This window comes from Cherax quadricarinatus, chromosome 20 (genome assembly GCF_038502225.1).
Source record: "Cherax quadricarinatus isolate ZL_2023a chromosome 20, ASM3850222v1, whole genome shotgun sequence".
NCBI lineage: Eukaryota > Metazoa > Arthropoda > Malacostraca > Decapoda > Parastacidae > Cherax > Cherax quadricarinatus.
Window position 1 is genome coordinate 28,168,921 of NC_091311.1, and position 72,089 is coordinate 28,241,009.

At 39.9% G+C, this 72,089-nt stretch overlaps 1 protein-coding gene across 1 annotated transcript; it reads right to left on the minus strand.

Moving 5' to 3' along the window:
- Window positions 1–4,861: 4,861 nt before the first annotated feature.
- Window positions 4,862–45,180, minus strand: mbf1 (multiprotein bridging factor 1). The gene is made up of 5 exons (XM_070086912.1): window positions 45,002–45,180; window positions 25,254–25,305; window positions 10,762–10,922; window positions 7,319–7,412; window positions 4,862–5,556 (listed from the first exon to the last, which is right to left on the minus strand). The coding sequence occupies exons 1-5, from the start codon at window positions 45,077–45,079 to the stop codon at window positions 5,492–5,494; spliced, it is 450 nt and encodes a 149-aa protein (XP_069943013.1). The 5' UTR covers window positions 45,080–45,180; the 3' UTR covers window positions 4,862–5,491.
- Window positions 45,181–72,089: the final 26,909 nt, after the last annotated feature.

Here is a 72,089-nt window from a genome sequence, read left to right on the forward strand (position 1 = left end):
ACGTCTCAAGGCCCCTCTTACATTCTTTTGCTTTCCACTTTGAATTTTTATTCTCACAAAAAATAGAAGATTTACTGTTATGCAGATTACTGCATTAGTGTAAAAAATTGTATAAATAATATTGGCACACTTGCGAAAGAATATTAGACTCACTAGTTGACGTGCATTGGACGCTTGGCATGATTTGTTTACTTTTGAACTTTGGTAAAAATCGAACATTTCTGCTACTTTGAGCTCAATTTCAAGGTACTTTTCATTGTAAAACCAGTCAAAATCATCTCAATTTCTGTAATATGTCTTCCATTCTATAAAATGAGACCAACTAGAATGCAACAATAAATGCCATACGAAAATATAGTGCAAAGTCCCTGTTTTATTCCCAAAAAACGGTCAAAGCTTTTTTTTTCTCATGCACTGTGTGCTGCAGAATTTTTTTTATACTGTGCACACTGACCACATAGACCCATTCTTTCATATGTAGGCCTACCAGCTTTCTCCCACTAGATTTGAGGGCGCTAGAATTTAGGCGTACTAGTAAGTCAAAAACCCTGGGTCGTAAGCATTTAGGCGTACTAGTACGTCAAAAACCCTGGGTCGTAAGCCGTACTAGTACAGCCGAAACCCTCAAAGGGTTAACCCCCCCTTCCATTCTACGTAATGCCTCACGCACCTCCCCTATACTCACATCCTGCTCTTCACTCCTAAAAGATGTTACACCTCCCTGGCCAGTGCATGAAATTACTGCCTTCCTTTCCTCGTCAACATTTAAAAGTTCCTCAAAATATTCCTGACATCTACCCAATACCTCCAGCTCCCCACCTACTAGCTCCCCTTCTCTGACAAATCCATTCGTTCCCTAGGCTTTGTTAACTTGTTTATCTCACTCCAAAAATTTTTCTTATTCTCAGGAAAATTTCTTGACTGCCTCTCCCATTCTATCATTTGGTCACCTTTTGCACTCTCTCACCAGTCTCTTTACCTTTCTTTTACTCTCTATATACTTTGCCCTTCTTATATCACTTCTGCTTTGTAAAAACCTCTCATAAGCTACCTTTTTCTCTTTTATCGCACCCTTTACCTCATTCCACCAATCACTCCTCTTTCCTCCTGCACCCACCCTCCTATAGTCACAAACTTCTGCCCCACATTCTGCATTTTTAAAACTATCCCATCCCTCTTCAACCCCCCTACTACCCATACTTGCACTAGCTCACTTTCTGCCAAAAGTTGCTTATATCTCACCCTAACTTCCTCCTCCCTTAGTTTATAAACTTTCACTTCTCTCTTATTTACTGTTGCCATTTTCCTTTTGTCCCATCTACTTCTTACTCTAACTTTAGCTACAACTAGATAATGATCAGATATATCCATTGCCCCTCTATAAACATACACATCCTGAAGCCAACCCATCAACCTTTTATCTACCAATACATAATCTAAGAAACTTTCATTATGTGCTATATCATATCTTGTATACTTATACATCCTCTTTTTCATAAAATATGTATTACTTATTACCAAACCTCTTTCTACACATAGTTCAGTTAAAGGCTTTTGATATGGTTGATTAAAACATTCTTTGCAAACTTAATCATTACAAATTCACAGGATACAGCTACTTCAAATCTTAATTAGTAAACATATAACTACTATACCAATTAATTGAGATGTCCCCATAAAGTAGCATCCTGGGTTCTCTTCTCTCCCTCTGTCAACGACTTACTGAATGCCAACCAGTACTCTTTGCTGATGATTACATGTGCCCTGATCAACAAACAATTGATGATGATAAACTAAAATAAGGTCTACACCTGGATGATAAACCTTAATGCAGAGAAAGCATTCCATGTAACATCTGGGAATAAACCATGCCGACAACTGGACATCAAAATTAATGAAGAGGAAAAGGACGAGGGTAAATTCCTAGTTGGGAAGTACAGTGCCTGCACTGAAAAAGTACAGGTCTGCAGGTCATTGGAATTGTGATGTTTGCACACTCCAGGCAAGACAGTTATTGAAATAATGAATGTATTTCCCTTTTAGGTCGCCCTACCTTGATGGAAGATGGCCAGTGTGTTAAAGTCATACATTGTAGGTTTCTCCAAAATTTGCCATTATGTCCCTAATTTATTCTAGTATCACTGTGCATCTCTCGCATTTACTCATACCTCACCTATGACATCTTTGCCTATGTTCTACCTTGGCTATTCAACTTAAAACCAATCGTCACACAACAAAAGGCAACAATCATAACTCAAATTACACGCAAAACATTTTGGCTTCATTCAAATCTTTAAAACATGGCCCCAGACTATTCAGCATCTTACCAAAAGATATCAAAAGCATTTCTGAGAAAAGTGTAGAAGTCTTCAAGAGGAAACTGGACCAGTATCTTCATCAGGTACCAGAACAACCAGGCTATGATGGATATGTGGGTCAGCAGGACACCAGCAGCAACACCCTGGTTGACCAGGCAAGCGTCAGATGAGCCTGGCCCATGGCCGGGCTCTGGGAAGAGAAAAACTCTTGGAACTCATCAAAGGTATAAAGGTACTAAGTATTAATGCCATATGTGCAACTCCTCATCCCACATCTTCAAAACACTACAATAATACTGATGCAGACCTAAGACACTTAACTTTTAACTCAACCTAGAGGCATTATAATTTTTAATGCAGTTTTTTAAATTGTCATTAAACTTTTACTTTCTATGTTATAAATTACACCATGTTCCTGATATTTTTGTAATAAATTTGAATTCAGCCATTACTACATCATTATTTTTACTTGCTTTTATTGAAGCTTAAGTTCAACTCCAATTAATATTACACTTTAATCTCTCAAAAATATTAAATTCCTCTTAACTTGTATTAATTTTTAATTTGCATTTCTTATGCTGTATGTTTGTCCCTTATACTTTTCATTTTTCTACTGCTGGTATTGATGTTAAGTCAAATCTGCCAGAAGTGCTAAATGTACACTACAGCCATGTATATTGTAGCTATTAATGTACCTTCCTAAGAAATATCACTATGATGAATAATGGGAAGTACAATGCCTGCACTTTAACCCTTTGAGGGTTTTCGTCGTACTAGTACGTATTACGCGTAGGGGTTTTTGACGTACTAGTACTCATAAATTCTAGCGGACTCAAATCTAGTGGGAGAAAGCTGGTAGGCCCTCATATGAAAGAATGGGTCTATGTGGTCAGTGTGCACAGTCTAAAAAAAATCCTGCAGCACACAGTGCATAATGAGAAAAAAAAAACTTTGACCATTTTTTTTTAATAAATCAGCGACTTTGCAGTGTATTTTCGTATGGTATTTATTGTTGTATTCTAGTTTTCTTGGTCTTATTTTATAGAATGGAAGACATATTACAGAAATTGAGATGATTTTGACTGGTTTTACAAAGAAAGGTGCCTTGAAATTGAGCTCAAAGTAGCAGAAATGTTCGATTTTTACCAAACTTCAAAAGTAAACAAATCGTGCCAAGCGTGCAATACACGTCAACTGGCGAGTCTAATATTCTTTCACAAGTGCACCAATAATATTTATACCATTTTTTACACTAATGCAGTAGTCTGCATAACAGTAAATCTTCTATTTTTTGTGAAAATAAAAATTCAAAGTAGAAAGCAAAAGAATATAAGAGGGGCCTTGAGACGTGACTAATGACTAGAGGAAATGTCATTTTAGTGCCAGGAATGTCTTTCTTGTTTATTCTGGACCCTATTCGGAAATTGGCATCTTTTGAAATTTGTGTGAAATTGGCAAAATTGCTAAATTCTGACCACTGTACTGGATAGTTGAATTTCATAAATGAGTGGTTTCTTGCACCCATTCGATAGAAAAAATGGAGTTCTAGCGAAATATTCATGTTTTTTGTCGACTAGTACAGTGAAATTGGCCGAAAATGGGGCTCAAAGTGGGCAAAATCGCCGATGCGTAAACATCGCCGAGACTGCTAACTTTGTGAGAGCATAATTCCGTAAGTTTTCTATCAAATTTCAAACTTTTGGTGTCTTTATGATCGGGAAAAGATTCTCTATCTTTTCATAAGAGAAAATAATTTTTTTTTTTTTAAATTTGGCCGACCCTGAGAACGAGTTTCGGAGAGGGCCTGTCGACCCTCAAAGGGTTAAAGGAGGGGTTTGGGATACTGGCAACTTGGAGGGATGTCTAAGCTGTCGTATCTGAGCGCCTCTGCAAAGACAGTGATTATATGTTGAATGATGATGAAAGTTTTTTTTACTTTTGGTGGGAAATGGCAGTGCTTAAAAAAAAAAATTACAAATGACCTACACAGGCTGTGTGAATGTTTCATGCCTGAACGTGCTCAGCTGATTTTTAAATAGACAGACTTTTGATAAGCTATGAAATCTAGTGAAAACAAAATGATGCCGTATTTCTGAAACTACAATGGTAAGAGATTTTAAATGGAAGGATACATTATAGAATGCTATACCACATACAGAAATAAACAACCTTGGGAAAATGTTTATTCTGTACCAGAGTTTAGAGGGAAGGTAATGCAACTATTAGATTTTGAATGTAAAATACTAATTTCTAATAATGTCTTGAAAGACCAAATCCCTAAAAGTTTTACTTCCACATTTACATTTTAAATACTTTTCCCATAGAGTTGGTTAATAGAAACAAGTCAATTAGTTGTATGAGTAAGGTAATTTTGTTGGCGAAGGGGAAATTTTTTTGAAGGAATATCTTAAGGACAGCTAAAATGCTTGCAAAACATGACTTAGGTCAAGAATATTATTATTATTATTACAATCAAAACAAAGTGCTAAGGTCAAGAATATTGTTTACTTAGTTTTATTTCAGGATAATTTCAAACTACCATGCAGTTATTTGTAAAGTATTTATTCAGCATACACCTTAAACTTGAAAGAAGTTAACAATTTAGTATGCTGAATGAAAAAAAAATCTTAAGAGTCGATGACTAACTAATTTTTCCTTAATTTACCATTACCTGTCTTTGCAAACAATCATGCCTGATAGTCTAAAGCCCCATTAATATTCCATAAAAGTGCATGAAAACAGAGGTAAATAGTTCTTAAGAGCTTGACATCAAGAGGAAAGTTAATGCATACATACACAATATGTGATCAGCAAAGAAACTTTCTTTATAAATTTCATTATATGATATTGGTAAACTACAGAATAAACTTCCTAGTTAGCATAATAACAATGCATTAAAAACATTAGAATCCATTAACACAAAACATTTTCAAGTGTAACACACATTTTCAGGTTTGTATAATGTTTCCAATATTAACAAATAACAGTCTTTCCTTCTAAAAAAAATAAATATTTGACAAAACTTGCAAGCTTCTTATACCAATAATAAACAAAGCTCTCATATAGACCTAAGCTACCAAATATTAAAAATTTAAGCTAAACAACTCAGGTTTGCTCAGTTGCATGGTGTATGACATCTGAATAAAGAAAGAGGAGGCTCATTCTGCTTCTTGTTATTTCTTCTTATTCCCAAGAGGTTGTATGGCTTGGCCCTTGTCCTTCCCTCGAAGGCGTAGTCCTGAAAAACAGTAAAAAACTGCCAATTGTTGCAGAATGAAAGCTGCTACTTTGCAATGCAACTCTACTGCAGTAAATTAAAGAACAAGTCACAATGAACCCATAGCTGGGAAAGTAAATCAGAAATTTCCGTCTAGAATGAACCATAACACTGCCATAAGCCTCTTATTACAGTATAATTATTATTATTGTTATTTTTAAAACACACTGGTGAAGTCTCACCGAGGTAGGGTGACCCAAGAAAAGCAATGTCTTCACTATCACTCACTCCATCACTGTCTTGCCAAAGGCATTACAGCTCAAATGTTTCTTCAAACTGCAATATCCCCACCCAGCCAGCCTTCAGAGAGCAGGCTAACCAGTTTACCTGAATCCCTTCATAAATGTTACCTTGCTCATGATCCAACAGCATCTCAAGTCATAAAAACTACTTACCTCTACTCACTCCTATGTAACATGCTTAACTGCACCTGTTAGATGTCAAAGCCCCTCCCAATACTATTACTTTTTAAGCAGTTACCTACTAAATATAAAGGGAGCTCACAGCCATCAATGGTTAACTTATCAACATCACTACTATGCACAAATAACCCGCACATAAAAGAGAGAAGCTTACGACGACGTTTCGGTCCGACTTGGTCCAAGTCGGACCGAAACGTCGTCGTAAACTTCTCTCTTTTATGTGCGGGTTATTTGTGTATCGTTCCAGTCACGGTATTGTGCCTTTTTTTTTGTTATTTACTACTATGAGGATGAGTACCTTTTGCAGTTGTAATTCCATAAAAAAAAAAAAAAAATATGTATGCTTGCCCATGGAAAACTGAAAAAGGAAGAATGAATGTTCCACAACATGTATTAAGGCCAGTATGTTTTAGGTCCATAACAACGTGGACAGCACAGAATCTCTAGTTTAAAATCCATTCCCCACCATAAAAAAAAAAAGAAAATTGCCTAGCCAAGAGCCACAGCTCTAAAGAAAAACTCAACTTCCATGCAAGAGGAAACAAGGAGTAACACATCAACTAGCACAACAAATGCACAGGGCACTGTTTAATTTTGCCCCTTTATGCCATGGCGACCTTGAGGGAGTCATAAGAACATAAGAAAGGAAGAATACTGCTGTAAGCCTGTTGACCCATACTGGGCAGGTCCTTCACAAATCCAACCCACTAACAAAAGTGGGTCTAAGCCCACACAGCATGGCCACAACAATGAAGACTAATATCCCCCCACCCCCCACATATATGAAGGAACTGAATTCCTCTGTAAATCATAGTTTAGTTGTAATCTCACCCACACCACTGACTTTTATTCTTGTGAAGAAACAATACCATGAATCTACCAGAATACATGCAACTACTACTGTTCTTCGGCAAATAACAGCTTAGAGTACAAAAGATTAGTGCGATTTACAACTTACGATAAATATACACAATTTTGGTGTATATGAACACACATAACCAAGAATGAAACACAAATACAGAAAAACTTAGGCATTTACCCTAATTCCTAATTCAAATACGTATAGTGGCACTCCAAGTTTCGTACAGCTCCCAACTCGAACAGTTATGTAAATGTATTATTGTAAGTGCTTTTGTAAGTGTATTTTTGGAGGTCTGAAATGGACTAATCTAATTTACATTATTCCTTATGGGAACAAATTTGTTCGGTAACGGCACTCAAACAGCCTTCTGAACGAATTATGGCCAAAACTCGGGGTACCACCGTACATACTAGGTACCAAAATGCAAGTTACCACTCACCTATAGCCCTTTCAATTTTTCCGAGGACATTTTGATTTGGCACTGCCTTGCCCTGTTCATATTCTTGGATCACCTGTGGTTTCTCATTAATGCGCTACAAGTAAAAAAAATAACAATTAGTGAAATTACATGCATAGTTCTGTGTGTGTAGTTATTTGTAAATATTTATTGGTACCCACAAAAAAGCAGAATATAATTACGGTGTCACCTTCAGTACTGTATTTAAGCTATCATACAATTTTGAGAAATATCTGCTGGTTATAGCAATTACTACCTCCACCTGTTCCCCATTCAACTGTTCTACCATTTTGTGGAGAAACTCTTTCTGGTTTCCTTTTAACACCATTTTTTCAACAGTCCTTCCTATTCTATTATACCCTTCCTATTCTATTCTATTATACCCTTTCAGCCTGGTTTCACTAAGGGAGAGATTTTCTCATGTTTAATGTTACATAAAGTATAAAAAATAATGATGCTACATGGCAGTTTGTTTCACTCATCTACAACGACAGTGCCAAACCACTGTATTCCATGTCATTATTTAATATACAGGTATTTATTCAACTTCAATTCATTATTTTTATTTATCTTTTATTTTTTATTTAACTCACTGGCCATCTCAACAAGGTAGGGTAACCAAATGAAGAAAATACATTCACCAACATTCACTTAACTGCCATCTTTCCAGAAAAGTGCTGGCATTACAATGAGAATACCCTCTAACTTTAAAATCCATCCTACACCTTCAGAGTGCAGGCATTGCCTTTCAAAGGGATTCAGGAATAACAGCTAGCTGGTTTCCCTGAATCCTTTCATAAAAGTTACCCTCCTCACACTCCAAACAGTATGTCCATTAAAAACCACTTGTCTCTATATAATCTTATCTAACAAGCTTTGTACAAGCCTACTGGATGCTCAAACCTCTAAAACTCAAAGCCTCTTGTACTCCATCTCTTCCACCATTAGTTGGATGACCCCTTTTCTCAGATCTTCCACCCCAGATTTATACACCCTTTATGTAAACCTATCCATTTCCATGTTCACACTACCTAAACAACCCTTCCTTGGCCCTCCGAATTGTACACTTGGTCACTCTACAGAGCCTTTTAATTTCTACACTCTGAATTCTCTGAATGATATTCACACCATATATTGCTCTCAAACATGACATCTCTGCTCCCTCATTGCAGCATTCAAAATCCATGCCTCACACCCATATATAAATGCTGGTACCACTATACTCTGGTACATTCTCTTTATTTTACTACATAGATAAACTTCTTTCCACAGATACTTCAACACAGCCTAACTCCCCCACCCCCTCATCTATTCCAAAACTGACCATCTTCACAGGCCCATATTCTGACATGTCCACTCCCAGATATGTAAATACATCCACTTCTTCCATATTCCTTCCCTCCCTCCAATCTGATGTACAATTTATCATTGCCTTGACTTTTTGGTTACCCCTCATCACTGTTTTCTTTTCTACACTCACTTTTAATTTCATTCTTTTACATACCCTTCCAAATTTGTCCATGAACCTTCTTACTTTGTCTTCAGAATCCTCTACAAGAACTACGTCATCAGCAAAGACCGACTATAGCTCCTACTCTGCATGAGAACCAACATTTTAGAATCCCAAGCCCCTTCCCAACACCCTAGCATTTCTTTCTTTCACATTCCCATCTACAAACATGTTAGACAACCAGTGTGACATCATTCATCCTTGCCTTAGTCTTACTTTCTTCTCATTTATATCATCTTTAATTATGCCCGTCTTTTCCTAGCACATCCCAATCACATCATTCAATTTTTTTCAAAATAAGACACATTTATGGCTCTCAATAAGAAACTTTTCCTATATAAGAGATTAATTTTATAGTTTCCTACATGTTTATCAATGGAGAATATTTCATTCTGTAATAAAGAAACAAGAATTGTGCTTCTATATTTTAAAGCCTTAATAATGATGTGTATAGTGGTAGTATAACCTTGACACCTGTCACTTCTTTACATCTATATCCTGTACCAAGCTGTCACTTGTGCCTTATTGCAAACTCCTGCACAGTGTTTGGCTTCAGAGTTCTGCTAACTAGTTCACAGGCACCATGATTATTCTCATATGAAGAGGACTTTATACCTGTCCAAAATGAAATGCATCTGCCATTATTCTATTATGTTATCAATTTATGGTAATATTCATTGCCACTGCAGTCCTGCACCTGACTACAATTTGAGCAGCTTGTGATGAAGAGTGGAGGTAGTTTACATTAAGTTAATTCAATACCAGCGCTACAGTTACTTGTACTACTACCCAAATCTGAAAATAACAACACAAAATAGAGAAGCACTACAGTAGGCCCAGAGATTATGTAGGTCCAATTCAAACCCACCCATTTCCACTTATGTGCTTGTCTGACTAATTTCTAAAACTATCCAAAGTGCTTACTTCAATAACACTTGGCAGTCTGTTCCACTCATCTGCAACTAACTGCCAAACTAGTAAAGTTCAATATCCTTTCCTGTTTCCTGAATAAATATTTTTTTTTTTTTGTATATACAGATTTTTTTTTCAACAAACTGGCCATATCCCACCAAGGCAGGGCGACAAAAAGAAAAATGAAAATTTCTCTTTTTAAATTTAGTAATGTATAAAGGTGAAGGGGTTTCTAGCCCCTTGCTCCCTTCATTCTAGCCACCTCTTACGACACGCATGGTTTATGGAGGAAGAATTCTGTTCCACTTCCCCATGGAGACAAGAGGAAATAAAGAAGAACAAGAACTAGTAAGAAAATAGAAGAAAACCCAGAGGGGTGTGTATATATACGCTTGAACAGGCATGTGTAGTGTGACCTAAGTGTAAGTAGAAGTAGCAAAACGTACCTGAAACCTTGCAAGTGCATGAGACAGAAGACACACACCAGCAATCCTATCATCATATAAAACAATTAAAGGTTTCCGTTTCACACTCACTTGTTAGGACGGTAGTACCTCCCTGGGTGGTTGCTGTCTACCAACCTACTATCTAAGTATATACAGTTATGCACACATTTTAGTGGCATGCCCATATATTTGAAATAAAAAGTAATACCTAATTAAGAATATTGGCATATTTAGATGGATGTAAATCAGCAGACACAAGAACACTCTACAGGTGCTCAAGGATACATTATTATTATAATAAAAAAAAACGCAAAACTGCTAAAGGATACAGGTGTCCCTAATTTTATGTTATAAATGTTTTCCGTGCCCTTGGCATTTGTACTAAACTCAATTCAGGCTATAAACAATTAGGCAAAAAAAAAAAAAAAAATACTATCTTCATTGTGCTTTGCGGACTGGGCTGATCAGATAGTGGCCGTAAACTGCATACGAGGAATTATTGATAGAAATACGATGAAAAATTCACAAAAAGTGAGAGAGATCTGTATTACACTCACAGTGGCTAAGTCCTTTTGAGTCCAATTTTTGGCTTGGCGACCTTGCTGGATGAGTCTACCCACATCTGGTGTTATCTTCGCATGCTTCAACTCTTCAGTCTCCCGGTCAAGTTTGGCTGTGTTCATAGATGTGCCATGTTGCTTATTGCTTGCAGCTCCATCTGTGTGTGTATGAGAGATATATGCAGCAACATTAACATATAATAACCATAACCCTATAGCAAGTTAAAGACAAACAGATGTACAAGGAGAGGGTCAAGGGTATATCATGAGGAAGCAAAAAGAGGATGAGGCAATGGAGAGAGGATATAGTGGGTAAGGATATGGTCTGAGGGATGTAAGCAGAGTGGAGGAAGGAAAGAAAAAGGCAAGCAGGAAAAGAAAGGGAGGAAGGTAGAAGAGGAAAACAGAGACAGCAGGAAGAGAAGAACAAAAGAGCAGTAATAGAAAGAAGAAGGAAAGAGTTGGAAAAAATATGAAAAAAAAGGGAAGAAAAAACAGAGGAAGGAGGTGAGAAAGGAAAATAAGGGAATGGGAGAGGAGGAGGGGGAAAAAAGAGGAAGGAGAAAAGGAGGGAGAAGGGGGAAAATGAGGGGAAAGGGAAAAGGAAAAAAGGGAGGGGAAAGAGAAAAATGAAGGGAAAAAGGAATGAGGGGAAAGGGGAAAAAGGAGAGAAATAAAGATGAAAAGTAAAATTGTGAAATTACAGCACTGTTTATATTAATACAGTATGTATACAGTAGGGCCCTGCTTTATGGCGCTTCGCTTTATGGCGTTCTTCTCATATGGACATATCAAATTATGACCAAAACTGGCTATACGACCCCCCTCACCCCCACCTGACACACTAATATGGTCACTGTGCGCCACCCGATTTGTTTACATTCTCTGTAAGCACATCTCTCCATTATGTCTGGAAAGTTGCCAAAATTTCAAGTTTTAAAGATACAGTGGAACCCAGAATATCCGCCTCTGTGTTTATCGGCCAATTCGTATTGAGGCTGGTTTTTGGGCCGAAATTTTGCTCCATTCTTCGGGCGGTGCCTCGTAAATTGTCTGTATTATACGCGCCAGGACGCCGCTGCATAGGTGAGTCAGTCTCCCTGTGTCTCTTGACGAATGAGCATATACTCTGCGCATTCATCCAAACATTTCCTTAAAATCCATTGGTTTTCGTGCTTCTTAAATGCAACTGTGAAATAAGCCACCATGGGCCCAAAGAAAGTTCAGAGTGTCAGCCCTTTGGTAAAGAAAGTGAGAAACACGATAGAATTTAAGAAAGAAGTTACTGAAAATTATGAGAGTGGTGTTCAAGTGCTAGAACTTGCCAGGATGTATGGGAAATCCAAATCAACAATCACTTCTATCCTGGCAAAGAAAGAACAAATCAAGGAAGCTGACGTGGCAAAAGGGGTAAACATGTCAATGAAAAAGAGATCACAATGGAAGATGTGGAGTTGTTGCTGTTGTGGATCAGCGAAAAACAGTTAGCACAAGACAGTGTTTCAGAGACGATCATTTGAGAAAAGGCAAGGCAGTTCCATGTGGATCTCAAAGAAAATGCCTGGAACTAGTGCTGATGTTAGAGAATTTAAGGCCAGCAGAGGCTGGTTTGACATTTAAGAAGCATAGTGGCATACACAGTGCTGTAAGGCATGGCGAGGCTGCAAGTTCAGACAAACATGCGGCTGAAAAATTTGTGCAGGAATTCAAGGGGTATGTAGAGACTGAAGAATTACACCCCGAACAAACGTTCAATTGTGGTGCAGAAGAAAATGGAAGAAAATGCCAAAGAGGACCTACATCATGCAGGAGGAAAAGACACTGCCAGGACACAAGCCTATGAAAGATAAGGAAACTCTCTTGTTCTGTGCTAATGCTAATGGGGATTTCAATGTGAAACTTTTACTGGTGTATCACTCTGAAAGTCCCTGTGTGTTCAAAAAAAACAATGTCGTCAAGAGTAGATTGTGCGTGATGTGGAGGGCTAACAATAAGGTATGGGTCACAAAGCAAATTTTCATTGACTGGGTCCATGAAGTGTTTGGCCTGAGTGTGAAAAAATACCTCCAGGAAAATAAATTGCCCCTCAAGTGCCTCCTGGTAATTGACAATGCTCCTGCTCATCCTCCAAACTTAGTAGACCAATTGTCTAGGGATTTAAGTTTTATAACTGAAGTTCTTGCCTCCTAACACCACTCCTCTCATCCAGCCCATGGACCAGCAGGTCATTTCTTACTTCAAAAAACTCTACACAAAAACAGTGTTTAAAAGGTGCTTTAAAGTGATCTCGGACACTGAACTGACCCTAAGAGAGTTCTGGAGGAATCACTTCAATATCCACAAATGCATAAGCCTTATAGGTAAGGCTTGGCAGAGAGTAACTTCCAGGACTTTGAACTCTTCTTGGAGAAAATTGTGGCCAGAATGTGTTCTCCAGAAGGATTTTAAAGGGTTTGAGGCTGACCCTGATGACCCTATGCCTTTTGTGGAATTTACTGTCTTTGGGGAAGTCCATGGGGTTGGATGTAAGTGGTAAGGATGTGGAAGAGTTGGTGGAGGACCACAGGGAACAGCTAACCACTGAAGAGTTGCAACACCTTCAACTGGAACAGCAATAGACCACAGCTGAGGAACTTGCTTCAGAGGAGGAGGAAGAGAGAGGGAAGGAGGTGCCTTCCTCCAAGATTAAGGAGATTTGTGCAATGTGGAGTAGGGTGCAAGCTTTTGCTGAGAAATATCACCCTGACCAAGCTAAAGCAAGCCATATCTGCAACATGTTCATTGGCAAAAGCTTGGTCCACTTCAGGCAAATCTTAACCCTTATTATTATAATAATCAAGGGGGAAGCGCTAAACCCGGAGGATTATACAGCGCCTGGGGGGGGATGTGGAAGGCATTCAGGCTTAATTCGGGGAACTGGAGCACAGATCCAATTCCCTAAATCAAGAGCCCCTCACCAATATCAAGGAACCTTCCTTGAGGGGATCTTAACCCTTAAATTGTCCAAACATAGATCAACATTCACCTGCATACTGCTCTGAATATTTTGGGGAAAAATTTTTTTTTTTTTTTGTTTAAAATGAAGAGCGCATTTTTCCCGGTATCCCTGAATTTTGTCATACTGTGCACATTGAGTGCACAGACTCATTCTCTCACATCTAGGCAACTCAGGCTTATTGTGCCAAGGTTGAAAACGCGTAAAATAAAACGTAGACCTACGATCGGAGCCTTACGCACGTGAATGTTGATTCACGTTTGGCACCAGAAACAGACCTCTCTGGACAGTTTTTGTGTGACAGGGGTCCAGTGACTCTCAAGGTGGTCCTAGTGCCATTAAAAGACAAAGAAGGGAAATAACCTCAGAGAGGGACTTGATACCTAAAGTCCTTATAAGAACAAAAGAACATAAGAAAGGAGGATCACTGCAGCAGGCCTGTTGGCCCATACTGGGCAGGTCCTTTACAATCCATCCCACTAACAAAACATTTGCCCAACCTAATTTTCAATGCTACCCAAGAAATAAGCTCTGATAACTCTATCAACTCATTTGCAAGTCCCACTCAAATCCAACCCCTCTCACTCATATATTTATCCAACCTAAATTTGAAACTATCCAAAGTCCTAGCCTCAATAACCCAACTAGGTAGACTGTTCCACTCATCAACTACCCTATTTCCAAACCTATACTTTCCTATGTCCTTTCTAAATCTAAACTTGTCTAATTTAAATTCATTACTGCGGGTTCTCTCTTGGAGAGATATCCTCAAGACCTTATTACATAAGAACATAAGAACATAAGAAAGGAGGAACACTGCAGCAGGCCTGTTGGCCCATACTAGGCAGGTCCTTTACAATTCATCCCACTAACAAACATTTGACCAACCCAATTTTCAATGCCACCCAAGAAACAAGCTCCGATGTGCAAGTCCCACTCAAATCCAACCCCTCCCACTCATGTACTTATCCAACCTAAATTTGAAACTACCCAAAGTCCTAGCCTCAATAACCCAACTAGGTAGACTGTTCCACTCATCAACTACCCTATTTCCAAACCAATACTTTCCTATGTCCTTTCTAAATCTAAACTTATCTAATTTAAATCCATTACTGCGGGTTCTCTCTTGGAGAGAGATCCTCAAGACCTTGTTAATATCCCCTTTATTAATACCTATCTTCCACTTATACACTTCGATCAGGTCTCCCCTCATTCTTCGTCTAACAAGTGAATGTAACTTAAGAGTCTTCAATCTTTCTTCATAAGGAAGATTTCTAATGCTATGTATTAATTTAGTCATCCTACGCTGAATGTTTTCTAACGAATTTATGTCCATTCTGTAATATGGAGACCAGAATTGAGCTGCATAATCTAGGCGAGGCCTTACTAATGATGTATAAAGCTGCAGTATGACCTCTGGACTTCTGTTGCTTACACTTCTTGATATAAATCCCAGTAATCTATTTGCCTTATTACGTACGCTTAGGCATTGCTGTCTTGGTTTAAGGTTGCTGCTTACCATAACCCCCAAGTCTTTTTCGCAATCTGTATGGCTAAGTTCTACATTATTTAACTTATAAGTGCTAGGGTTATGGACACTCCCAAGCTTCAGAACCTTGCATTTATCTACATTGAACTGCATCTGCCACTTTTCTGACCAAGAGTAGAGTTTGTCTAAATCCTCCTGAAGTTCTTTAACATCTACATTTGAATCAATTATCCTACCTATCTTCGTGTCATCGGCGAATTTGCTTATATCACTAGTAATTCCTTCATCAAGATCATTGATATATGTTATAAACAACAACAGGCCCAAGACTGATCCCTGTGGAACGCCACTTGTTACTGATCCCCACTCGGATTTAACCCCATTTATGGACACTCTCTGCTTCCTGTCTGTGAGCCATGATTCGATCCACGAGAGCACTCTTCCCCCAATGCCATGAGCTGCTACTTTCTTCAAGAGTCTTTGGTGCGGAACTCTATCAAATGCCTTACTAAAATCTAAGTAAATAATATCAAATTCTTTATCGTGGTCAACAGCCTCAAAAGCTTTACTGAAGAAAGTTAATAAATTAGTTAGACAAGACCGGCCTCTTGTGAATCCATGCTGAGTATCATTAATCAAGCTATGCTTATCGAGATGGCTTCTTATAATTTGAGCTATAATTGACTCTAGTAATTTGCCTACAATTGAGGTCAGGCTTATTGGGTGGTAATTTGACGGTAACGACTTGTCCCCTGTTTTAAAAATAGGAATTACATTAGCCATCTTCCACATATCAGACACTACACCTGTTTGAAGAGATAAATTAAAAATATTAGTTAATGGTTCACAGAGTTCCATTTTGCATTCCTTAAGAACCCTTGAAAAAACCTCATCAGGACCCGGCGACTTATTTTGCTTCAGTCTGTCTATCTGCTTCACAACCATTTCACTAGTGATTGTGATGTTACATAATTTATCTTCTTCTAGCCCACTATAAAAATTAATTACTGGAATATTGTTAGTGTCTTCCTGTGTAAAAACTGAGAGAAAATAATTATTAAAAATCTAGCACATTTCATTCTCTTTGTCAGTAAGGTGCCCATAGTTATTTTTAAGGGGACCTATCTTATCTCTAACTTTTGTTCTATAGACCTGGAAAAAACTTTTTGGGTTAGTTTTAGAATCCCTAGCAACTTTAATTTCATAGTCCCTTTTAGCTTTTCTTATCCCCTTTTTAATGTCCCTCTTAATGTCAATATACTGATTCATAAGATGACCCTCACCTCTTTTGATACGCCTATAAATTCCTTTCTTATGCCCTAGTAGATATTTGAGCCTATTATTCATCCATTTTGGGTCATTTCTATTTGATCTAATTTCTTTATATGGGATAAACGTTCTTTGAGCAGCATGTATAGTGTTCAGAAAACTGTCATATTGATAGCTCACTTCGTTACCCCAGTCAACAGATGATAAGTGTTCTCTAAGCCCATCGTAATCTGCTAAGCGAAAATCTGGGACTGTTACTGAGTTATCGCTACTATCGTACTTCCATTCAATGCTAAATGTAATTGATTTGTGGTCGCTAGCACCCAGTTCCTCTGAAATTTCTAAATTATTAACAAGGGATTCATTGTTTGCCATAACTAAGTCAAGCAGGTTATTTCCCCTTGTAGGTTCTGTCACAAACTGCTTCAAAAAACAATCCTGAACTACTTCTAAGAAGTCGTATGATTCTAAATTCCCAGTCAAGAAATTCCAATCAATATGACTCAAGTTAAAGTCTCCTAGAATTACTACATTATCATGCCTTGTGGCCTTAACAATTTCCTCCCATAGTAGTCTCCCTTGGTCCCCATCTAAGTTTGGGGGACAGTATATCACTCCTAAAATCAGTTTTTCATGCCCCTCTGAAAATTCTATCCAAACATACTCTGTATGTGTTACTTCAGATTTAATACCCGTTTTTATGCAACAGTTCAAGCGATCTCGGAACAATTTAAAACCCTGAATATGACGTTCCGCAGGCATGTCCCGACTTTTTGAATTAAACCACGTCTCAGTTAAGGAAAATACATCAATGTTACCTGCACTAGCAACTAATCTCAACTCGTCCATCTTATTCCTAGCACTACGGCAATTAGCATAATAAACATTGAAAGACTCTCCTTTCTCTTTACCCTTCCTGCTCATTTCTGTTTTTCTACTAAACCTATTACTGTCCTTATCACCCAAAGTCCCTGGCTTTTCAATATCTACCTCATTCTGCTGATTACTAGTTCCCCTAGAACTCGTAATATTACTACACTGGGACTTCACTGTTTTCCTGCCTAAACCCATACCACTAACTATTCCTAGTTTAAAGTCCTAACTGCTCCCTCCACTGCAGTTGCCAGTGCTACCACCCCAGACCTAGATAAGTGAACCCCATCCCTGGCATACATGTCATTTCTGCCATAGAAGAGGTCCCAGTTGTCAATGAATGTTACCGCATTTTCCTTACAGTATTTGTCCAGCCAGCAATTGACACCAATTGCCCTGGACAACCATTCATTTCCAACTCCTCTCCTTGGCAAAATACCACATATGACAGAGTTCCCACCCTTACTCCTAATTATTTCTATTGCTGACCTATACCTGCTAATCAGGTCTTCACTCCTACGTCTGCCAACATCATTGCCTCCAGCACTGAGACAGATAATAGGATTGCTCCCATTACCTCTCATGATGTCATCCAGACGGCTAACAATATCCTCCATCCCAGCCCCAGGAAAGCAAACTCTCTGTCTCCTACTCCTGTCCTTCAAGCAGAACGCCCTATCCATATACCTAACTTGGCCATCCCCAACAACAACAATATTCTTACCTTCCTTGGTGTCGTTCGTCGTGATGTTCCCAGTAGTCGACTCACATTCGTCGGGTAGCACTGAGAATGTATTAGATGTTTCCACAACAGTTTCCACGGCAGTCTCTTTCTTCTTCATCGTTTCTACCTTTCCATTCGTCTTCTTGATCGTCAACTTCGTTCCCTGCTGTCCAGCCACTGACCAGTTTCCCTTCTTGACCTGAGGACTCAAAACAGGAGGACTACTACGAATCTTCTTGTTTTCCTCGGTCAGTCGCCGAATCTCCATCTTCGCCATCCTCAATTCTTCCTTAAGCTGTTGGTAAAGTTGCTCGATGGAGGGCATCTTGCTTCAATTCGTAGAGAGCGCGCAAACAGGTCTTCACAGAGCTAAGTACACGTCACCACTGCGCAAAAGCCAACTCAATCAGGAGCTACTGCGCAGCACGTCTGCACGGCCCAATAGCGATGCGAAATACTAGTTTGTGAGTTTAGCAATGTGAATGCTTTTGTTTTGGCACAATACATAGTTTCAGTATTGGAGTATCACAGGCCAACTTATGACAAGTTAGGATTCATTATTTTAAGAATGAGATTGATATTTCTGTTTATGGTCAAATGGGTGAGTGAAAGTGTGAACCACAAGGTGGTATTCGTGTAATTAGTTGACGGGGTGTATCAGGGAGATGAGATGTTTTCAAATGGTAGTTTTGAAGGTGATGAGTGTGTCTGCAGTTCTAGAGTTTTCAGGTAGGGTGTTCCAGATTTTAGGGCCTTTGACATACATTGAATTTTTGTAAAGGTTTAGTCGGACACGGGGAATGTCATAGAGACGTTTGTGTCTGGTGTTATGCCTGTGGGTTCTGTCACAACTATCAAGAAAGCATTTTAGGTCAAGGTTAATATTGGAATTCAAGGTTCTGTAGATGTAGATTGCACAGTATTAAGTGTGGATGTACTGAACAGGGAGTAAGTTTAGATCTATGAAGAGTGGGGGTGTGTGTAGCCAAGGATGGGATTTAGTGATTATTCTTACTGAAGCTTTTTGTTGGGTTATTATTGGCTTTAGGTGTGTTGCTGCAGCTGATCCCCAAGCACAAATAGCATAGGCGAGGTATGGATAAATAAGTGAGTGGTATAATGTGAGAAGGGCATTTTGCGGCACGTAGTATCGTATCTTGGAGAGGATCCCAACCGTTTTGGATACTTTTTTGGTTATGTGTTGGATATGGGTGCTGAAATTCAGGTTGTTGTAGAGGTATAGGCCTAGAAATTTGCCCTCATTATGTCTGGCAATTAGAGTGTTGTCGATCTTAATGTTAATTTGCGCAACTCCTGCTCTGCTACCAAACATAATATAGTAGGTTTTGTCAGTGTTAAGCGTAAGTTTATTGGCTGTCATCCAAGTCGATATTTTGATCAGCTCCTCATTAACAATGGTGTTGAGGGTGGCAAGATTAGGGTGAGAGATGACATAAGTTGTGTCGTCAGCAAAGAGAATGGGGTTCAGGTGTTGGGATACGTTTGGAAGATCATTGATGTATATGAGGAAGAGCAGGGGACCAAGGACACTTCCCTGCGCAACTCCAGTATCAAGTGGCCGTGTTGTTGATGCTGTGTCTTTAATGGTGACATACTGATACCTATTAGTAAGGTAAGATTTGAAATATGCAAGCACATGGCCTCTTATACCATAATGGTCAAGTTTGTGGAGTAGGATGCCGTGGTCTGTGTCAAAAGCTTTTCTTAGGTCAATAAAAATTCCTAGTGGATATTCCTTATTTTCCAATGCTGTGTAAAGCAGATCTAGCATTTTTATAATTGCATCATTAGTGCTTTTATTTTTTCTGAATCCAAATTGGCAGGGGTTGAGTATGTTTTGTGCCGTTATAAATGAATATAGTCTCCTGTGCACGAGTTTCTCAAAGATTTTGGATAGCAATGATAAGTTTGATATTGGCCTATAGTTGTTTAAATCTGTAGGTCACCACCTTTATGTATTGGTGTAACCCTTGCTGTCTTGAGTAGTTTCGGGAAGGTGCTAGTTTCTAGTGACTTGTTAAAAAGTAATGAAATAGCATGCGAAAGGACATGGGCCGCTCTCTTGTACAATAATGATGGGACATGAGACAGATTCCCCGAGTTATTTTTAAGTGACTTTATAATCTCGGTGGCTTCCGTGGGTTCAGTTGGTACAAGATAGAAGGAATTTGGGAAATTCCCATCTAGGTAGGCACATTGCCTCACATCTAGGTCCAAAATTTACTGCTTACAGTACATTTGAGGGAGCTGTGCTCAAAACATAGATCTACACAAGTGAAAGGGATTAACATGAAAGGCTCAAATCAGAGCACATCCAAAATTATCACTGAAATTTTACCTATTTAGAGCAATGACTACATAATAATGCAACTGGCTGGCTGAGCACTTGATTTTGCAAAATGCATAGTACCATTCTTCTGGTCTATAAACCTATGGCCAATTGTATTAGCCCATTCCATAATTCTGTCAATGGAAGCCTGCAGATGGCAACATGCCACTTCAGAGGATGCTGGTAAATGAGATATGACGAGATCATCTCCATAGACATCAGCCTCAGTAACATCAACCAACCTCTTACTATTAACCCTTTCAGGGTCGAGAGGTCCTCTCCTAAACTTGTTCTCAGGGTCGAAAAATTTTTGGAAAAAAAAAAAAAATTATTTTTCTTATGAAATGATGGAGAATCTTTTCCCGATCATAATGACACCAAAAGTATGAAATTTGATGGAAATCTTACAGAATTATGCTCTCGCGAAGTTAGCGGTCTCGCCGATGTTTACACATCGGCAATTTTGCCCAATTTAAGCCCTATTTTCGGCCAATTCCTGTGTACTAGTCGACAAAGATCATATTTATTTTGCTAGAACTCCATTTTTTTTATCAAATGCGTACAAGAAACCACCCATTTACCAATTTCAACTATCCAATAAAGTCATTAGAAATTGGCAATTTTGACAATTTCACACAAATTTCAGAAGATGCCAATTTCCAAATAGGGTCCAGAATAAACAAGACAGACATTCCTTGCACTAAAATAACAAATTCTCTGTTCGTTAGTCATGTCCCCAGGCCCCTCTTATATTTCTTTTGCTTTCCACTTTGAATTTTTATTCTTACAAAAAACCAGAAGATTTACTGTTATGCAGACTACTGCATTAGTGTAGAAATGGTATAAATAATATCAGCGCACTTGTGAAAGAATATTAGACTCGCCAGTTGATGTGTGTTGGACGCTTGGCATGATTTGTTTACTTTTGAACTTGGGTAAAAATCGAACATTTCTGCTACTTTGAGCTCAATTTCAATTTCTGTAATATGTCTTCCATTCTATAAAATGAGACCAGGAAAACTAGAATACAACCATAAATACCATACGAAAATACAGTGCAAAGTCACTGTTGTAATCCAAAAACACTGTCAAAGTTTTTTTTTCTCATTACGCACTGTGTGCTGCAGGATTTTTTTTATACTGCGCACAGTGACCACATAGACCCATTCTTTCATATGTAGGCCTACCAGCTTTCACTCTCACTAGATTTGAAGGCGCTAGAATTTAGGCGTTATAGTACGTCAATAACCCTGGTGCGTAAGCCGTACTAGTATGTCGAAAACCCTGAAAGGGTTAATGGGGACCAGAACAAAGTGATATCCTGAACACTTCCCTGCAGGCTTTCCTCCTGGGCAAATTCCCAGAAAATAATGTACATGATTACTTTTACTACCGTCCTGCCAATTGAGTGTAAAACGAAAACCTGTAATTGTTTTACATGATGGTAGGATTGCTGGTGTCCATTTTTCTGTCTCATAAACATGCAAGATTTCAGGTACGCCTTGCTACTTCTACTTACACTTAGGTCACACTACACATACATGTACAAGCATATATATACACACCCCTCTGGGTTTTCTTCTATTTTCTTACCAGTTCTTGTTTATTTTGTCTTACCTCCATGGGGAAGTGGAACAGAATTCTTCCTCTGTAAGCCATGCGTGTTGTAAGAGGCGACTAAAATGCCAGGAGCAAGGGGCTAGTAACCCCTTCTCCTGTATATATATTACTAAATGTAAAAGGAGAAACTTTTGTTTTTCCTTTTAGGCCAACCCGCCTCGGTGGGATACAGCCGGTGTGTTGAAAGAAAGAAAGATTACTTTTAATTCCATGTTATGTAAATACTGCTGGAAAAATAAAATGCACCCATTTTGTACTGTATCTCTGATATCACACTTACTTCAGGTCAAAAAAACAACCATTACATGGCAGCAGCTGCAAAATTCAGTTTAGATATCACTACAGATGCCCCAAGGAGACTAGAGTACTGTTGATGAAGCTTATTAATGTGACCCATTCCAGGGAGAGCAAAGTATACTTTTGTACAAGACTGTTTACTATTCTCTCCAGTATTGCATGAAGATAACTGGCCAAGGAAGTGAGTTAATATTCAGACAATGAAGAACTCGCCAGACTCGAGAATCATGAGAACAGACCAAATCTACCCGAGCACAATGTGAGAACGTTATTATACAGCCCCAGCAATAGAGTCTTTTGCTCTTGCTAAGCAGCTCATAAGAGGTCTCTTCCGAATAGCTCACATTGTACACTGGGAAACTTTCCCTCTGCCAGCACCAGAAACTTGACATTAAACTATAACTATCAACTCCGGATAAGATATCTTTGGAAATGTGTTTGCCATTCCTGAGGGGTTCTAATGCACAAGATATGGCAAAGTACTTGGGAATAATTGCTGGCAAGCTTCCAAAGTTTATTCAACTCTAGCAGGGGCATTGGAATTCATACCCTCTACATACTGGTACCTTACCCAGGTTGTTCATTTGGCTTTCTTAAAAACTCTCATGTTAAGTGCTGATACTAGATTATAAATCATCTTGTTTAACAAGTAGTTTTTCATATAGCAATGCTTCTTTATTCCCCCTAAAAAAAAGTCATATCACCTACACGTCAGAAAACTTGCAAGGCTCACAATCAACCCATGCCTTAGCTGTGAAAGTCATCCAATCCTTTTCCTCCATTTTCTAACAGGGAGGGCAAACATGGTTGAGGATCCAGCATTTCAGTAATGGAGGGAAATGACCACTGCCATACAGGTTTGAACAATCATCCAACAGAAGTCTTAATATGAAACAGAACTGGAACATGTCCCAGTATGGATGTTGTTAGGTAGAGGTTTTCATTAAAAATGCTGACATCAGCTAATGACAACAGACATATCAGTAAGCTAGTGTATAGCACACTGCCCCACAAACAGAGATGAGAGCATCACCTGGCAGAACAAAATATACAATAAATCCTTAAGGTTCAGACAATGAGGCACCTAGTCTGAAAGGAAATACTGTAAAAGGAACAATTATAGTTAGATCCACCTGCAAGTACATCTTGATAGCAATGACTTACAAGGCAGTACACACATTACAAATACTCAGTAACAAAAGTTTGCCCTTGGAGAGGAAGATTTGCTGTTCTGCTTCTATGAGATGAGTGTGCCATGCATGTTTCCTGAGAGGAACTATGGAAGGCATGCTCCTTGGAAGAAGTATGTGAAGAGGGCAAGTGATGTTCCTTTGAGGGAGATTGACAGATGCCCTTTAGTGAATTTACTTCTGGTTGATATGCTGCCATTCCTCAAACACAGACCTCTCCTCTTGCTGAAACATGAAACAAGATACCTGCAAGACCATGACATCAGATCAGACAATCATAGTCACATCTCAATACGACTAAAGCATATTTAAATCTTAGGCCAACAGAAAATAATTTCTCTCCTGACTTGTGTGACAGTAATCCACCTTGGAATGAATGCCAGTGTAAGCTAATGCTTGCATTCCTGATTCCTTCCAATTAGAAAAAACTGCTGGCTGTCTTATCCTACAGTGTCAACACAAACTAAATTGTGTAATTAGGACCCCATGTAACTCCAGATTTTGCTATAATTTGATAAATTTCCTGCAGATTACTGTTTTTGATGAGCATTATGAACTCGAGAAGAAATCTGATGACTGATTTGGAGCAATGAGGTCCAACCAATTTTTCAGCAACATTCATGAAACCAATGCAATTGTCCTAATAAAAGTGATCATTGTATAAACAAATCCCTGAGGCTTTCAAAGTAAACCATGAAATTTAAATTAATTTTAGCTCATCTCAGCAGAAATAGTGAATTTCCTTCCCCAGAAATATGAGAAAATGCAGCTGTAATCCTGTAGAGCTGACCATCAAGCTCAGTTGAGCCTTAGCTCATACTGAACCTAAAATTTTTACCCAGTATATTCATGAAGTGCTAAACCTGTATGGATCATACAGAGCCTGGGAAATGGGAGGTAATCAGGTTTGATGTGATGAAGATGAAAGCAGCTCTAATTTCTCCATCAAGAGCCCTTCACCAGTATCACTCAATAAAAATTAACTGTGGTTATCTGACACTTATCAGTATTCCCATTAAGGACATTGTTAATTTACTTAATAAGCAATAAAAAATCTAAAATTTTTATACACTAAAACAATTTCAAATTTAACAAGAAACTTACTATCGCACTTTATTTACACAGATGAAAAATGAAAAATGAGCAACCTTCATAATGGATCCTACAATATGACAAGATACAGCCTCTCCTCACTTAGCAACGTACTTGTTTACCGACCACTTGGACTTACGACCAGCTCTCCAACCAATACGCAAACCTAAGTAATGTATGCTAAGCCTGATTTCCTCTATTCAGTTTATTACAGTATACAGCACACTTACTGTACAAATATTTAAAAATATACTAAAAATTTTATAAATGGTGCTAAGGTGACATTAAAAAAATATCTAATGATGTTGACACAAACCCACTACACACTCCTCACTTAACGACCAATTCACTTACTGACCTACTCTTAGGAACAGAACCCTGTTAAGTGAGGAGAGGCTGTATACAGTTATACTTATTACTGAATATTAAGATGCTTTTCTTAACTGGTAATGAGTAAGAATACCATTAACTTTATACAGCAATGCAAATATTCTTGAGAAAATGCAGGTAAATACAATTAAAATACAGAAGGATTTAAGTTTCTTAAGGAAAAAATAAAGGTGGATAAATCAAGAAACACAAATACTTGCATTTCGAGCTGGTTTCTATTTGAACTCCGCTTCGTCTTGCTTGGTTCACGGCCTTAAAAAAGAAATTTAGAGTTAATACCTGAGGAATATAAATAAAGTAAATGACAGATATAATAAGGAACAGTATTTGTAATAAACTAATTAGTATTATTATATAGTATTCAAAACACTGTGCTAAGCCTATTGACAAGTAGTGGGGGTGTCAAGGTAGGAACTGCAGAAATAGGAGTTAGTGTGGATACAGAACTGAAGCCCAAGTTGGTGCAATAGGTTAGTTTCTATTAAAGTCTGAGTCCATTTTGTGGCTTTTTCTAATACAATTTGTTCTCTAACATGGATCAACTTTGCTGTCAATGGTATACAAGATAGGTGCGAAGGGAATGAAAACAGTCCAAGAAAGAACACCTTGAAGGAGATTAGTAATTTGCACATAACTGACCGAGCAGCAGAGTCTGTGTATTTATTAACCTGAACATTCATGTGTTCAGGAAAAAAGAAAAAACTTCTCTGGGCTTGCTAGAAATGAGAATTATTTTTGTATATAAAGAACAATGGGATGTTGCCAGATGTCTGCAATGTGTGTGATAGCAATGAGTGTTGCATATACAGTAGCTATGAAAATGCTGGCCCAACTCTAGTAATTGTCCTTGTAATGTTCTATCTGAAAAACAATCACAAATCCTTGTCTGCCTGGGGATCTGGAACCATCAGTGTACACTATTATAATATGAAAATGTAATTTAGTGTTCAAGAGTGAGCAAGCATAAATTTGTAATATACATGCGAGACTTCAGGCATGGTGTAGGGGAAGAACAAATGAGGCACACAGGCCATCACCACTTAATTTTGCACATATTTAGCAAACCACACCTGTTGCACAGCAATAAATAAATGATTATGCATAGTTAAGTCTTAGTATAAAACTAAGAAGAAACTAAAGAATATCTAACAAATAAAGGTGCAGAAAAAATGGCAGTGATGTCTTGTATTGTTAAAATAATGTGCATTCATAATTTCTGATATTTAAATTTGTGCCGATTTACTTGTACTAATACAGTGGACCCCCGCATACCGTTGGCATCACATACCGTTTATTCCGCATACCGCTCACTTTAATCGCAAAAATTTTGCCTCGCATACCGCTCAAAAACCCGCTCACCGCTGTTCGTCCGAGACGCGTCCAATGTGCGCCTTAGCCAGCCTCACATGTTCCGCCGGTGGCATTGTTTACCAGCCAGCCTCCGCGGTAGCATCCAAGCATACAATCGTAACATTTCGTATTATTACAGTGTTTTTGGTGATTTTATCTGGAAAATAAGTGACCATGGGCCCCAAGAAAGCTTCTATTGCCAACCCTACAGCAATAAGGGTGAGAATTACTATAGAGATGAAGAAAAAGATCATTGATAAGTATGAAAGTGGAGTGCGTGTCTCCGAGCTGGCCAGGTTGTATAATGAACCCCAATCAACCATCGCTACTATTGGTGGTACAGCTGCTGCTGCACTGTCAGCTGCTGCTGCTGTTGTAGCATCGTCTGCTGCTGCTGCTGCTGTAGCATCGTCTGCTGCTGCTGTAGCATCGTCTGCTGCTGCTGTAGCATCGTCCGCTGCTGCTGTAGCACTGTTGTTGGTGTGGCTTATTGAGAATATACCAAGAAACAATTAACCCCAGAGGATTTGCCACCCAGGATAACCCAAAAAAGTCAGTGTCATCGAAGACTGTCTAACTTATTTCCATTGGGGTCCTTAATCTTGTCTCCCAGGATGCAACCCACACCAGTCAACTAACACCCAGGTGAACAGGAAAAAATGCCTGGAACTAGTGCTCATATTGGTGAATTTAAAGCCAGCAAAGGTTGGTTTGAGAAATTTAAGAATCGTAGTGACATACACAGTGTGATAAGGCCTGTTCTGGAAGAAAATGCCAAACAGGACCTAGAGTACTCAGGAGGAAAAGGCACTCCCAGGACACAGTGTCTCATCAGTCATTGCTGCATCTTCAATAAAGGTAAGTGTCATTTATTCTTCATTTAGTAGACTAGTACATGCACAATATATACTGTGCATGTACTACTCTACTATTGTGCATGTATCCTTCTCTTTGTGTGTAGGAAAATGTATATTTCATGAGGTAAAAATTTTTTTTTCATACTTTTGGGTGTCTTGCACGGATTAATTTGATTTCCATTATTTCTTATGGGGAAAATTCATTCGCATACCGATTATTTCGCATACCAATGAGCCCTCTTGCACGGATTAAAATCGGTATGCGGGGGTCCACTGTATTACTAAGGGTAGACAATAAGATGACATCTACTATATATACTGTATGGCAATGTAAAATTAAAACTGTGGAAAATACTGTATATATTTTCAGGAAATACGGTAATTTATAAGTAAATAGATGCCCTATATTGTATTTTTAAAAGAAGTATTTTATCGAAAATGGGAAACCTGCGGCTGGGGAGGACAGTCGCCATTGTTTTTTGAATGTGTTACAAGCACGTTAATGTGAGGTGTATAATTTTCGTGCTCTAGAGGTAAAATTGGGTTGACACCTCTCAAATAGGAGGCGAAATTGTTGGATGTGCATTCCTGCATAACTTGAGATATCAGGCGACTGGACAAGACAGCTCCAGGAACCTCAGATAAGTCTTATGTAGTAACCTGGCCAGTGTTATTTTCATAGATAGACAGTGAGGTTTTCTGAGTATGATACACATTAATCTCCAGTCAAATTGGTGAGTGATATTAAGATATTTTCCTTCTGTTATATGTGTGTATATATAATCCTTTTTTTAATTTTAATATAGTCCACAAATTTATATATTTACCAGTATTCCTGGAGATGTATAATTCATTTAATTAATAGGTCCAGAGCAACTTGTGGATATGACAGTGGTAGGTATCGAAGGGGGACATTTTTTGCGATCTACGTGTCCCAAATTCCTGCTTGTCTAACTGATAAATAATAATTACCTGTTCATTTACTGTTATGTATATAATGATACATTCAGATAAATCAATTTTCCACATTTAATTTGCCCGTTGGTCCTTCTTGAACCGGAGGTAATTAGTGAAGTCATTAATTAGTTAATTACTTAATAATTTTGATAAGCTAAGCTCAAGAGTGGCTAAAGACTAATATTAATGTGTATAATATTAATTTTGCTATGCCAAATTCTGGCAAGGATTTATATTAATTTGTATAATAATTTTGATAAGCCAAGTCTGGCTAAAGGTTTGTTTGTATTAATGTACATTTGAAGTTTATATTATTTTCTTACATGTAATTGCTAAGCTCAAGTAGCTGGGATTTATTCAAAGGTAAGTTGTATCAGTGTTGTAAGTTGTAATCAGTGTTATTAATTAAGTTGAATTTAAGACATTGCATCATGGCTGAAAATGAGGAAATTAATATAGAAGACAAACATATGGAATATAGAGCAAAGAAAGCATCACTGCAAGCTAGAAAGGGTCATGTAACCAAGGCATATAATAAATGTTTGGAATTAATGAATCAAGAAACTGTGAATACTGATGATTTAAAATTGTATTTAGATGCTTTAGGTAATAGATATGATTCATACAAATTATATTACAACAAATATGAAGGAGATTTGTTAGTAAACTGTGTAGATGAGACTGAAGTAGATCTCATGATTAATCAGTATTATGAATTAGAAGAAAAGATTCTTTCTTGTAAAAGTCAGGCTTTGAATAAATTAAAATGTGTAAACCAGGCAGTTAATCAGTCTGCTCCAACAAATAAGATGTCTTTGCCAAAACTCCCAGAATTATGTTTTTTTTTTTTTTTTTCTTCAACAAGTCGGTCGTCTCCCACCGAGGCAGGGTGACCCAAAAAAGAAAGAAAATCCCCAAAAAGAAAATACTTTCATCATCATTCAACACTTTCACCACACTCACACATTATCACTGCTTTTGCAGAGGTGCTCAGAATACAACAGTTTAGAAGCATATACGTATAAAGATACACAACATACCCCTCCAAACTGCCAATATCCCAAACCCCTCCTTTAAAGTGCAGGCATTGTACTTCCCATTTCCAGGACTCAAGTCCGACTATATGAAAATAACCGGTTTCCCTGAATCCCTTCACTAAATATTACCCTGCTCACACTCCAACAGATCGTCAGGTCCCAAGTATCATTCGTCTCCATTCACTCCTATCTAACACGCTCATGCACGCTTGCTGGAAGTCCAAGCCCCTCGCCCACAAAACCTCCTTTACCCCCTCTTTCCAACCCTTTCGAGGACGACCCCTACCCCTCTTTCCTTCCCCTATAGATTTATATGCTTTCCATGTCATTCTACTTTGATCCATTCTCTCTAAATGACCAAACCACCTCAACAACCCCTCTTCTGCCCTCTGACTAATGCTTTTATTAACTCCACACCTTCTCCTAATTTCCACACTCCGAATTTTCTGCATAATATTTACACCACACATTGCCCTTAGACAGGACATCTCCACTGCCTCCAACCGTCTCCTTGCTGCTGCATTTACCACCCAAGCTTCACATCCATATAAGAGTGTTGGTACTACTATACTTTCATACATTCCCTTCTTTGCCTCCATAGATAACGTTTTTTGACTCCACATATACCTCAACGCACCACTCACCTTTTTTCCCTCATCAATTCTATGATTAACCTCATCCTTCATAAATCCATCCGCCGACACGTCAACTCCCAAGTATCTGAAAACATTCACTTCTTCCATACTCCTCCTCCCCAATTTGATATCCATTTTTTCTTTATCTAAATCATTTGATACCCTCATCACCTTACACTTTTCTATGTTCACTTTCAACTTTCTACCTTTACACACATTCTCAAACTCATCCACTAACCTTTGCAATTTTTCTTTAGAATCTCCCATAAGCACAGTATCATCAGCAAAAAGTAACTGTGTCAATTCCCATTTTGAATTTGATTCCCCATAATTTAATCCCACCCCTCTCCCGAACACCCTAGCATTTACTTCCTTTACAACCCCATCTATAAATATATTAAACAACCATGGTGACATTACACATCCCTGTCTAAGACCTACTTTTACCGGGAAGTATTCTCCCTCTCTTCTACACACCCTAACCTGAGCCTCACTATCCTCATAAAAGCTCTTTACAGCATTTAGTAACTTACCACCTATTCCATAAACTTGCAACATCTGCCACATTGCTCCTCTATCCACTCTATCATATGCCTTTTCTAAATCCATAAATGCAATAAAAACTTCCCTACCTTTATCTAAATACTGTTCACATATATGCTTCAATGTAAACACTTGATCTACACATCCCCTACCCACTCTGAAGCCTCCTTGCTCATCCGCAATTCTACATTCTGTCTTACCTCTAATTCTTTCAATTATAACTCTACCGTATACTTTTCCTGGTATACTCAGTAAACTTATTCCTCTATAATTTTTACAATCTCTTTTGTCCCCTTTCCCTTCATATAAAGGGACTATACATGCTCTCTGCCAATCCCTAGGTACCTTCCCCTCTTTCATACATTTATTAAACAAAAGTACCAACCACTCCAACACTATATCCCCCCCTGCTTTTAACATTTCTGTCATTATCCCATCAGTTCCAGCTGCTTTACCCCCTTTCATTCTATGTAATGCCTCACGTACCTCCACCACACTTACATTCTGCTCTTCTTCACTCCTAAAAGATGGTATACCTCCCTGGCCAGTGCATGAAATTACCGCCTCCCTTTCTTCCTCAACATTTAAAAGTTCCTCAAAATATTCTCGCCATCTACCTAATACCTCCCTCTCCCCATCTACTAACTCCCCTACTCTGTTTTTAACGGACAAATCCATACTTTCCCTAGGCTTTCTTAACTTGTTTAACTCACTCCAAAATTTTTTCTTATTTTCATTAAAATTTCTTGACAGTGCCTCTCCCACTCTTTCATCTGCTCTCCTTTTGCACTCTCTCACCACTCTCTTCACCTTTCTTTTACTCTCCATATACTCTGCTCTTCTTATAACACTTCTGCTTTGTAAAAACCTCTCGTAAGAATTATGTTTACCTATATTTAATCCTGGTGAAAATTGGGAGGAGTTTTGGTCAATTTTTAAAGCAGCTGTGCATGACAGGAGTGACCTAGCCTGTGTAACTAAATTATTTAACCTCAAAGGACAGATAAGAGGGGATGCTCACATACTCATACAAGCCTTTCCCAATGTATATGACTCTTACAAGGAAGCAGTTGACTTGTTGAAAGTCACTTATGGAAATACAGAACAAAGTAGGTTGGATCTAGTGAATAACATTGTTAATTTAAAATCTCCAGATCACACTTACAAAGGTTTACAGCAGTTTAGAGTTAAATTGGAGAGCACTCTCAAAACTTCAAGTAATAAATATAATCTGAAGGAATCAGACTGGTTATTGAGTGCCATGGTACAGAATAAATTAAACTATAAAACACTTGAATAGATCTCGAACAAATATCACAAGGGTTATTTTGGTCTGGAGGAAATAAGACTAGGTCTACAAGAATTAATTGTGCAGTTGCAGACCAGCCAACTAACTCATTTTAACCCCTTGACTGTTGCAACCCCCAATCCTGAGGTGTCTCCGGGTGTCACAAAATTAAAAAAAAAAAAAAAAAAAATATTTTCTTATGAAATGATAGAGAATCTTTTCCCGATTGTAATGACACCAAAAAAACGAAATTTGATGGAAAACTGACGGAATTATGGTCTCGGCGATATTTACAAATCGGCGATTTCGCCCACTTTGAGCCCTATTTTCGGCTAATTCCGTTGTTCCAGTCGACCAAACTCATAGCTATTTCTTTAGAACTCCATTTTTCTATCGATTGAGTACAAGAAACTGCCCATTTACCGATGTCAACTACCCAATAATGTGGTCAGAAATTTGCAATTTGGCCAATTTCATGAAAATTAAAAAATATGACAATTTCAAAATAAGGTCCAGAATGAACAATGCAGACATTCCTGGCTCTAAAATAACATTTTCTTTATTTATCAGTCACGTCTCCAGGCCCCTCTGATATTACTCTTGCTTTCTATTTTGAATTTTTATTCAAACAAAAAATAGAAGACTTACTATTATGCAGACTACTGCAATACTGTAATTATTGTATAAATAACATCAACCCATTCATGACTGCATATTAGAATGGCTAGTTGGACATTTATTGGACAATGACATCATTTGTTTACTTTTGAACATTGGCAAAAATCAAACATTTCCTCTACTTTGAGTTCCATTTCCAGGTTCTTTTTATAGTAAAATCAATCAAAACCACCTCTATTTCTATAATATGTTTTCCATTCTATCAAATGAGACCAAGAAAATGAGAATACAACCATAAATACTATACGAAAATAGACCACAAAGTTGGCATTTTAATTAAAAAAAAACGGTCGGAGTTTTTTTTTCTCATTATGCACTGCGTGCTCCAGGATTTTTTTTATATGGTGCACACTGACCACACAGGCCCATTCTCTCACATGTGGGCCTACCAGCTTTCTCCTGCTTGATTTGAAGCCGCTAGAATTTATGAGTATATATACGTCAAACACGGTACCTCGTAAGACGTATATATACAGCCGCGGCAGTCAAAGGGTTAAAGATGCAACACATTATAACTCTGAGGTATCTGTCAAGTTTCACAAAGGGAAAAATTATCCCAATGGTAATAATCAAATTTCATTTCCTAAAAAGAGTTGGATAGGTGCATATCAAGTAGCAGGAATCAGAAATAATGATTCTCCACAAAGTAAGAAGAATAAGTACCCTCCTAAGAGTAGCCCACTAAATAAGAAACCAGTCAAGGAAAAGAGGTTGTCTCTTCTGCAAGGGTACTCATTTTTCTAAGAATTGCATTGCATACAATTCATGGAATGATAAAGTTGAAAGATTGGAGGAACTTGACAGATGTATCAGGTGTTTAGGTAATCACAATGTAAAGCACTGTTATGTCAAATTAAACTTCTGTTATCAATGCCACAAAGGAAGACACCATATAGTCATGTGTAAGGGTCTATATGATAATGTTGATAATAATGATAATGTTGACAATCCTGACACAACAGTAGCTAATGTAAAAATTGCTGCTAATGTTAATGATGGTTTTGCTGAAGTAGCCTTACCTGTGTTACAGGTAAAAATTGATGATAAAAGGCATAAATCAAAAAATGTAAATGCATTATTGGACCAGGGATCCCAGCGTACGTTCATAAAACGTAACTGTCTTGATGGTATGAAAGTACAGATGGGAGATCCCACAACTTTAAAATTATCTGGTTTTCTCTCGGATAAAAGGTCTCAATTGTATGACACTGTTTATGTAACTGTCAGGTTGGGCAACGAGAAAAAACGTGTTAATGCAGTACGTAATTGTAGATAGACTTCCAGAGAAAATAACTACAGTAGGGCTTAGTAAACCTACAGAAAGGCTTTCACATAATGTAAATTTAGCACCTTCAGGTGTAAGTGATGATTCTGTAGGCCCAATAAATATTTTGATAGGTAGTGACTATTATGCCTCCTTTGTAAAGGGTATGGTAAAGAAATGTGGTGTCACCCTTTTGAAGACTGCAGGAGGCCATGTAATGTATGGTAGGATTCCTCGTAATAATAATTCATGACTAGAGGAAACTACAAATACCATAATTGTGTGTCTTACTCATGAAATCGTACCCCAGTATAATTCTTCCATAGAGGATGGTGTTGAGCCAGTGCATAAATTGTGGGAATTAGACAGCATTGGAATAAATGTAAATGAAGAAAGTCCAGACGATTCTTTTACTCAGGAGCAATACCTGAGAGATGTAAAATTTGAATCTGGACAATACTGGGTGCGACTTCCGTGGAGACTGAACCATCCAGAATTGCCCACTAATTACAGAATGGCATATGGACAGTTAAAGGCTCAGCTCCGCGAACTGAGTAAGACACCAAAATTGTTAACTGCCTATAATGATACAATTGCTGAGCAGTTAATTAATAAATTTATAGAAGAGGTACCTCCTGAGAAAGCCAAAACTTATGGTCACTATTTGCCACATCACGGAGTGAAGAAGGATTCTAAGACCACTCCTTTGAGGATTGTGTTTAATTGCAGTGCCAGGAGTAACAAAAATGTACCTAGTTTAAATGACTGTTTGATGACAGGTCCGTCGTTGACGGAAAAATTAGGAGATATCTCATTAAATTTCAGAGTGAAGCATTATGCCTTTACGGCTGACATAAGTAAAGCTTTCCTAAGAGTGGGTTTACAAGAGGCTGACCGGGATTGTACCCGCTTCTTATGGCCTGAGAATCCTAGTGACCCACTTAGCCCTCTGAAAACCTTTCGCTTTAGGAGCGTATTATTTGGTGCTACATCCAGTCCGTTTGTGGCATGCAAAGAGTACGTAACCTTTATTCGGCGCATGGACACACCCTCATTTACAGGCTATCTCCCCCAACCAGCGAACCAGGTTGCTAAGAGTTGATGATGGGGCCCCATCGTTCAACTAGTGACCAGGTTCTAGCCAATAAGAAGGTGGGATTGACAATCGCAGAGGTTATGTGGATACCGCTCTCCTGTCTGCCCTTGTCATTCCCATTCTAGAGCTGGTTGAAGCACGGTCTGCTATCTTGTGGCTTCTATTTCTGCCTTGCTTACCGTGGAGTGCACTATATTTATCACTGTACATAGTGTACATATTGCTGTTCTAAATTGGTGAAGGATAATATAAGTCTAAACTTTTTCTACTGTGTTTATTTGCTCCCATTACACCTGGGATAACAGGCCATTTGAAATCCTAGGTTGTAATATGGGGGCCTGTCCGGGAGCTGGACTTAGAGAAACGGTTGAGCTTAGGGTGAAGCTTGTAGCAGGAACATTGTGTAGCTTGCTGTTTCGCTTCGCTTTACAAATTTTGCGTGTCAGTTGCTTATGATCAGCCTTGCTATTGGGTGATCGTTCAACAGCTCGCTACTAGCTTGTTCAGTGTGCTCGCTTCGCTACGGTCAATCTTGTGTGCAGTCGGCTTTGCTTGTATGCGTATTCTGCAATCGTACTGTGCATAGCTAAGCGTGTTCTGCAAATTAACGTGTTACGTTGGGGTATTCGTACTGTGCATAGCGAATAACTTATGCCACCTAGACGAGTCAGACGCCTGGTGTCGGCATATACTTTGCATAACCTACCTAAATTGTCCCTACAGCGTTGTTGGCAAATTGCTCGTTCCATTGGCATTCCCTATAAACGCACTCTCACAGCTGCGCAACTGCGTTCACTTATTGCTGACATACTTATTGAAGAAGAGATGGCACATCAAACTCCTCCCTCTACGGGAGCTAGGGAAAAAACTCTTATGTTCTCGCATGAGGAAGATGATACACCTACGGAGCAAAATGGTCAGTATGGTGCAGCTGGGTTGTCTCGAGATGAATCAGCGTCGTTGGCACTTGAGCTGGCAAAAATCACGCTGGAGCAAACTAGGGAACAGAGAGCATTCGCAAGGGAAGAATTTGATAGGGAAAGAGAAAGGAGGCAGTTTTCACATTCTGTAAACGATTTCAGTTTACAAAAAGCAGTACAGCTTGTTCCCCGCTTCAATGAGGCCGAACCAGAGCAATTTTTCGAAAGCTTCGAAAATCAGGCTCGAGCCTTGAGGTGGCCGGAACAGCACTGGGCAGCGTTGGTTCATACAGCATTATTGGGTAAGGCACAGGAATTTACGTCGGTATTAACTGACGCTGAATTCTCTGATTATCAAGTAGTGAAGACCACAGTGTTGGGAGCATATACATGTATCCCAGCTAAATATCGTAAGACCTTCAAATTGAACAGGCGGCAGCTTGGTCAATCCCTGGTGGACTTTGTGAGACAGCAAACCAAAACTTTTACCAGCTGGTATAAAGCGAGTGGTGTCTCTAACTTTGAGGAGCTGGTGCAGCTTATTCTGATTGATAACCTGCTGGAGTCTGTGGGACCAGAGGTTCGTGTCTTTCTGCAGGATCGTGACTTAACCACTGCATTGGAGGCGGCCAGGTTGGCTGATACCTTCGAAACGAACCGCTCCTTGTCCGAGCGGTCCCGTCTCTCTTTTCAACAGTCTGGCGTGAGCAGAGATCGACAACATTGGAGAATGAAGTGCCAGCCGGAGGGAGAGCGTCTACGTCATCCAACCAAGTCACCTGGTGAGCCACGCTTCTCAACATATGGTCCCCCTGCGGAGAGGCAAACTACTTATGGAGCATCTCGACAACAATATCCAGAGAGGCACCAGCCAGAACGACACCACTTGCAACGTCATCAGGGAGTAAAGGGCAAGCCTGTCGTCTGCTTCAGGTGCAATAAAGTAGGTCACATCAGTTCCAACTGCCCCCAAAAACCTCAACCCATTGGGAAAATCTCTAATATCCCTAGTAACATGTCCCCTAGAGAAGTAGAAAAAGGTATGGCCCCTTATTATTGCGAAAGTCTTATTTCCCTTCAGGAAAACTCAGAACCAACTAAAGTAAATACCTTTAGAGATACTGGAGCCTATTGCTCACTTGTCAGAGAAGGAATATTACCCCTTTCAGATAATACTTCCTTGAATTCCTCAGTTTTATTGGAAGCCTATGGAGGAGCTATATATTCAGTTCCTTTGCATAAAATTTATGTACAGTGCAAATATTACACTGGGTACTTGACTGTAGGTATCTCAAAAGGATTTCCCATGAAAAATGCCATGTTATTACTGGGTAATAACATTACTACTGTTACTTCGTGTCCTGAACCTATAATGATTAATGCTTCTCCAGTGTTGGCCATAACTCGGGCAACTTCCCAAGGGTTGTCTGGAGAGAATGTTGACCTATCCTTGGACGACTCCGATCTCGGAATAGCCACATTGTTTTACGAGGAAAACTGGCCAGAGCCTCGTAGATCAAGTGAACAGACCCCGATCAAGCCTTCCTATTCCCAGGTTGCAGGATTGCCAGATGTCTCTGTTTCCATGCCCGAGGGACTGTCCTTCCGGGAGGAACAACGAAAGGACCCTTCTTTAAAATTCGCTTTTCAGGCAGCCATGGGTAAATCCTCTTGGGGTCATCCAGTCAAGTATGAAGTTAAAAATGATTATTTGGTCTGCACTGAGACTGGTAAGGAGATAGAGGGCCGGCAATTATACGACAGGTTAGTGGTTCCAACCAAGTATAGACCTCAGATATTAAATATAGCTCATAATACGTCATCAGGAGGTCACTTAGGAATTACAAAAACCTTGTATAGAATCACAAAAGAATTTTATTGGCCAAAATTAAAGAAAAATGTGAAGAATCATATTAGGTGTTGCCGAGAATGTCAGCAAGTTGGAAAACCTGGACATTCCATTAAACCTGCACCTCTCCAACCCATACCTGCTGATGGAGAACCTTTTGCAGATTTAATTATAGATTGTGTAGGTCCACTACCTAAGTCAAAGTCTGGAAATCAGTATTTATTTACAATTATGGATAAAGTAACCAGATATCCTGAAGCGATCCCAATGCGTAGTATCAATACTAAAGCTATTCTCAAAGCTTTAACAAAATTCATTTCTTGTTTTGGCATTCCTAAAACTATACAAAGTGATCAAGGTACTAACTTCACTGCCAAAGCATTTAGGGAAGTATTAACTAGGTTAGGGATAATTCACAACTTATCCACTGCCTATCATCCTCAGTCCCAAGGCGCCTTGGAAAGATTCCACCAGACATTAAAAACAATGATGAGAAGTTTTTGCATGCACTTTCCTACAGACTGGGATGAATCTCTACCTTTGTTGCTGTTCTCAGTACGAGAGACGGTGCAAGAGTCTACAGGGTATAGTCCGTTTGAGCTGATCTTTGGGCACAATGTACGAGGTCCTCTTCGGGTGCTCAAAGAAGGATGGATGGGAGAAGACGTAAGCTCAGCACTCTACAACCCGTCTTCAAGGTTGCAGGTGGCACGTGAGTTGGCCACGGCTAACCTAAAGATAGCTCAAAGTAAGATGAAACAGAGGTATGACAAAAGTGCACAATTCCGCTCCTTCCATCCAGGAGACAAGGTGTTGGTGCAGGAACCTATACCTGGCCACACCTTGAAAGCTAGATATACGGGACCTATGCAGATTGTAAGTAGATTATCTGATTTAAATTATGTGGTAGCTCCCATTGATAAGACCTCAAAAACAAAAACTTACCACATTAATCAAATCAAGGCCTTTCATACACCAGATAAAGTCCCAGTAATGACTATCCTCTACCTCTGAGGACGAATCTGACTCTTTGCACTCTATCTCTGAAATTAATACTAAACTTTCAAATTCTGTCCTCCTCAAGGATCCTAGCCCGTTAATGGATGGATTATCTGAAATACAAGCAACCAATTTAACTGAGCTTCTACAGTCATATCCTAATATTTTTTCGGATGTGCCGAAAAAATGTACGTTAGGTTACCATGATGTAGATGTGGGAAAATCTAAACCAATTAAACTCTCCCCCTACAGAGCTAATCCTGAAAAGCAAAGGCTACTTCAGCAGGAAGTAGACTTCTTGTTAGAACATGGTTTAGTGGAGGAGTCATCTAGTCCATGGGCTTCACCGTGCATCCTAGTAAAAAAGGCTGATGGAGGGTTTCGTATGTGCACAGACTACCGTAAAGTGAACGAGGTCACAATCACAGATGCTTACCCTCTTCCTCGTCTGGATGACGTAATTGACTTTGTGGGTAAGGCTACTTTTGTGTCCAAATTAGATCTCCTTAAAGGTTACTATCAGGTACCTTTGACAGATAAGGCGAAGGAAATCTCTGCCTTCGTGATTCCAGGAGGTCATTATCAGTATACAGTTACCCCCTTCGGAATGAAAAATTCCCCCTCTTCATTCCAGAAACTCATCCATCAGGCTATTAAAGGACTTGAAGGCACGGCAGCATACCTAGATGATATTGTTGTGGTGTCTGATACTTGGGATCAACACCTACTTAGACTTAAAGCTCTGTTTGAGACCTTTAAGAATTCCCAATTAACAGTTAATTTATCTAAATCTTCCTTTGGCCAGGCCACTATCACTTTTCTAGGCCATGAAGTAGGTAGTGGTAATGTTGCACCTAAACTTGCTAAAGTTCTTTCGATTAAAGATTATCCAGTTCCTCATGATAGGAAATCTCTTCAACGTTTCCTAGGCATGATAGGATTTTACAGAAGATTCTGTAAGAATTTCTCAGATATTGTAGCCCCTCTTACCTCTCTTACCAGTCATAAAGTTCCCTTTAATTGGACGTCAGATTGTAACACTGCTTTTAATAAAGCAAAAAGATTATTGTGCTCTGCACCCATTCTCCTGTCTCCAGACTTCTCCAAACCTTTTTCATTACAGGTTGATGCTTGTGAGTCTGGGGTTGGGGCGGTACTATTACAAATCGGGAACAAGGAGCTGCAGCCAATCGCATACTTTTCAGCTAAGTTCCAGCCACATCAGAGAGCTTACTCTACCATTGAAAAAGAAGCCCTCGCGCTGGTAATGGCTTTGAAGCATTTCGATGTTTATGTGGGCCAGACATCGCAGGTGGTCACAGTCTACAGTGATCACAACCCGTTAGTCTATCTCCAAGCCATGAAGAATCACAACACAAGGCTTATGCGTTGGACGCTCAGGCTGCAGCCCTACAACCTAAAAATAAATTATATTGCCGGCAAAGAAAATGTGTTGGCAGACTCTTTGTCAAGAGTCTAGTTTAATATTTTATTTAGGTTAGGATGTATTTGTGGTAACCCCCCTTTCAAGCTCTTTTTTTTATCCCCTGATGTGGGGGTTTTTTTTAGTGAGGGGATACGGGCTACCGTCCGCTTGTATCTTGGACCTATGTTGGCCTATCTGACTGCTGTCTCACTCTGAGTTTAGGGTTTGGCTTTTGGTCACTAGGAAAGCTGAGCTCTATCTAAGAGTTGGATGGTGGAGAGGATAGGCGGTCCCATTATTTGGTGCCATGGCGGCACGGTTACCACTGGGAGGTGGCAGCCTAATCCTGAGCCTTCTCGGGGGTGGGGGTGTGGCATGCAAAGAGTACGTAACCTTTATTCGGCGCATGGACACACCCTCATTTACAGGCTATCTCCCCCAACCAGCGAACCAGGTTGCTAAGAGTTGATGATGGGGCCCCATCGTTCAACTAGTGACCAGGTTCTAGCCAATAAGAAGGTGGGATTGACAATCGCAGAGGTTATGTGGATACCGCTCTCCTGTCTGCCCTTGTCATTCCCATTCTAGAGCTGGTTGAAGCACGGTCTGCTATCTTGTGGCTTCTATTTCTGTCTTGCTTACCGTGGAGTGCACTATATTTATCACTGTACATAGTGTACATATTGCTGTTCTAAATTGGTGAAGGATAATATAAGTCTAAACTTTTTCTACTGTGTTTATTTGCTCCCATTACACCTGGGATAACAGGCCATTTGAAATCCTAGGTTGTAATACCGTTCCTACTTCAAGCGACGATAAATGCACACCTTAAACGTATGGGAAGTCCACTGAGTAAAGTAATGAGCAAACAATTTTATGTGGACAATTTCCTGGGTGTGACATCAACTGAAGAGGAACTGTTAATTACTTATGGAGAGGCTAATAAAATAATGCAAAGTGCAAATATGCCTCTGAAGGAATGGAATAGTAATTCGTCCAAATTAAAGGACAAAATAAGTAAGGATTACCCTGGAGATGAAGTGCCAAAATGTAGTAATGTATTGGGTTTAACTTGGGATACTGAGAGAGATTTGTTAATGTTAAAACCTAATAATTAGAGTATGCCCAGTAAATTAACTAAGAGTGTCTTGCTTGCTGAAGTTTTCAAATGTTTTGATCCACTAGGTTTAGTGTCAACCCTTACTATAAGAGGGAAATTATTAATTCAGGAAGCATGGAAACTTAAATGTGCTTGGGATGAAATTCTACCTGAGGAATTCATTAACAGGTGGGATGAATTAATTGGTGATTATGAGAAAATTCCAATGTTGGAGTTCCCACGCCAGGTGGGCAATCCAAATGGGAAAAATGTACTCCACATTTTTTGTGATACTTCAAAATTGGCATATGGAGCAGTTGCTTACCTTCAATGTAATAGTGTTATTTCTCTTGTTATGTCTAAGGCTAAAGTGTCTCCAATTAAATCACGTACTTTGCCTCAGTTGGAATTAACAGTCATTTATGTAGGTGTCAAATTAGCTAATTAGATAAGAAATAAGTTGCAGGAGATAAATATTAGCGACACTGTAATTTGGTCTGATAATGAGGTATCCTTACAATGAATTCGTAATGGAAACAGTAAAATTGTTTATGTACAAAACAGAGTCGCTGAAATTAATCAGACGCAAGAGAAGTATAATAGTTTGGGTCAGCATATGTTAACCTTTAATCATATACCTGGTGAGGAGAATCCAGCTGATTTCTTGTCTCGAGGTTTACCTTATGCTAAATTTGTAAATGCTGTATCATGGTTTAAAGGACAGAGCTGGTTGGTAAATAAAGCTAATTGACCTGTATAAAAGGCGTATATTACTCCTGTTGAAATTACTGTGACCACCGCTCCAATAGTTTGTCCTTCCTTAGACATTGATATAAATAGGTATTCTTCTTTACCCAAACTAATCAATGTAACTAAGTTGGTGTTTAAATTTCTAAACAAGATGAATATTTCATTTAAGTTTTCACATCCTCTTGAATATTGGACAAAGAGGGTACAAGAAGAAATCTATGGAAATGAGATGAAATTGATGATGGAAAGAAAAATTGTGAAAGGTTCCATAATAGAGAAATTGGGGCTGTATTTAGAGAACAATGTAATTAGGTGCAGAGGTAGGTTACAAAATGCTGAATTGGGTGATTATGCTAAACACCCTATCTTACTGCCCAAAGCTCATCATCTAACAAATTTAATTGTTCTAAATGACCATAAAAATGTAATGAATTGTTGGGTACAAGATACCTTATTAGGGAAACTTTCTGGATTCCACAAGGACGGCAGAGTGTAGAAAGGGTGATTAAATCTTGTGTAATATGTCGCCGTGTGGATGCCAGATCCTATATGCACCCAGGTCCTCCACCATTGCCAAATGAGCAATTTGAGTCGTTTAGCAACGAACTCCGCCGGGAATGTCCAATTTTAGCAGCATGTGGAAAATACTGTATATATTTTCCGGAAATACGGTAATTTGCTGGATAGGTAGATTCCCTATACATGTATTGTATTTTCGAAGAAATTGGTCAAAAGAAGTATTTTGATCGAAAATGGGAAACCTGCGGCTGGGGAGGACAGTCAATTGCCATTGCTTTTTGAATGTGTTACAAGCACGTTAATGTGAGGTGTATAATTTTCGTGCTCTAGAGGTAAAATTGGGTTGACACCTCTCAAATAGGAGGCGAAATTGTTGGATGTGCATTCCTGCATAACTTGAGATATCAGGCGACTGGACAAGACAGCTCCAGGAACCTCAGATAAGTCTTATGTAGTAACCTGGCCAGTGTTATTTTCATAGATAGACAGTGAGGTTTTCTGAGTATGATACACATTAATCTCCAGTCAAATTGGTGAGTGATATTAAGATATTTTCCTTCTGTTATATAAATGTGTGTATATATAATCCTTTTTTTTATTTTAATATACAGTCCACAAATTTATATATTTACCAGTATTCCTGGAGATGTATAATTCATTTAATTAATAGGTCCAGAGCAACTTGTGGATATGACAGTGGTAGGTATCGAAGGGGGACATTTTTTGCGACCTACGTGTCCCAAATTCCTACTTGTCTAACTGATAAATAATAATTATCTGTTCATTTACTGTTATGTATATAATGATACATTCAGATAAATGCAATTTTCCACAAAAACATTGTACATATATATCTATATAAAATAAAAAAATCTTTGTGTAACTATATATGCCTGTGTAAAAATTACAGTAAATATCATATGTACTTTATTCTCAGGTCCCACTTCAGCAATTTTTAACCAAATCTGAAATTGATGTGCTTGTGCACTTGAGATAGTTTTTGTGCAATATAAAATCCTAAAAATAACCTAGTATAATCCAACCAAACCCAATGTAACCCAACTGAACCCAAGGTAACCCAACTGAACCCAATGTAACCCAGCCAAACCCAACATAACCAAACCGAACCCAACGTAACCCAACCTAACATAATATTATATTTAATGCCAAGAGTGAAAGCATGTGATATTGCATCGAGGAAGTAATGAAAGATAGCGAGGTGGTGGTGATAAGAGTGTATCCAGCAGCCAACCAAAAAGCTGGGTCACTGGTTCATGGTATCATGCAACTGTATTCCTAGATAACCATTTCAAAACAACTATGTTTCCTGTGGTATGGACAGCCAATGTTATTATTCAGTCACTGTCTGACTTTTTTGGGTTATCCTAGGTTCTCTACATGTATGCTGCTATGTATGATAATCTATATATATACATGAATAAACTTATTACTTATTATATGAAATATTAATAGGGTTTTGCATCATGCGGCTCGACTCCTGAGAGTAAAATCATGGCAATGATTTCAATAAATAACAATTCTCACAACTGTTTTTCTTGTTATGGAGATGACCAATTGTAAAGTATACTGTGTAGTGTTGACAGGGATGTGACCCAGGAATGAAGTACATATTGACCAAAAATAAAACAACATAACTGTGTCAAGTGGTTCAGTTGACAGTACGCTCGACTCACCTAGTGAATGTGTGTGGTTCGATCCCCCCCTCATGGAAGGTTCCTTGATGTTGGTGAGGGGCTCTTGATTTAGGGAATTGGAACTGTGCTCCAGTTCCCTGAATTAAGCCTGAATGCCTTCCACATCCCCCCCCCCGGGCACTTCATAATCCTACGGGTTTAGCGCTTCCCCTTTGATTATAATAATAATAATGTGGTTCGATCCCTGGCAGAGATGAAAACATTAGGCATGTTTCCTTACATCTGCTGTCCCTGTTTACCTAGCAGTAAGTAGGTACCTGTGTGCTTGTTAGACTGCTGTGGGTCACATCTTGGGACACATTAAGCACCCCCAATGGAAATTACAGTCAGTCCCCGTTGATCCACTGGTTTTATTGGGTTATCCTGGGTGGCTAACCTTCCCCCCGTTTAAAATCCCAAAAATCTTATCTTGAGCCCATAAAAGAGTCACAGCCTGCCTGTGTTATCCTAGGATAGATTCTGTATACAAAAAATCATTATAAAAGCTTAAACTTAAGTATGAAATAAGTTTATCCAGGTTTATCTGACTAGTTTAGTTTTTTTGCAACTGCTTTACATAGATATAGGAATAAATTACCGTGGATAACCTAATAAGACAAAGTAACATATTTCCGCTGGAACTTTGAGATTCTCACACAGTCTGACTTTACTAGGTTATTTTAAGTTACATTATGCATAATTTACTACAGAAAGCCATTATAAAACGTGCTAAATAACCATAAAGACTAAATATAAATTTATATAGTGGAGAGTGAGACAAGACAACCTGCTACATTAACCTAGCACAGCCTAGCACCCCTAGCTCATGTCCAGCTGGTGCCTCGGAGAAGCCAGCTGGTGGCACTAGAACCACTGGTGCCCCTGGGGAGCCAGGTGGTACAGCTCTAGCCCTCACAACAACAACAGCAGCAGCAGCCAGCACCTCACACATTATTCCAGCTGTACAACAGTGTTACACCTCACTACCTGCTCGCTCTTCAGCTGTGAAGACTTCTGAGGCTTCTTGCGCAGCACTGTCACTGTGTCCCAGTCACTGTCCGTCATACTGCCAGTATTTTAGTGCGAATCTTCTGGAAGTGATGGGTTATAGCAGCACAATCTGCGTGTGTGTGTGTGTGTATGTGTGTGTGTGTCAGTCTGCTGCTGCTGCTGCTGCTGCTGCTGCTGCAGGTTTCTCTCTTCATTTATGCTCTACTACGCCTCTCCTCTCACTTTCAGAACTCTTCTAATATATTTATTAAATGCATTGGTGTCTGGGTAATCAATATTACGACTTTGTACAATAATTAATATTCTAAAATTAGACTAACGTTTTCTATAATATATTTTGGTGACTAGAAAGAACGAAATATGGGAAAACTTGGGTAACTATTCTCTTTTAGTAAGTTTTTTGGGGGGATAATAATAAATTTATTTCTTTAAAACATATGGGGTTATTACAATAGATAATACATGCAAAATACAATGAATGAGTTAATCAGTATATGTACACCGAGTCACATGGGTAGCCCAGTATTATTTTTCTTTAAATAGTTTTGCAAAACATTAGCCAATATTTTTTTACAATAGTTTTAAGGCCACTTAGATACTATGGAAATACATATCGAGTACATTATGTAGATTTAACCTAGGATAACTCAATAAATTCATACAGTGTAACTGATTTCCATTTCCTGAGATTTATCATGCAACACGTATGAATACTTGCATCACAATTTGAAATTCGTGCAATAAGTAACAAATCTCATTATTTCTCTCCCACGTAAGGGAACACTTTAAAAATAAATGTAATCTGTTCCTAACATATGGAGGGTGACTAAATTTGCAGTGTCCTACATGACAACAACAACATAGACCCAAGAATTTCATAAAATGATGCAAACCTTTCTCAGTTTTAATATTTCGCGGGTGCTGTATGGCTCAAATGGGTTTAGCGCTTCCTTTTTTATAATAATACTAATGTTTTAATATTTCGAAAAAAAAAATGCAATTTTAGTTGAGTTTTGCATGATATTAAATATTCCACATGGTCTGTTAGGTGACGTACTTGTTGTGACACACTGCGCTGTGTTACATGTTGCGACACACTGCGCTGTGTTACATGTTGCGACACACTGCGCTGTGTTACATGTTGCGACACACGGCACTGTGTTACATGTTGCGACACACGGCACTGTGTTACATGTTGCGACACTGCGCTGTGTTACATGTTGCGACACAATGCGCTGTGTTACATGTTGCGATACACGGCACTGTGTTACAAGTTGCGACACACTGCGCTGTGTTACATGTTGCGACACACTGCGCTGTGTTACATGTTGCAACACACGGCACTGTGTTACATGTTGCGACACACTGCGCTGTGTTACATGTTGCGACACACGGTACTGTGTTACATGTTGTGACACACTGCGCTGTGTTACATGTTGCGACACACTGCGCTGTGTTACATGTTGCGACACACTGCGCTGTGTTACATGTTGCGACACACTGCGCTGTGTTACATGTTGCGACACACGGCACTGTGTTACATGTTGCGACACACTGCGCTGTGTTACATGTTGCGACACACTGCACTGTGTTACATGTTGTGACACATGGCACTGTGTTACATGTTGCGACACACTGCACTGTGTTACATGGTGCGACACACTGCGCTGTGTTATGACATGTTGCGATACACTGCGCTGTGTTACATGTGACACACTGCTCTGTGTTGCATGTTGCGACACACTGCGCTGTGTTACATGTTGCGACACTGTGCTGTGTTACATGTTGCAACACCCTGCGCTGTGTTACATGTTGCAACACACTGTGCTGTGGTACATGTTGCGACACACTGCGCTGTGTTACATGTTGCGACACACTGCGCTGTGTTACATGTTGCAACACACTGTGCTGTGTTACATGTTGTGACACACTGCGCTGTGTTACGACATGTTGCGATACACTGCGCTGTGTTACATGTGACACACTGCGCTGTGTTGCATGTTGCGACACACTGCGCTGTGTTACATGTTGCGACACACTGCGCTGTGTTACATGTTGCAACACACTGCACTGTGTTACATGTTGCAACACACTGCGCTGTGTTACATGTTGCGACACACTGCGCTGTGTTATGACATGTTGCGATACACTGCGCTGTGTTACATGTGACACACTGCGCTGTGTTGCATGTTGCGACACACTGTGCTGTGTTACATGTTGCGACACACTGCGCTGTGTTACATGTTGTGACACACTGTGCTGTGTTACATGTTGCAACACACTGCGCTGTGTTACATGTTGCGACGCACTGCGCTGTTACGACATGTTGCGACACACTGCGCTGTGTTGCATGTTGCGACACACTGCGCTGTGTTACATGTTGCGACACACTGCGCTGTGTTACATGTTGTGACACACTGCGCTGTGTTACATGTTGCAACACACTGCGCTGTGTTACATGTTGCGACGCACTGCGCTGTTACGACATGTTGCGACACACTGCGCTGTGTTGCATGTTGCGACACACTGTGCTGTGTTACATGTTGCGACACACTGTGCTGTGTTACATGTGACACACTGCGCTGTGTTACATGTTGCAACACACTGCGCTGTGTTACATGTTGCGACACACTGCGCTGTGTTACATGTTGCAACACTGCGCTGTGTTACATGTTGCGACACACTGCGCTGTGTTACATGTTGCGACACACGGCGCTGTGTTACATGTTGCAACACACTGCGCTGTGGTACAAGTTGCAACACAATGCACTGTGTTACATGTTGCAACACACTGTGCTGTGTTACATGTTGCAACACACTGTGCTGTGTTACATGTTGCGACACACTGCGCTGTGTTACATGTTGCGACACACTGTGCTGTGTTACATGTTGTGACACACTGCGCTGTGGTACATGTTGCAACACACTGTGCTTTGTTACAACATGTTGTGACACACTGCACTGTGTTACATGTTGCGACACACTGTGCTGTGTTACATGTTGCGACACACTGGTCCGAACCCTGGACTGGTTTCAAACGGTTTCGTTGTGCACTACCTAGCAGGTTATTAATAGAATATTCAAGAGGTTGCTAGTAGAATTGCAGTAAATCAACCATTCAAATCATTATGAAGCTGTGTGTAGTCTGTGGTCAGTCAAACAAACGGGCTTCCACATGCATAAATTGTCATTTTTGTGGAAATTGGTGTCACGCCCCTTGTGCAGATATCCAAGAACTAGCTACAAGCAGTATTAAAACAGGGAAGTGTTTTTGGGTATGCCCAAATGAGATAAATCTGTGGACTAAAATCACAAGGGTATTAAAAGAGGTCAACATCAAAGCTGCTTTCATAGAAAACCTGGAAGCTTTCTACAACAGATGGGAACATAAAAAGTCTGGGCTGAATGGTACTGCCCTTGATACTGGCCATGTAGTCAGAAACTGTAAGGCTGGAGATGATGTCCTGGTAGTCAGTAAATGGGGGACTGATAGTGCTGTCCTGGGAGACAGTAATGGTGAAGCTGGAGGTGCTGTCCTGGGAGACAGTAATGGTAAAGCTGGAGGTGCTGTCCTGGGAGACAGTAATGGTGAAGCTGGAGATGCTGTCCTGGGAGACAGTAATGGGGAAGCTGGAGATGCTGTCCTGGGAGACAGTAATGGTGAAGCTGGAGATTTTGTCCAGGTAGTCGGGAATTATACGCAGGAAGGAATACATATAAATGACCTCATAGGGGACAGGAGCCATAGTAGGGAAACAAGTGTAGTCAAAGATAAGATAAAACCAATATTGCAAACTAGAAATACCGCAGGAAATAGCAAACAAGAGGACTCCACTAGCAATAGTGAGGATATATTACCAAAAACAACTGGTGGGAGCTCCATTGTTGGTGCTAGGGAGGATAGAAGTAAGACAGGGAAACATGCACCAACAGGGAATACAGTCACAGAAACCCAAGGCAAACGGAAACCAAGCCTGTGCACATACTATGCACTCGGTATCTGCTGGCATGGGAAATCTGAAAAAACAGATGGGACGTGCAACTATGACCACCCTAGAAAATGCCATGCCCATATGACAACAGGAAAATGCAAACTCCCTTCCTGTAAGCTTTTTCACCCTGAACTGTGTAGCTCTTCAGTACAGGAAAGACTGTGCTATAACTTAAATTGCCAGGCATACCATCTAAAGGGGACAAAAAGATACAAAACATCCAGGCCATGGGAAAACCTGGGTAGCCACAGCCACTCAAGAGGGGGAGGTTTTTTAGTGCCAGGAAGGAAAAAAAAACTGGCAGGAAATGGCAGAAATCGTACACCAAATCCAGTCATTCCTGGAGTGGAACCACAGTCGATGGCCTCCACTCCAAACCAACAGATACAGATACTAATGCCGGAAAAAAAATCCCCCCCCAGTACCAACAATACCACCAGTCCGATAACATTCTTCCTTGCAAATATACAGGGTCTAAAGCCAGCAACAAACAACAAAATACCTTTCATCCGTGGACTGCTTGCAGAGGCAAAGGCAATGTTCGCGGCTTTCACTGAGACCCACATAAAGGATCACTTGGACAACGAAATATGGATCCCACGTTACAACCTATACAGATGTGACAGAGTGAACAGGCAAAAGGGGGGGGGGGGTTGGCCTGTACATTGCAGAGTCACTTGTTTGCACAGAACTGCTAAATGCCTCAAATGATGTAGTGGAAGTTTTAGCAGTAAAGGTCGAGAACCAAAACCTAGTCATTGTGGTAGTCTACAAGCCTCCGGATGCAACATCCCAGCAATTCCAGGAACAGCTGTTAAAAATTGACCACTGTCTGGAAAACCTTCCAGCTCCTGCACCCAACATCTTGCTCCTGGGGGATTTCAACTTAAGGCACCTAAAATGGAGGAATATAGCAAATAATATTGTTGAAGTAATAACACCAGGAGGCAGCTCTGATGAAAACTCACACTCACGCGAGCTTTTAAATCTCTGCACAAAATTCAATTTAAACCAGCAAATAATAGAGCCTACTAGACTGGAGAATACACTAGACCTCATCTTCACTAACAATGATGATCTGATAAGAAATGTCACCATATCAAAAACAATATACTCAGATCACAACATAATTGAGGTTCAGTCATGTATGCGCGGAGCCCCAGACCGACATAATGAGATTAGTCACGAGGGAGCATTCACCAAATTCAACTTCAATAACAAAAACATAAAGTGGGACCAAGTAAACCAAGTCCTAACCGATATAAGCTGGGAAGATATACTAAGCAACACAGACCCCAACTTATGCCTAGAACAGATTAACTCGGTGGCACTCGATGTATGCACAAGGCTTATTCCTCTAAGAAAAAGGAGGAGTAGATGTAAAACAGAAAGAGACAGGCGCTCCCTTTACAGGCGACGGAAAAGAATAACAGAGCGGCTAAAAGAGGTCAATATATCTGAAATGCGTAGGGAGACACTGGTCAGAGAAATAGCAAGCATCGAACTTAAGCTAAAAGAATCCTTTAGGAGTCAGGAATCGCGGGAAGAACTAAAAGCCATAAATGAAATCGAAAGAAACCCAAAGTATTTCTTCTCCTATGCCAAATCAAAATCGAGAACAACGTCCAGTATTGGGCCCCTACTTAAACAAGATGGGTCCTACACAGATGACAGCAAGGAAATGAGTGAGCTACTCAAGTCCCAATATGACTCAGTTTTTAGCAAGCCGCTAACCAGACTGAGAGTCGAAGATCAAAATGAATTTTTTATGAGAGAGCCACAAAATTTGATTAACACAAGCCTATCCGATGTTATCCTGACGCCAAATGACTTCGAACAGGCGATAAATGACATGCCCATGCACTCTGCCCCAGGGCCAGACTCATGGAACTGTGTTCATCAAGAACTGCAAGAAGCCCCTATCACGAGCCTTTTCCATCCTATGGAGAGGGAGCATGGACACGGGGGTCGTCCCACAGTTACTAAAAACAACAGACATAGCCCCACTCCACAAAGGGGGCAGTAAAGCAACAGCAAAGAACTACAGACCAATAGCACTAACATCCCATATCATAAAAATCTTTGAAAGGGTCCTAAGAAGCAAGATCACCACCCATCTAGAAACCCATCAGTTACACAACCCAGGGCAACATGGGTTTAGAACAGGTCGCTCCTGTCTGTCTCAACTATTGGATCACTACAAGGTCCTAAATGCACTAGAAGACAAAAAGAATGCAGATGTAATATATACAGACTTTGCAAAAGCCTTCGACAAGTGTGACCATGGCGTAATAGCGCACAAAATGCGTGCTAAAGGAATAACAGGAAAAGTCGGTTGATGGATCTATAATTTCCTCACTAACAGAACACAGAGAGTAGTCGTCAACAGAGTAAAGTCCGAGGCAGCTACGGTGAAAAGCTCTGTTCCACAAGGCACAGTACTCGCTCCCATCTTGTTCCTCATCCTCATATCCGACATAGACAAGGATGTCAGCAACAGCACCGTGTCTTCCTTTGCAGATGACACCCGAATCTGCATGACAGTGTCTTCCATTGCAGACACTGCAAAGCTCCAGGCGGACATCAACCAAATCTTTCAGTGGGCTGCAGAAAACAATATGAAGTTCAACGATGAGAAATTTCAATTACTCAGATATGGTAAACATGAGGAAATTAAATCTTCATCAGAGTACAAAACAAATTCTGGCCACAAAATAGAGCGAAACACCAACGTCAAAGACCTGGGAGTGATCATGTCCGAGGATCTCACCTTCAAGGACCATAACATTGTATCAATCGCATCTGCTAGAAAAATGACAGGATGGATAATGAGAACCTTCAAAACTAGGGAGGCCAAGCCCATGATGACACTCTTCAGGTCACTTGTTCTATCTAGGCTGGAATATTGCTGCACACTAACAGCACCTTTCAAGGCAGGTGAAATTGCCGACCTAGAAAATGTACAGAGAACTTTCACGGCGCGCATAACGGAGATAAAACACCTCAATTATTGGGAGCGCTTGAGGTTCCTAAACCTGTATTCCCTGGAACGCAGGAGGGAGAGATACATGATTATATACACCTGGAAAATCCTAGAGGGACTAGTACCGAACTTGCACACGAAAATCACTCACTACGAAAGCAAAAGACTTGGCAGACGATGCACCATCCCCCCAATGAAAAGCAGGGGTGTCACTAGCACGTTAAGAGACCATACAATAAGTGTCAGGGGCCCGAGACTGTTCAACTGCCTCCCAGCACACATAAGGGGGATTACCAACAGACCCCTGGCAGTCTTCAAGCTGGCTCTGGACAAGCACCTAAAGTCAGTTCCGGATCAGCCGGGCTGTGGCTCGTACGTTGGTTTGCGTGCAGCCAGCAGCAACAGCCTGGTTGATCAGGCTCTGATCCACCAGGAGGCCTGGTCACAGACCGGGCCGCGGGGGCGTTGACCCCCGGAACTCTCTCCAGGTAAACTCCAGGTAAACACTGTGCTGTGTTACATGTTGCGACACACTGCGCTGTGGTACATGTTGCGACACAATGTGCTGTGGTACATGTTTCCCCGACAGTGAAGTTCTGCTGTCCCTCTAGATTTTCAGGTAGGCCTCATCATGTATCATGTCTCGCCTGCGTTCAGCAGTGAGGTTTGGGAAGAAACCCTCAAGCATTCCTTCCCAGCCTCATTGGTGTTTTCCATCTTCTGTTATGCACGCGCTAATTAATTCTGCATGTACATTTCTAGGTCGGCGCAATTTCACCTGCCTTGGAGTGCTGGGACCAGTGGTGCAGCAAGCCAATTAATTCCAGCCTCAAGATACTGAAGTGACTGAAAATGTCATCGCTGAACCTGCTTGGCCGGTTCCCTCGGTGCTCCAGGTTCTCGTGATGGCTAACGAATGCGATTTTCATTAGCGATGTTGTGGTCGCTTGTCCCAAGTATTCCTCGGTCATGATCAGTCCGGGAATCTGAAACGTTGGTATCAACTGTTACAAGGCTGTTCCGCTTGTTTGCTGGCCGTCGATGTAATTTCCTCGTGATGCCGCTGTTCTGCATGGTTGGGAGCCATATCTCGGTCGTTGAAGTCGGCTTGTTCATTCGTTGGCGGCTTTGCTAATAATTTGATGTCCGCCCGCTGAAGACTGGTTGGATGATAACGCCATTGAAAGGCTCAGTTACGGGTGAATCTGCAGGTAGACGCGAACAGCTGTCGGTGCGTCAAGTGTCGGATGTGGATGAGACGCAGTTACTGTTGGTGTTGCCTGCTTGTGTCAGAATATGGCTGCAAGGCAAGGACCTCGAACTGACCTGGTTGGCAGGCCTGCTATGGGTTCTGACCAGGCTGCCAATGTGTTCTAGATCCAATCGACCGACTTTTCCTGTTGTTTATCACTTTGCATTTGTGCTGCTATTACGCCATGGTGACACTGTCGAGGCTTTTGCTGAAAGTCTAATATGTTACATCTGCATTCTTTCGTGTTTCATAAGTGCATTGAATAGTGTCATGCAATGATCCCGTTAGGTTGAAGACAGGGAAGCGATTTAATTACTAAACCCGTGTTTTACATGTTGCGACACACTGCGCTGTGTTACATGTTGCGACACACTGTGCTGTGTTACATGTGACACACTGCGCTGTGGAACATGTTGCAACACACTGTGCTGTGTTACAACATGTAACACACTGCGTTGTGCTACGTCAAGTTGCGACACACTGCGCTGTGTTACATGTTGCGACACACTGCGCTGTGGTACATGTTAAGAACATAAGAACATAAGAACGAAGGAACACTGCAGAAGGCCTACTGGCCCATGCGAGGCAGGTCCAAGTCTCCTACCGGCTTAAGCCAATGCACCCAACCTAGTCAGGTCAGGTCACATTGACTTAAGGGAGGAACACGGCAACCTACCTGTTAGCACAAGCTATCAGGTCTAACTCACACCCACCCACATCTACTCATGTATTTATCCAACCTATTTTTAAAGCTACACAACGTTCTGGCCTCTATAACGGTACTTGGGAGTTTGTTCCACTCATCCACAACTCTATTACCAAACCAGTACTTTCCTATATCCTTCCTGAATCTGAATTTTTCCAACTTAAAACCATTGCTGCGAGTCCTGTCTAGGCTAGATATTTTCAGCACACTATTTACATCCCCTTTATTTATTCCTGTCTTTTATTTATTCCTGTCTGTTGCAACACACTGTGCTGTGTTACAACATGTTGCCACACACTGCGCTGTGTTACATGTTGCAACACACTGTGCTGTGTTACATGTTGCGACACACTATGCTGTGTTACATGTTGCGACACACTGCACTGTGTTACATGTTGCGACACACTGTGCTGTGTTACATGTGACACACTGCGCTGTGCTACATGTGACACACTGCGCTGTGTTACGGCATGTTGCGACACACTGCGCTGTGTTACGACATGTTGCGACACACTGTGCTGTGTTACGACATGTTGCGACACACTGCGCTCTGTTATGTTGTGATTTATAAAGATTGTTACGATATGCTGATAAGCTACGATAAGGTGTATATCAATGGTATACCATTCTACTGTCTTCTGTGTATGTGTGGAAAATCTAGATAATTTTTCCTGTAATTTATGAGAGAGAATTGTCGGGGTTAATATTTATATAAAATTGTGTAGGTGTGTATCTTAAGTACGACTTTTTGAGAAGTATTGTCAAATGGAAACCTATATTATCTATAATTTCCTTATATACTGTAAGTTAAGTGATTGAAAATTGTTGTAATTTAGAGGAAATTAATATTCTAATAAGAAAAATGTAATACACACAGGGAAATGCCACTAAATTTAAATGTATGTGTAAAAGATAAAACTTTTAGTGAGGAGAGAAATCGAAAATGGTAGGAGGTAAACATTCACTGGTGAGTGCGGCAGAATATGATCGTGGGTAATCGAGGCCGATAGAGGGTGTATTGGCAAGAATTAGGAACCATGAAATGAGTGAATATAATAATATGTATCCGGAAGGGTTCAGATACACTGTAATATGGTCAGAATAAGACTGATAATGAAGATAATAGTGGACGCGGTGATGGCGACTATGTCGTGTACTTCAATAATTTGTTTGCCTTCCAGTGTTAATTTAGGTCTCACACAACGGGTAAGGTAGCTTGTTATTGGCCAATATTAGTGTACCTGCCTATAGGGAGGCATTAGGATATATCACCAACATAATAATACCTTGGTAAGTAAGTCTTATGTTCTTCACAATGTAACTGAACCACTGTGTTGTATAGTTAATGCACAAGAAATTACTTGAATTAAGTCACATAATTAACAAATATACAATCCATAAATATATTAAATATGCTAGGTTCACTGGCTTGAAATTCTTTTATTAATCAATATTCCAGAACTATATGTTCACATAAATTTTAGCTTCGAAATGTAAGTTGGGGAGATGAGACAGTAGGCATCCAACGACAAAAAGGCCGCCTATTGTCCCTATAGTCCCACATATCTCCGAGGTACATCAATATCAGTAAGTAAAATATATGTTTTAGATGTACCAAAGTTCTCCCCAGTTATGTTGGTGAAAGGTTAATTCAAGATTGTACTTGTAAAAATTCATCCATATAATTTCTCACAGCACCCTGTCTTCCTTTGCAGATGACATCCGAATTTGCATGACAGTGTCCTCCATTGAAGACACCGCAAGACTCCAGGCAGATATCAACCAAATCTTTAAATGGGCCGCAAAAAAATAATGTGAAGTTCAATGATAAGAAATTTTAATTACTCCAATATGGAAAACGTGAGGAAATTAAAACTACATCGGAGTATAAAACAAATTCCAACCACACAATAGAGTGAGAAACTAACGTAAAAAACCATGAGAGTGATCATATCAGAAGATCTCACCTTCAAAGACCATAACATTGTTTGAATGACATCTGCTAGAAAAATGACGGGATGGATAATGAGAACCTTCAAAACTAGGGATGCCAAGCCCACGATGACACTCTTCAGGTCACTTGTTCTATCTATGCTGGAATATTGCTGCACACTAACAGGACCTTTCGAGGCAGGTGAAATTGCTGACCTATGTGATATGTCAAGATGTCTTATTAATGAAACTAAGATACCAGATATACTAAGCAAATTTCCTAAATTTGTTTGTAACAGATAAGTGAACTGAAGATATAAATCCAAATGTACATCTGCTAATCCTTTTGGAGCCTAGTTCCTAGCCTTTTGTGTATCCATATTCTCTTGCGCTACCGTCCACAGGATGGATGTGAGGTGCACAATAAACTAGCCACTTCGGTGGCAAAATCTAATCCATAGAGGAATTATAATAGATTTGTATAATTTGCTATAAGAGTAGGCACAGAAGAAAACTTCTAGTCGTGCGCTGTACTTCAGGAAAACTAGTCTAAAGGATTACATAGTACGTACTTAAACCTAGTGTCAGCATAAGACTTAAGACACATAGTATCAGTACAGCTTGTATAAATCACAGATTACCAATGACAAATTGCTCAGTGGAAGGTCTCGGTCAAATGACCAAAAGTTTCAGCTGCGAATCACATGACTAAGACGCGCGTGGCCCGGTGGTCTGATGACTGGTGGTCTGGTGGCTAAAACGCCCGCTTCACACACGGAGGGGCCGGGCTCGATTCCCGGCGGGTGGAAATTCCGACACGTTTCCTTACACCTATTGTCCTGTTCACCTAGCAGCAAATAGGTACCTGGGTATTAGTCGACTGGTGTGGGTCGCATCCTGGGGGACAAGATTAAGGACCCCAATGGAAATAAGTTAGACAGTCCTCGATGACGCACTGACTTTCTTGGGTTATCCTGGGTGGCTAACCCCCCGGGGTTAAAAATCCGAACGAAATCTTATCTTATCAGGAAACACTAGTCCTGTTTCCTGACAAACCTTATCTAGACTGGTCAAATTCAAATAAATTACATAGCATTTACACCATTTTAATTATCTACATTTTGTGGAGTGGTCGAACAAAGGTGGTGAAATCAAAGCTCTAGAATTTACTGACAGTTAATGGATATTACATTTTTGTGAAATTTAATAGGTGCTTTTCAACAATATTAAAAGATGTTGGTAGATGGGGGCTTATGGTAATTTTAGACAGCGAGTTCCAAATTTTTTAGCCATTCATTTGTATGGAGTTTTTGTACAGGTTGCGATGTACACCTGGAATGCCAGAGATAATTATTCCTTGTACTGCGTCCATGTGCTCTGTTACAGCTCTCCAGATAGAATTTAGGCTCTGGGTTAATTTTCGAATTTAGAGTCCTGTAGATATAGCGTGCACAGTGAAAAGTGTGAATAATTTGCATGTGAAGCCAGTTTTAAACTTTTGAATAAGGGATGTGTGTATTGTTTGGAGTGTTGCGAGTAATTATTCTGAGAGCTGGTTTTTACTGAGTAATAAATGATTAAGGTGACTAGTTGTTGTTCCTCGTGCACAGAAACCACAGGTGAGGTATAGATAGTTTACAGCAGGGGTCCCCAAACTCTTCAGCTCATCGACCCCTTCATGAAGTTTTATATTGTTCATCAACCCCTAAAAGTTTGTGTTATATGAAAATAATTTAATAGCACCTTAACGAATAATAATAATAATAATAATAATAATAATAAGAGGGTCAGAGATGGCCAGTAGTTTTAGTTAGCCAAGGAAATTTCCGACGTTGGAGTCACCGTCCAGCTGAAGTGACTCCCTGTGTCCTCGCAAAGTCAGGTTCTGAGTCACAAGGAATTTTATGCAGTGAAGAAGTTTCGTTAAGATATCACGCCACTTCTGCTTTTCCTCCTTAATCTGTGACTGAAGTTTTGCATCAGTAACTTCTCGATTTTCAGTTAAATTTCTTTCCACTGTGTGAAGCACTCCCGATGGTTCTTAGCATTTTCATGAACATTAATCCTTTCAGTTGCTTTCCACTGGTTGAATCCACTTTCCTTCTCCAATGAGGATTGAAAGTCTGAGGTCTGACGGGGAATAGAGACGACAACAGATACGAAATGCCAACTTTTTAGAAGGGAAATAAACCAACCAAGAGCCAGTCACTTCCTCACCACGCACGTTTCCCAGTTTCCTCTTGAAACAAGTTTTGTTCATTGATTGGTTATTTGTTGGCAGGAAAGGCCCCACACTGTTCCGGAAATACTTCGAACCCAGCTTTCAAGACTCTTTGACACCGTCCAGTTCACTAGGTTCAGTGTTGTCAGGTTCAGTCTCGTCAGGTAATATCTCGTCAATAATCTCAACATCACCACCACCACCAACGTTTTCCCCTCCTCTCATGTCCACTTTCTCTCTAGCTGCCTCACTTTTAATCTCGTCATACTCGGATTTATCTGACTTGACTTGCTCTTCGGCTTGTGACGCATTTGTACTTGAAACTCCAACTCCTTCGGTTTCTAACAAACCTGTAGCATGGAATGTGTCGAACAACTTGTACCAGGCTTTTCAAAGGGCATAAATAATTGTTCGACTTCTTGGTATCCTCCAACTTTCATCTCTTCCGTCCTTCAGCTCCACTTTCCTTCTTCTCTGTGAAGAAATATTTTATGGTCTTCTTACACAATCCTCTGAAATATAGAAATGGCACTTTTAATAAAAACATTAAATTTCACAGATTTTGCACAAAATTCTAGAATACCTCCCTAGTTTGTGCAGAATGGAATCACTGCTGGTTAGCAATGAGCAGTGATGCCACTGTGAGGTATGTGGTAATGTAGCTCCCAGCACTGTATTTTTATCTAATGATTTATATAAGTGTTTTAACGATCTAACCATCCTAGTGCCTCTCACCCATGATAATCAAAGACAGATCATACATCTGAAGAAAATTTTTTTTTTTTCACTATCCGAGGATGGCTTATCGGAGTTTAATAGAATCTGCTCATTGTCGCCTCCATCAAGTGTTGCTGTGCCATACCTTAGGTATGCCACTGTCGGGCTTGACGTCAAGAGGTGACGCTGGGAGTGACATCGGATGTGATGCTGTGGTGTGACATCACGTCAAGGCGTGCCATCACATGTCAAGGCGTGACATCACATGTCAAGGCGTGACATCACATGCCAAGGCGTGACATCACATGTCAAGACGTGACATCGCATGACATCAATGTGCGATGTCGCATGAGATCAGGGTGTGACATGATGTAGGATTGACGTAGCGTGACGTCAGGGCGTGACGTTATGTTAAACATGATATCATAGTAGCACAAACAATAGCAAACTGACTCCAGAATAGCTAGACAGTGCGGGGAAGGTATGTATATGTTTCCAGCAGCGAGCGCAGAAAGGGTTACAGACTGCTCAGGCTGCACTCAGGACACACGTATCTGATGACTGGCTGCGCTACTGGACAGAACATGCAGAGGGCAGTGCACACAGGAAAACACTAAAACTCACCTCAGGCTACAGTAGCTTGAGCACAATGGTACAAATCTGTATAAAGCTTCAGGTAACGTAGCCATGATCCTTGGACATCAGGCTTGGACATCCATATGGTTTTGTGATCCGCATGACTTTGAGTGGTTTGGACACACTAATACACGGCTCTGGCCAGAAATTCACGAAAGGACAGCATAGGAGAGAGTAAATGAAAGTGGTGACAGAGATGCGAGCGCTGGGTCCAGCGGGTGCGGGTCAAGGCGAGATGTGGAGCCTCTGCACCCACCCACGTGGAACCTGGGGTGAAGCTCGACCACCTCAGTCAAGCTGAGACTGGCAGTTATGAGTTGCAGAGCTGAAGCAGCAGAGTACAGGTGATGCTGAATATGTGACTAAGAACAGCATGGGATGCTGAGAGAAACCCAGTTAACGCTGCAAAAGATTTCCCGAGGAAATTAAGCATGTTTGGGCATAAATTCATGGATATACCTGTGACTGGATGCTGAGAGTTGCAGACACAGCATCAGGATAGCTTGTTGGTAGATGGATGCTGCCTATATAGGGCAATGAACATGTAACTTCCACATTCCTTCCTCTCTTTGAGCATAACACCACCGTCACTGAATATAGGATCCCACTGCTGCTGCCAGATATATAAAATTATTAAAAATATGTCCGGAGGGATAATAATAATAGTACAGCATTATGTGTGTGTTTGGTGGCCCCAGCCACGGCCGAAGACCTAGCTAAGAGGACTTGGGGAAAGCGCGTCTTGTTGCTAGGTAGTCTGGTGTAGTAGTGAGCAATGCAGGATAGTATAAACTCACGTAGACTAGACCGTAGAGTGTTGGCTGTGAAATACACCAGGGAGAGAAGAGTGAAGGCAGCCAATGCCAAGACTAAGGGGTTGAGGGGAAGGTGCTCACCAAAGGGTAGCTGTCGAGAGAAAGTGACGTGTGGACAAGGCTTTACATTCAGTGCAGGCCTAACAGAAAGTCCTAAGTGGGATTTTCAAATTATGGGTAAAAACCTCATTACAGTGTGTGTGTGTATGCAGGTATTTATGTATACAACATTTATGCATGTATTCATATATGGATGCATAATGGTGCATGTGTACTCACATGTATATGCATACATGTGCATATATGTTGCCATCGCCACTGCTATCAACCACAATCACCACCACCAGTAACACTGCCACCTTCACCACCACTATCACTGCCATCACTACCACCTTCATCACCATACAACCACTATCACCACCACTAGCACTATCATGTGTCTGTATATATGTGAATCTATAACCAATAATAAATATAAGTTAATCACTCGGTGAAACCTAAATTGTGATGCCGGTCGAGAGAGGAATCTCCTGGAAACCAATTTTTGGAATGGCCTATATAAAAATTGAACAGAGATTACCTGCATAAATCAGTTGCTTTATGAACCTTCACCTAGTAATAGTTAACTAAGGTTTGAAATTTGAATCCATTTGGATAAGGCGTTCTCTGGTTATAAACGAAAACTTTAGAAGTTTTGAGGAAACTGTAGCTAACGGACGGACGGCTCTGGCATCATATCGTCCAGCAATAAGGGTTCAATCAACTCAGGAAATTTAAAAAAAATACAAAAATGCGAGTTTTCAATAATTTTCTAGTTTCTTTTTGCAGTTGTATTAGCTTTAAGTTCTCTACAATCCTATAAGAAAACAATATTTTGTGTTTTTAAACACAGTTCAATTCAATTAAAATTCCAGCGATTCAAATTGTGTAAAAAATATATTTATTGCAGTGACAAATTTGCCCATACACAAACTCAACTGAATGAGCATTATTCTAACTGTAAGATGCTTCAGCCACTGAACAATGAAGCTGTTCAAAAATTCTAGACATACATTTTGATAATGATTAAACGGGTATCAAAATTTTACACAATTTTACACATAAAATGATCAACTCATCACCTACCCACTTGAATTTCACTCTGAGTCGTTGACAAATTAAGAGACACCTTCCTGGAACGTTTGAAGTTATCGTGCTCAGGGCTTTGAAAATTATCTAAATCATTTAAAATGCTGAGAACGGTGTCAATGACTTTGGAACTCAGTGTTCACACATAGGAGTATTTTATAAGATGATTTGTCAGATTTTTTTTTTTTTTTTAATATTTTTTTTATGCCAGTTATCAAGGAGGGGCTCCTATCACCGCCCTTATCTTCGAAAAGTTTTGTGTCATGCTTGCCTGAATTTACCACTTGCATGTCTGGGGTGCAAGCACACCGAGACCGTTTTACTTAACGACATTACATTAGTAATCAAAGACACATAGGCAGAACAAGTCGTTGTTAAAACGAAATTTGGCTCAGTGACAGCTTTATCGACTTGCTGAAACTACGTAAGTTGTATTACAAAATTTAAGGTGGAGTTTGGGTTAGTAGGAATAATTATTATTTTTATTCTTATTGTTGTTGGACATGGAAATTAATCAGATTTGATCCATAGAAAGGGAGGGTAACAAATTCCTACTCCCACTCCCTCTATGGAACTCCCGCCCCCTCCCAGTGGAGAGAGTGGGAGTGATGGTGTGCGTGCCACAGCTCCTCATAAAGGTTTAGGTGACAGGTTACTGGAACAAGTTTGGTGCTCAGGAGGCAGCAAGTTGTGGGGGATGGTTGTGGGTAACAGTGACGGCAGGGGGTGATGATGATGGGGGAAAGAGGTAAGGAAGGGCTGTGGGTGATAGTGAAGGGAGGTGTGGTGATGGGGGGTGGGACGTAAGGCAAAAGTGGTGTTGGAACAAGAGATAAGGACAGGGTTGTGGGTTAAAAGTACCAATAAGAGACATATGGTAATTAGCACTGCTGACCTTCCCAGCAAATTATAAATGTCAGCAATAAGGTGGGAAGAGGAGCAATTGGTGGAATGATGGGGTATAAAAGGTTGGTGAGGGAGAAAAGTTAGCATATGAGAGATTTTTTTTTCAGTGTAAAAGTGATATTAGAAGTGGAGAGATAAAGACAGGTTAAAAGAGAGAGTAGGAAGTGCAAAAGAGAACCACTATGAAAGTGGGTGAGACCTCATCAACAACTTTGACGAATAAGAACATAAGAAAGAAGGAACACTGCAACAGGCCTACTGACCCATGCGGAGCAGGTCTATGTCCTCCCCCCCGGATCAGACCAATGACCCACCCCCCGGATTATCCCAATGACCCACCCAGTCTGGTCATCCCCACTCAAGGATGGAGCACTGTACCAGACCCAGCAGCACAAGCTAGTCAGGTCCAACTCACACCCACCCACACCCACTCATGTATTTATCTAACCTATTTTTAAAACTACACAACGTTTTAGCCTCAATAACTGTGCTCGGGAGCTTCTTCCACTCATCCACAACTCTATTACCAAACCAGTACTTTCCTATATCCATCCTGAATCTGAATTTTTCCAACTTGAAACCATTGCTGCGAGTCCTGTCTTGGCTGGAAATTTTCAGCACACTATTTACATCCCCTTTACTTATTCCTGTTTTCCATTTATACACCTCGATCATATCCCCATAATTCTACGCCTTTCAAGAGAGTGCAGATTCAGGGCCCTCAGTCTATCCTCATAGGGAAGATTTCTGAAACATGGGATCATCTTTGTCATCCTCCTTTGTACGTTTTCCAGAGCATTTATATCCATTCTGATTTAATTCTAATTACTAAATCAAAAGAGAAGTGTTAAATGAATAAATGGAGATGCTGGGAAGATAGAGGGAATATTCTGAGGAATATAAAGTTTATTAAGAAAGCCAGACAGCTATTTCATTGTGCAAGACTGGTATACAATACCGACAAGATGAAAGTTAAGACACTTGTGCAACATCTGGTTATCTTTAATGTAGACGTTCTACAATAAAGATAACCAGATGCTGCACAAGTGTCTTAACTTTCATCTCGTCGGTATTGTATATCAGTCTTGCACAACTTGTCAGGCACTGCAACATCATGGTATCTTGATTCAGAGGACATCTACATGACTTTCTTCAAGACTTCTACAACTAGCCCATCAATTTGGGAAGGACCTACTTCCACTGGGGAATCCCGCCTACCAGTGACTATGCCTTCGTCTGCTACACGTCCCTTTCACTGACGCCTATATAAGCGCCAGTCTCCTTGCCTGTGCTTCAGAATCTCTACAACCACGGTGCTCTAAACACCACCTCCACGGCCGAGGGACTGATTACCTCATCTTTTGTATATAGTTCTTCGTTTTTCTTATTATGTCCAAGAATTTGTATTGATAAAGCCACTGGATGGCGAAACGTCTACAATAAAGATAACCAGATGTTGCACAAGTGTCTTATCTTTCAGCTATTTCATTACCATTGTCAGTATCCAGGCAATGTAACCCGTGGAAACGAGAAAAATTATATGCAAACAAACATCTGAGCCTCATCTTTAACACTCCAGGACGTCAGAACTTCACTGCTGACAACAATTGAGATTAAGTTTAAATTTAAGTGTTCCTAAGTCCTAGTTCGTTCATCAATTCGAATGTTCCATTTTTTTTTATAGTAATTTGCACTTCAATCACTCATCTTTTATTATTCAAATTCTTTTAGGATTATTTTCAGCTTTCTAAATAAAATTTATATATTCATAAACATTTATAAGTCAGTGGCAATGACTGCAGTGTTGTTGAGTGTTAAGACGAGCGTCAGTGTGTCTGGAGGGAAGTCGAGCTGCCACGCAGAAACAACATAGCAGAACATAATATATTATATATCACCCCAACACTCTAGCAACAAAAATAACACCTGCTGTAAAATAATAACTACGACACTATTTTCTTACCGACGATTCTTTTCTCCCCCTTTTTTTCTTAAATATAATTACAGCTCCAGCGCTGACATTTGGGTCTTAATTAAATAAATGCAGGTGGTTGCCTGTCATTATGTAGCAGACGTAGCACGGAACACAGGTATAATCTCACCCAAAGTCTTCCTTCATACCTGCCATAAACCCCACTAATGAAGCCAGGGCTAAAATGAACTCCCGTTACCAACTTTTTATATCACTGGCGGAAAAAATATTTGAGTCATTCTTAAATGAAACAATTCTGGAGAACGACTGTGTTAGAGGTTATGTACGTGTGTGCGTTGGTTACTGCACTAGGCGTATTCTTCCTTTTAAAGGCCGGGAACTTATTTTAAGTTTCATATTTTTTCTATCTTTTATTATATTCTTGGTGAGAGCTAAGCGAGTAACAGTCATACATTGCCTTAGGGATGCCTATCAGAATTAAATTAATGGATTTAAAATTACTCCTCATATTTTACTGAATGATTCCTTGATGATGTATGTTTTAGTATCGAAATATAAATTTATTTTTTATTAGATATTCCTTTTGCTTTTTGTAAACATTTATAAATGCGTCTTTATAACTTTCTCGCGCTTTGCGCTTACGTGTCAGTAACTGGAGGGTATCAATTCTCTGTAGCTGACTGGTCCTTCCAACGATTAATTACTAGTGTGTGCTTTAGACATAGTCTAGAGTAATTATTATCTATTACCCAGTGAACCTGGGGGGACTTTGGACAGATTGTGTAGAGATGGGGCAAGTGAATAGAACTGAAGGGACTCCTAACACCCCCCTCCCATAAAAATGAAAGTGGTGGTCAGCTTCAACTCAGGATCATAAGACAGAGTTCCTTGTAAAAGTTGGTCTTTCGACCCGGGAGCAGAGAGGACCGTGTTTCCCACAACACCACGGAAAAGTCAGTTAACGCCAAGCTTTGGTCCAGGACGAAGTTGTACCAGAGGGTGTGAAGGGTAAAGTGGAAGTTCAGACAGGAGAGAGTTAATGTGAGAACGACGTTCTACTCTGTCCCTTAGCACCCTCCCTGCCTTTGTGACTACCCGATTCTCAGATTCCTATTTCACTTATCTGTAAAACTGCAGGAGCACGATTATAAACTCATTGTTGTTCAGTGTAATACATAGTAATACATGTAAAACACCACAGACACCAAAAAATAGCTTCAAGAAAATCACAATCATAGCTACATCAATATACAATATAAACTGGAATAAACTAACCAAACAAAATCCATTTTATAGCAGACAAAATACCAACTGCAACAAAATCATTATCACAAATGCCACACACTCACAACAGAACCACTTTCATAACGGTAAGATAATCACATGAACAATGGCATAACTACCACGAGAAAAAAATCACATTAATAACACCTCAACAATGTCAGTAACGGTTATTATCAGCGCTACATACTCTAACAACATTACATACATCAAAAATAATAGCATTATAACCACCAACAGTGCTTCACCATCACTACCATAACATCACCACCACCACCACCACCACCACCACCACCACCACCACAACCATTACTACTACAACCACTGTTTTTTACTGCCTCTGTCGCTACCCCTACGACCACCACTATTTTCACCACCACTATCACCGCCACTGTAAACCTACCTTGTAATTTCATATTTCCTATCACATGCCTGTGTGCCTAGGACGTCATCTGGCATTTACACTGAGCCTAGCTGAACCATTAGCACGGCTCATCCCTTGAGTGTCTAACACTCGGGGGATCTCGTCAAGAGGATAAAAGGCGCACGCATCAGGAACAAGAAATTCTGCAGCTTCGACATCGCATCATTATTCACCAAGTTGCCTGTCACATAAGCTTTGTGGAAAAAATTACGGTGGTCTTAACCTCCAGATTCCTGCCAGACTCACTCTGTGGTATTGAGCTATCTATGAACTTTAATTACTTCTTTTTTTTTTTTTGGCTCTATATACAAGCAGTCACTTGGGATGGCCTATTAATAACTCACCAGTGAGCGCACCCATGGAACACATGGAAGAGGTTAGGTTAGGTAATATTCGTCAGGAAACAGGACAAATGTTTCCTGATGCGGGTCTTAGTCACATCATAACCCGCCGCTGGAGCCTTTGGTCATCTGACCGAGGCCTTCCGTTGGCTTACTGGTCCACTCCTTCAAAAAAATAGGGGTTATATCTTAAAATTTGGAAGAGGAAAGGTGATATTCTGGTCATTGTTTCAAAACATTTTTAAACCTTTAACCATCGTAGGATGATAAATTCAGTAGAAAATAATATTAAATTTATCAGTGATGAAAACGCTGAACAGATGAATTATCTGCCATGCGGCGCAAGAACGAAGTTAAATATGATTTTAAGGTATACCACAAACCTACTAAAGAAATTATTTACTACTCTACCGATTTCACGACGACAACAGAGCAAAACGTGGTTTTAGGGGGCACACAGGATATGTTCGTCATCCACCTTTTTAGAAGAATAATTCGACTATGCTATCCACAATACTTCACTGCTGACCGCGAGAGAAGAGTGAAAAACACATTACACAACTCTAGACAAGATTCCAACCCTGGCAGATACATAGTTCTAGCTATGGTTAAAAAAGAAGACAGCACTCAAAAAGTCACAAAGTCACCACTGACGGCGTCCACTTAATATTATGAGGAAACTGTGACAGGTTTGGCGTTGGTGGAACTTCTAGAGGACTGAACACGAGGATCAGCGAACACAGTAGTGGTCAGTGCCTTGCCTGCCAGAGAGATGACACCAACAATGTCGACCCTATTTACTGCAACACAGAAAACCATCTGACGAGCAGACAGATGGAACAGACATTGTTTAGATTCTGCTCAGATCGCCAACACTAACACATAACAATTACTACTGAATCTCGGCCTAATCTACCAAATTTTAAACTTCAAAAGTTTCCACTTGGTAACGCTATATATATATATATATATATATATATATATATATATATATATATATATATATATATATATATATATATATATACCAACACTGATCTCTGGCTGAAGGAGACTCGAACCTACGAACCTTGGAACAAGGTACGCAGTGCTTTACAGGGGATGAGATGAAAAGCTGTAAGCCTTCTCCCTGAAAGCTGGCTGCCTTGGATCAAAGTCTAGCGCAAGCTGGACTCCAAGGTATTGGTCCAGTGTGGGTAGATTGGTAAAGCACTGCGTACCTTGTTCCAAGGTTCGTAGGTACGAGTCTCCTTCAGCCAGAGATCAATGTTTGTGTATATTTCGCCTGCTCTTGCGAATTCCTTGCATATATATATATATATATATATATATATATATACAGTGGAACCTCAAATTTTGAACGTATCACTTATCGAATGTTTCAAAAATAGAATCCTATTTTCGAACCAACTTTGTCCCTATTATCGAACTTGCCCCTATTTTCGGACCGCTGGGTACCAGACCTGCCCGCCAGCCCGCTCTGTCCACGTCCCCGCGCAGGTGCCGTGAGCCAGTCTGGCTTTGTTGATGCTTGAGGGAACACTAACCTTCACTCTCATTCAAACATTTTACGATTATTTTATTGTGTTTAGTGCTTGTGGGACTGTGAAATAAGCTACCATGGGCCCAAAGAAACTTGCTAGTGGCACCCCTGTGGTAAAGAAAGTGAGAAACGCCATAGATGTGAAGAAGGAAATAATACAGAAGTATGAGAGTGGTGTGAGACTTGCTGAGCTTGCCAGGATGTATAGGAAAAACAAGTCGACCATCCGTTTTATCCTGGCAAAGAAAGAACAAATCAAGGAAGCTGATGTTGTGAAAGGTGTTAATATGCTAACCAAAAAAAGACCACAAATAGTTGAAGAGGTTGAGAAGTTGTTGTTGGTGTGGATCAAGGATAAAGAGATGGCAGATGGTAGTGTTTCAGAGACGATTATTTGCGAAAAGGCAAGGAAGTTGCATGCCGATCTGGTACAGAAAACTCCTTGAACCAGTTCAGTGACAGAACCATGTCCCATTTTAGGGAAATGTTAAAGAGGCACCAGAAGCAAAGGACTGTGGACAGTTATTTCGTGAGACAGGGGTCAAGTGACTCAAGCTGGTCCTAGTGGCATTAAAAGACAGAAGGGAAGTAACCCCAGAGAGGGCTTTACCTGAAGTCCTCATGGAGGGGGATTCTCCTTCCAAATACTAACCCCAACTCCCTCTCTCCTCCTCCCTATCTTCCGGATGCCATCATCAATCTTCAGTAAAGGTAAGTAAAAATGTTATTTTATATTTATATGCATAATTGAACACTATAGTATTTGTTGTATGTAAAACTGTAATTAATCTCTACAAAATGTATTTTTTTGTGAATATTTTTGGGTTTCTGGAACGGATTAATTGTATTTCTATTATTTCTTATGGGAAATATTGCTTCGATTTTCAAACTTTTCGAATTTAGAACTAGCTCCTGGAATGGATTAAGTTCGATATTTGAGGTTCCACTGTATATATATATTATATTGCAAAAATCGCCAACAAGCGATGCAAGATGAAAAACAACCATAGGGAGAGAGGGAGAGTTGAATGATAGCTCTAGGCTTTTCGTGTTGCAATCACATCTTTTCTGCAACATTGCAAGCTCCTAATGTGTTGACTGCAACATGAAAAGCCTAGAGCTATCATTCAACTTCCTCCGCGGTTGTTTTGTATATATAATGTACTAAATAATCCGAATAGGATGAACTCCCTTAAAAATTTAACTTTTCCAAGCAAATTTTTTACAGATTAATAGCTATTTTTTTCAATAAAATGATGTAAAGAGTTTTATTTTTGGACCAAAATTAACATAGAAACCTCACCTAAATTAATATAATTTTTTAGCTAAATTCCATTCTGCTATTTTATGTATATATATAATTTAAATTTTTTTTGCTATTCCTTAATATCAATGATATATATTTTTTTCGTAATGCTCAGATCGATTTCCGCAGATTTATGGCAAAAACAAAATTTTAATTCGGATTTTCACTATAGTGAACCCTTGGTAAATAGACCAAACTGGACGATGTGACTCATTATACACCACATATGTATACACAATATACGATTTTTTTTCTCCAATCTTTGTGAGAATTAATAAAGTTTCTGGTGGACACAAGATCGTCTCTGTAAAATGTTATAAACTTAATATTATGTTTTACTAACATAGTTGAATGTTAATATTTACCTGGAAATATATCTGAAGGATATTATAGATAATTGGACTTAAATGAAATTACGCTTTTGAAAGAAAGTTGTGAGGGAAAATAATAAATAAGTTTAAATTTATTCTATTTTTGGAGATATTTAATGCAAAGTTTGGCAAGAATAATTATTGTAAATATGAAAAAAATGCTGATTCATGAATAAAAAATTTCTAAGTTAATTTCTAAAAAGAATTCAATTGCAGCTTTTCTTTTAAAATAACTTGTAAGCCAACATGTATGTATCCTGATGCATGGTACTACCAGTCTTGGAATATTCTCATCAAAAATTGTACAGCTTGGATCTTATTACGTAGGCATGAAGGGAGGACGTTGAAGAGTCGTGGTCCCCTAACATTTATTAAATTCTTTCTCAGTGTACTCATTGCTTCCCTGCTTCTCCCTGGAGTTTTAAGACTAGTCATTCCAGAATTATCCAGGTATAGATTATCATGTACCTTTCTCGCCTCCGTTCTAAGGAGTACAGTTCAAGGGATTTCAATTGCTCTCAGAAATTTAGGTACATGACCGAGTTTATACGAACTGTGAATGTTCTCTCTACATTTTTCCAACTCTGCAGTTTCGCCTGCCTTGAAGGGGGCCGTTAGCACACAGCAATATTTCAGCCTAAAGAGAATGAGTGACTCGAAGAGTGCCATCATTGGCCTGGCATCTCTTATTTGAAAGTTCTGGTTATCCAACATATCATTTTCATTGCAGCTGTGATAAAATTTTTGTGCTCCTTGATCATGAGATCTGACATTATCGTTCCCAGGTCTCTCGCATTCGACATCTGTTCTATTTAGTGATTTGAATTTGTCTTGTTCTCTGGTCCTGTTTTTATTCCCTCAATCCTTCCATAACGTAGGAACTGAAATTTGTCTTCACTGAAAATCATATTGTTGTCAGTGAATCACTGGAAACCCTGGTTGACATCAGTTTGAAGGCTCGCTGTGTCTTCTGTGGATGTCACTGGAAACCCTGGTTGATATCAGTTTGAAGGCTCGCTGTGTCTTCTGTGGATGTCACTCTCATACAGATTCCAGTATCGTCTGCAGAGGATATAAGTATCTTCTTTCGAATATAAAAATGAAAAAGAGAAGTGGGGTGAGTACCGTGTGTTAGGAAACAGAGCCTCTCACTGTACCAGTATCTTATTTCACTGTAGCAGTATCTTATTTCACTGTAGCAGTATCTTATTTCACTGTAGCAGTATCTTATTTCACTGTTTTCCATTACTTTTCATGTTCTATTAATTAGAAAGTTAAATATCCGTCTGCCCATCATCACTATCACTGCCTCTACTACCACCTTTATCAGCACTACTATTCCTACCAGGAGTCTACTTGGAGAGTATTCCGCGAATCAACGCCCCCGAGGCCCGGTCTGATCAATCAGGCTGTTATTGCTGGCCGCACGTAGTCGAACGTACGAACCACAGCCCGGCTGATCCGGCACCGACTTTAAGTATCTGTCCAGCTCCCTCTTGCAGGCAGCCAAGGGCCTATTGGTAATTCCCCTTATGCATGGTGGGAGGCTGTTGAACAGTCTTGGGCCCCGGACAGTTATGGTATTTTCTCTTAGTCTACTTTTCATTGGAGGTATTTTGCACCGCCTGCCCAGTCTTATTTTCGAGGGGAGTGATTTCTGTGTACAGATTTGGGACCAATCCTTCTAAGATTTTCCAAGTGGAGATTGTGCTATATCTCTCTCGCCTTCGTTCCAGTGAGTACAAGTCAAGTGCTTTCAAGCGTTCCCAATAGTTGAGGTGTTTGATGAAATTTATATGCAGTGAAGGTTTTCTGAACACTCTCTAGGCCGGCAATTTCACCTGCATTGAACGGAGATGTTATTGTATATGAGTATTCCAGCCTAGAGAGAACAAATGATTTGAAAAGAATCATCGTTGGCTTGACATCTCTTGTTTTGAACGCTCTCATTATCCATTCTATCATTTTCTTTGCAGTTGTGATCGTGGCACTGTTGTGAGCCTTGAAAGTGAGATCTTCAGACATTACCACTCCCAGGTCCCTCACATTACTTATTTACTCTATTGTATGATGATAGTTTGTAGTACACTCAGTTCTAATTATCTCCTCCAGTTTTCCATAATGGAGTAGTTGGAATTTATCTTCGTTGAACATCATATTGTTTTCCGTTGCCCATTGGAAAATTTGGTTTATATCTTCTTGGAGGCTAACCGTGTCCTTAATAGATGACAGTCTCATGCAGATCCTAGCACTGTTTGCCAAGGATGACAATGTGCTGTGGATTACATGTCTATGATATGAGGATGAGGAACAGGATGGGGGCGAGTACTGTGCCTTGTGGAACAGAGCTTTTCTATGGCAGCTTCCAAAAACTCTGTTGATCACTGCTCTTTGTGTTCGATTGGTTAGAAAGTTGAAGATCCATCTCCCCACTTTGCCAGTTATTCCTTTGGTACGTATTTTGTGCGGTATTATGCCATGATCGTACTTGTCGAAGGCTTTTGCAATTATTATTATAATCAAGGGGGAGCACTAAACCCGTAGGATTATGCAACGCCTGTGGGGGGGATGTGGAAG

Excerpts from the sequence above, each read along its gene's own strand:
- mbf1 (XM_070086912.1), bottom strand. The coding sequence starts at position 45,079 with ATGACGGACAGTGACTGGGACACAGTGACAGTGCTGCGCAAGAAGCCT. Across the intron at positions 10,923-25,253 it reads AATAGAAACCAGCTCGAAAT|ATGGAGCTGCAAGCAATAAG; the intron begins GCAAGTATTTGT and ends ATACACACACAG. Across the intron at positions 5,557-7,318 it reads AAAAATTGAAAGGGCTATAG|GACTACGCCTTCGAGGGAAG; the intron begins GTGAGTGGTAAC and ends ACTGTTTTTCAG.